We start from the raw sequence: 72,089 nt of genomic DNA, 5'->3' as shown, positions 1-72,089 counted from the left end.
GGTGCCTCTGCCAGTGAAAACGGAGCTCAGCCTTGTCGAGCTCCATTTTTGCTTGCAGATGGTTGCAAGAGGCCATTACAGCAGAAAACGGGAACCTGTTTTCTTTGGAGAGTGTTTGGACCACCACAGACACCCCCGGCATGAGTGATGTTGAGCTGACCATGCCCATTCCAGCCCCCTCAAGGTCAAACACAATCCTGATGTGACCCTCAATGAGTTTGATGCCACTGAAACAGACTAACCATCAAAGTGATCGAAGCTCCATTGTGTAATTCAATGTTTGAAGCTAAACAGATTTGGCCCTGTAAGAGTTCAGGATGAAAGATCCACAGACCAGGTGTTTTCATTCTTCAGAGGAAAACATGAATGTCACTATAATAAATAACAGCAATTGTCATCTTCGTTTTCTGTAGGCCTGTGGTTCCTCTTTTATAACCCTGGGTTCCTGTTGATTTTTTTAAAAAAAGACTATTGAACTGTGTTAGTTTGAAATAACTTTCAAATGAAATACATCTCAGCGTGTGTCACAGAATATAAACAAGTTCCAGCATATGGCTGCAGTGAATTAATCAGGAAATGTAACCAGGGGGGGAAAGAAACTGATTTCATTTTTTTTAAAGTGTCTTTTACTTGCATGAAAACAATTCAACATTTTGTCAAGAAAATTGATCTGTTCAATCTTGAATGTTCAGAAAGCACAGCTGCTAATATCGAAATACAAATTAATTGAATGCTACACTCCTATGATAACTCTTTAACCTTGCAAGTAGTAGAAGTATAAGGATACACAGTGGTGCTTAAATGTTTGCGAACCGTTTTGGATTTTCGATATTTCTGCACAAATATGACCTATAGCATGATCGGTTCTCTCCACAAATCCTAAAACTAGATAAAGAGATCTCCGTTAAAGAATGTCAAAAACATTACCTCAGACTTGCATCAGTATGACTAATTTGATCCTCCAAGGATGTTACTGCAGAGAGGGAACATAGCAGATTTGATCCATCTCTCTTCGTCGGTAACATCATGTTCCACTGCTTTCAAAGAGGCCTATGGAACCTTTCTCTCAGACATGTTAACATGCAGTCCTTCAATCAATAGAAATATACACTGGCATAAATGGCTTTGCCTGAAGGGCCAAGCTCTATTCTGCTGGGGGAAGATGTGCTGCCCTTACAGGTTAAGGTGAGCAAGTTAAAGAAGGAAATGGATTTCCCCAACTTCACCTTGCTTCCCAACCAAGAATCACCTCTCGGTGGGTGAAATCTCCACCAAGCAGTCTCCTTAATGTGGACTAAAGCCAAAGTTTTTGTGAAGGTGTTTTGCAGAGGTGCATTCAAAAAATATATTCCCCCAACATCCTTCAGTCATTTTTCAAGCTACATTTAAGCCGGAAAAACCAGGGGACAGGCAAAGGCATTCATGTGCGTGAAAGAGCACTCCCATAGCATCAAGCAACACCTTCTGCCTGTCAGCTCTTTTAGAGTGGTTAAATCAATGGTAATGTGTGCATGCATGCATTCTCCTTTTTTCACTCGTCAGGGAAGGGCTTTCTTTATACTAAAGTTGACATTTTAAACAGAGCAATCCCACCACCTGCAATTAAAGGCACCTCCTATAATTTCAAATGAAATTTCAAATGAGTATCTTGGAGGTGGGAGGGAGAGATTTGGGAGGGGGTTTCTCCCTTATGTTTTGGAAGCTTTTAAAGACAAGTCATTGGATTCTATGGTACTGTGGCTTGAAACCTGGTTCATGTGTTGAGCTGCAATCAACCTGCATTCTTTTTTTAAAAAGGCTATAATTTTGGTTATTGATGGTATAGTTGAGAAACCCATCTGTTTCTCCTCTCTTTAGTCAACTCTAGGGTGGGAAGAATGAAGTGGGAGAGAGATCAATCGATCAATCAATTAATTAGAATAGAACTGGAAGGGACCTTGGAGGTCTTCTAGTCCAACTCCCTGCTCAAACAGGAGAGCCTGTACCAACTTCTGAAGGCAACTTCTGTTCCACTGATTAATTGTCCTCACTATTAGGAAGTTTCTCCTTAGTTCCAGGTTGCTTCTCTCCTTGATTAGTTTCCATCCATTGTTTCTTGTCCTGCCTACAAGTGCTTGTAGATGTGATGAAAGGGAGGGAGAAGAGGGAGGAAGGGAGAGGGGGGACCAATTTAAATATGTGCTACGTGGAACTGTCCTTGAAAACCACTTGGAAGTTAGGTGCATATAGTATTGGCCACCTCTAAATTCTCCCACATTATACCCTTTAGTGCAAGTTGCACTAGCTCCATTTCCTGCTGGTTGAAATTCAATTTAGGAGAGATGCTGGTCATCACTTCTAAAGTCTTATATGGCACAGTTCCCACACAGTTATTTGTGGGATTGTCTCTGTCTGAGAACTTCTGCTCATTCCATTAGATGGAGAACGTAGCTACACTCCAGGATCTATATCTTGAATTTCACAATCTTATGGGACAGTGGTGGGTTCCTACCGGTTCGGCTGAACCGGTAGTAGTTTGGCGGCCTGCACCTGGAACCAGCAGCGACCCAGGCCTGCCACGCTCCCAAACTGGTTCTCGGGGGGGGGGCACCATAGATGCTGCCATCTTGCTTTTTGCTTCTGTGCATGCACAGAACAATTTTTATTGTACTGCGCATGCGTACAGTACACAGCGCATATCAAATGCATGTGGCGTGCCCACGAGCGAACCGGCAGTCGTGACTGCCGGAACCCACCCCTATTATGGGACCTATGAAATGTGCCGTTTTTATTACAGCCATAAAATACTTTTCTTTTTAGTATCCAGCAGGCCCCCTACTTTTTTCATCATCTGAAAAGTACATAAATAGCTGGCTTTTTCCCAAGCACTGGGATAGAATGAAGGGAGAATGAAAGGAGATTCCTCAGTTCCGTATTGGGAAGTTTAGTTCTGGCACCGGGTTTCTCTGCTTTTAAATTTATTGGGTGGGGGATGTTTGTTTATATTGTCTGCTTATATCATTTTTATTCTTTGCTTGTGAGCCATTTTTATTCTTTGCTTGTGAGTTTGGTTTAATGTGGGTGGTTATATAAATGTTTTAAATAAATAAGGAAGGAGGGAAAGCTGCTAGCACTATATATACACACCAGCTACCTTGAAAATAAAAATGGAAGAAGGGGCAACAATATTCACACAAGCATATATCCCCTTCCAGTGGTGAGTTTCAAAATTTTTTAGAACCTCTTCTGTAGTTGTGGCCTGCTTTGTGGGAGTGGCTTTCCGGCCATGTGACCAAGTGGGAGTGGCTTGCCAGCCATGTGACTGGGTGGGCGTGGCCAACTTGTAAAATGTGGTGAAACTCACTTAGCAACGCTCTTGCTTAGCAACCAAAATGTTGGCTCAGGAACTCTGGCATCGAAGTGTGCGAGTCTTAAAGCTGTCAAGTTACAAGACCCTTACACCCCTAACCCTTTAGAAAAAAAAACCAGGGGTGTTCAAACTTGACAGCTTTAAGACTTGTAGACTTCAACTCCCAGAATTCCTCCTCTTGCTCTTCATCTTGATGATGTGCATATGGGCGGGGGGAGGGAGCTGGAACCGGTTCTAAACGGCACTGTAAATTTGTGGAACCTCTCCTATAGAAGAGGTTAGAACTGGCAGGAACCCACCCCTGTCCCCTTCCCACAAGAGAGCAAGGATCTGGGGTTTCTAAAGACAGGTCTACCACACTTTCAAAAGAACAGCAAACTCAAAGCTTAGAAGGAGCCCGTATAGCAAAGGAGCAGTACTTCAAAAAGGCCCAGTCAGGCCTAATCCTTTCACAACAGTCGAAACCAAAATGGCCATGAAGGGTGGTGCTAAGGCAGGGGAGTCAAACTCACAGAGTCATGTTGTCATCACGTGACATATTGCAACTCCCCCCCCGGCTTGGGAGTGGGAGTGGTCAGCGTGTGATGCATCCGGCCCACGGGCCGCCAGTTTAACACCTCTATGCTAGGGGAAGGGCAGAGGTGGGTTCCTACCAGTTTGCATCTATTCGGTAGAACCGGTTCGTCAAATCTACCGAACCGGTTAGAAGAGGTTCCACCAGTGGACCCGGAAAGCAGGCCACACCTACAGAAGAGGTTCCAAAAATTTTTGAAACCCACCACTGGCAAGGATCTTGTAACTTGACAGCTTTAAGACTTGCATGATTCAATGCCAGAGTTTCTGAATAGCTACTTGGACCGACCTAAGTACTAATTCATAATTTCATATCCGGTCACATGGGCGGCAAGCCACTCCCATCCGATCACATGGGTGGCAAGCCACTCCCACAAAGGAGGCCACACCAACAATTTTTGAAACCCACCACTGGGGAAGGGGCACACTTGCAGCAGCTCAAATAATCAGTGGTCTCTAGGCAGATCCCAAAATGGCCATTGAGAGTAGCACATGACATGATTTCCACAGATACAAGAGGAAAAAATTGTATTTTAAACTAGAACAATTAATAACCTATTTAATTTGTCTCCATTGAAAGCTGGCAATGGGCCAGAGTGACATCCTATGAGTCATCCTTAGTGAGATGTAAAGATGAGTCTTAAAAAAACCTAATGTGGTATGTCCCACCAGGTATCTAACCAACCTGGCTCCCACTTAGAAGAGCATATAATCGGCTTATTTACCTATTTGTGTGGATTCTGAGATTCCTCAAAATTGCCTTTTAGAAGGATTTTTTAAAATGAAATATGACTTTATTTCTGCTTCTTTGGCATCTCTTAAGCAACATATTGTATCATCATGGAAGTATTTCTCTTGTGATTATGTTCTTCATCTAGTAATTCTTGTGATAACGTTAACTGGTTTCTCCAGCTGCTGAAAAATAAATGGCTGATTTTTTTTCTTTGCGAAAAAGGAACTTTAATGGTCTTTGCCAGAAATAGCAGGAGCTGAAGTGTCTTATGCAAAATAATATTTTTTTTAAAAGCACTCAGGATGTGAGTCATTATCAACAGCAGGGTAGTTTAAGCATTCTTCATTTTCCTATTGTTACAACGTAAAAAAATAGAAGAATTGATATTGAAAAATATAGTTCCTGTATAGGCTGACCAGAGATCAGGTGACACACAAACACCTTGTCTTCAAACCAGTGCATTTCATTTTCCACAAATAAGCAAGTTGACAATGCAGAAAATAAAAAAATAGAAAACTATGCAACACTGCAACAAGTTTACTAATTAACATAAAGAAGGAAAGTGACATTCACAGATTTAAACTTTAGTATTTCTTTGGTATCTTCACTGCTCATACCCACAGTAGACAAGAAAACACATTACCACAGTCTGCATGGAATGGAATCATAACTGATATATAATATATCTATCTAGGATTGACTGGAATATCATCAAAAGTTTGAAGAACTTCTGCACTGGAAAAAAAGTGAACCTGTACTGTTGAAATATTAATGGAGTATTTGCTTGCAATTTGTATACAAACCATATATAATGTCACATTTTATCAGCTCCTAGTATTTGCAGAAAGTATTTTGTTTGCAGTAGAAGGAAGGAAATCAATAATGTTGGGCAAATGAAAACATGACTCATTGTGACACACCAGGAAAGGAATGTATATGGTGGGGCATCTACTATCGTGATCATCTCTTGTGAGCTGCTTTGGGGATCCCTTTTAAATGATGAAGCAGGACATTACTGATTTTATGCATAAATAAATCACAGGACAAAGAATGCTTTAAAATCATTTGCATCTTCACAGTTAATCCTAAACTAATTTAGAGGTAAGATTTTAGGTTCCCCAAAAGAAGGTAGCAGAAACTGTTTCTTAAGGTAGTTCTTTTGGAAAAATAAAAGAATCACTTGTGATTCAGTTTTATTCTTAGCTTGAGAGTAATAAAAAAAATCCTGTCACATATGCTTTTAAAATCAATTAAACTAAGGAAAGAGAAGTAATCAAGCGCAACAGTAAATTCAGATACTATGAAGGTTATTCATCTATTTTTAAGCTTGACTTCTCTCTGAGGCAAGAGTGAAATCCAGCAGGTTCTGACAGGTTCGGAAGAACCGGTAGTGGAAATTTGAAGTAGTTCACAGAACTGTTAGTAAAAGTTTGAATTTCACCACTGCTCTGAGGATATAAAACTGGCAGCTTTAGGAACTTAGGATAAACTTCTGATTGATATCAGGCTATGCTTTTTAAGCACCTGAGCAGGACTTGTATTTAAAAACAATGTTTAAACTTCATTTCAAAGAGTGTCTGCTAAGGAAAATGTATTATCCAACTGGTGATGGAGGTCCTTCAAATGTCAGCTTTTATCTATAAGCCCTCTTCTATGAGCAGAGTTTTGCTTGACAAATCTGACTGCCCCCCTCATGTACCACACAAAGTTTTTGGCAGATTGTGGGGGGGAGGGGGAGAAAGAAAATGAAATTCTTGCCATATAAGCAAAAATTGGTTTGCATAACCTGAGCAAGCTGATTAATACTTTGGCAGGAAACCATCAAGACTCTTGGCGAGATTGGACTGGGAAGTTTAAAAAAAAACAAAAAACAAAAGAGGCAGTGGCAAAGTTACTTAGATAATGAGATGGACACTGCCTTCGTTTAATTAATTAAATAAATACTTTTGTACAGTCATTTGGAAAATTACCCAAATGAATCCTTAAAGGTTTCAACAGTAGAGTGTGAGTCAGAGAAAACTGTGCCTGAATTCCTCAATGATTATGGAGGAGGGTGGCCTTAAATCCCTTATTCTAAACTAATGTGAGTACTTTTAAGAAATCTCTCATGATGTTGCCGTGTATTCACAAGATTGACAGCTGCTTCCCAGATGGGGAATACGCATCCTTCTGTCTCAAACATGAACTCCTTAAAGGAGAAACTTTCTCTACAAAATCTCCTTGTTTACCACCATTTCTATACTCCATATGCTGCCCTTGCCCAGTGGTGGGATTCAAACTGTTTTACTACCAGTTCTGTGGGCGTGGCTTGGTAGGTGTGGCAGGGGAAGGATACTGTAAAATCTCCATTCCCTACCCACTCCAGGGGAAGGTCACTGCAAAATCCCCATTCCCTCCAGATCAGCTGGGACTCGGGAGGCAGAGAATAGATGATGGCAGGGGCAGTCAGAGATGGTATTTACCAGTTCTCTGAATTACTCACAATTTCCGCTCCTGGTTCTTCAGAACTGGTCAGTACCTGCTGAATACCACTTCTGTCCTTGTATTTAAACTTCTCATCTCTGTGTGAGTTTTTCATCAACTCCATCCAATTACAACTTTTTTGCCCTTCCCCTGTCCTTCAAGCAATTCATCTAGTAGGCTATTGGTAAATGTTCAAGAACCAGTTCTGTTGGCTCCTTGTCTCTTCTGTGCCACTAACCATGGAACAACACAGGGGTGGGTTTCTCCCGGTTCGCACCGGTACCCCAGAACCGGTTCGTGAAATTTAGCGTACCTTTTGGAACCTGGAAAGAAGGAAGGAAGAAATGGAGGGAGAGTGAGAGAAAAAAGAGAGAGACAAAGATAGAAAGAAAAAGAAAAAAGAAAGAAAAAGGAAGTGGGGGAGAGAGAAGAAAGAAAGAAAGAAAGAAAGAGAGAGAGACAAAAGGAAGGAAGGAAGGAAGGAAGGAAGGAAAGAATGAGAGAGAGAGAAAGAAAGAAAAGAAAGAGAACTTATGACCACAATTAAGCCCAAAATTTTGGTTGCTAAGCAAGAGCATTGTTAAGTGAGTTTCAACACATTTTCCAAGTTGGCCACGCCCACCAAGCCATGCCCACCCAGTCACATGACCACCAAGCCACTCCCACAAAACAGGCCACACCTACAGAATAGATTCTAAAAATTTTTAAACCCACCACTGGAACAACAGATCAAAGCAAAGGGTGCTGTAGTTTAGTTCTGCTTTCAATTGGCTTGCAAAATTCATGAATTTTTTTTAAAAAAAACTTTGATTTGGGGTTTTATTGATTAGACAAGTTTGCTGCTATAGAACTGGCTAGTTTATATTGTTGTATAAAAGTAAAAAGCTGAGGTTTGATGCTATTACCTTATTCTACTTTTATTACCAAAGGGAGTCAGAAGTCAATGGCCTTTCTTTCTTTTTTTCCCTTTGCTTTATACTTTTCCCTTCTCCTTCCTTATTTTCCTATATTTTTGTGTTTTATATTATAAATTAATAAATAAAATGGAATGCGGGGGAAGGATTATTCCAGTGAACAAGAGCAATCATAGAAAAATTCCAATATGATGACAAAATTTAAAGGAAGGAACCTGGAGCAGGAGGAAGGAATTCCGGGGGTAGATGTTTTTGGAGAAGACAGTCTTTCAAATAATTTAATCTTATGCCATATAAAGCTTGTAAGGTACCAAGAACCTTCAATCACATTCGGAGAGCTTACTTCAGAGGTGGGTTTTTGCCAGTTCGGCCTAGATCAGCTGAACCAGTAGCGGTGGCAGTGGGAAGGTCCGCCCACCTGCCCGGATGCTTATGCGCATGTGCAGAAGTGTTGCGCGTGCAAGTGAACCGGTAGTAAAATAAACTGAAACCCACCACTGGCATACTTGCAACCAGTGCAGCTTGTAAAGTGGCAGGGTATACTATGCAAAATTTCCATAATTCAAGTCTATTTACTTTCTCGTGACCTTTCTATAAATGAATAAATGTGTAGTCCGCTTTCTTTTTCACAACTATATTTTTTTCAGTGACCTGCTGAACAGCAAAAACTTGCTCTGCAGAAAGCCATACAATGGTTTGGCTAAACTTTAGTTTAAATTCTTAAATTTAAATTTTGCTAACACCTTCCCAGGCACACTTTTAAAAATCCTTTTTAAAGACGCACCTTTTTGTACATTTTGTATAGAACTTCAAAGGACATGAAATGAATGTTTCCAAATCTGTAACATGAAAATGGACTGAACATAAATGCAGATACTAAAACGCTAGAGAATATATATATAATGATTAAAGCTAATTGCTAAATTGCTCAAGTACTATGTATTGTAAAAGATACTACAATATAAAATGCTATATAACTTCCAAACTATTAAATGCTAAAATAGTTCACTGTACTTTTGTGTCATTTGTTAAGAATCCAAATCTTGCACTTTTAAATTTGATACGTTTGTCTAAAATTCAGAAACTTCATATAATTAACCAAGAGAAACTGTAAAACTATTGATTTTGCCAAAATGCATGGCTGATTCATGGCTCCCTTTAAATTTTCCCCATTGTTATTGCCTATGGATACTACAGGTGGGATCCAATAAAAAGAATGAATGACACACACCAGAATGAACAGAGGTTGTTTTGTTTTTAATTTGAGCGATAAATCCAGTACACATAAAGGGAGGAGATCATTTTCTGATCAATTGTGATCGCCATCAGTGGGGAAAGTTTTGACATTTCTGTTCAAAATTGCTCCATTCTCTTTTCTTCTCCAAGCTGCCCTCCCATAAGGTTGAGGTACAATTGTTACACTCTATGTTTGAATATTGCTCAAGTTTAAAAAAAAAAAAACCCTTCTCGTTTCCCATTTTGATTTCATATCTGATGATTTAGTTGAAAAAAGAGAACTGGAGGATCTTCTGATTAGAGGAAAATGTAATTTAGACAGTTGCAGATCTTAAGAGGGGAGAAATTAGTAGCTTTACTGTCAGTATTGGAAAGGCTTTCCGATTTGTTAAAGCTGTGAGTGACTTTGTTGGAGAATATATCACAGGAAACCGAAGAAGTACTGAAATGAAAATGTATTTAAACTCCTATCGTTTAATTATAAAATGGATTTGTGTAATAGTGCCAAAAAAGAGCCAACTTTTACTTTGCTTGGTGGGATCCTGTTGCTTAAAAACCATTTTATCAAACCCATTTAAATTAGAGAATTATCTGCTCATTATCCCACATTATCCCAAGCCTACATATAAAAATACCTAAGACTTTTTAGTGCTTATATATTTCAAATACCATGGATATTTAGGATTAATGTTGCAGCCTTCAGAAATAGATCAAATGCATTAATATCTCTTGAGCAGCATTGGTAGGAGCAAAAGTCTCAAAAGGTATTTTTTTAATAGAATACCACTGTTTCTGACATGAGGTAGCCTAACGGTTAAGACCGGAAGACCGGAAGGTTGGCAGTTTGAATCCAAGTACCATGTGATGGGGTGATCTTGCATCCTTACTGCAGCTTCTGTCCACCTAGCAGTTTGAAAGCATGCAAAAGTGAGTAGATAAATAAGCACCATTTTGGTGGGAAGGTAACAGCTGTCCTGACCCAGCCTTAGCAGAAGCAAGAAACAACTCCTTGTCACAAAAAAACCCTTTATTTATCTCTTGTAAATTAATTGCATTTACCCACGAAAAGTCCAGGCAATAGTCCTTCAAGCAGCAGACCTTATCAGTTACTTGTAATAATTGCAATAGCCTTGAGCTCCTAGCCGAAAGGCTACAAATTAAGTTCTGGCAAGCAGTCTTTGTGGCACGAAACACAATGAGCAAAATCTTCAGAAATAGGAACTGTTGTCTTCTATGACAACCACTCCCCTTTTCTTCTATTTATTCCCCAGCCAGGGAGGGGCCATTCACAAGCGTCCACTTGTGCTTTGCTTCCCAAATCGACTTCTTGTCCTCCATTGTTCACCTCTCCTAACTGCTCTGCGCATATGTGCATCTAGAACAGGCCTCAGCTATTCTTCTGCCTCACTCATATCAGTCTCCAAAGACAACTGTCTCTCCGGTGGCTGGGAAATGTTGGGAAGCCCTGGCTCTATATCTGTGTGTGGCACAGAGCATCCACCAGAGCCTTCCCCAGACTCTAGAACTGGTTCAAGTCCCCAACCTCCACATTATCCGAGTTTGCTGCCAGCTCTACTGGTAGCTGCCGGGCCACAACAACAGCATTCCGTATGCATCATTGTAGTCATGCTGGCTACATAACCATGGAAGCATCTTTGTACAATGCTGGCTCCCTTGGTTAGGAAATGGAGAAGAACACAAAACTAGAGTCAGACAAAACCTACCTTTACTTTTTTCTTTTTTTAACCATAGTTTAAGATATGGTTTTATATATTATTCCTGGAAATGTTTTTTTAATTCAGTTTGGAGCCTGGATATTGTGAGAAATTTAAATCAAGTAAACAACTGGATATATCTGAAAGGAAGAGGCCCAAAGGAGAAATTCCTGCATCTGTATCACCCCTATTTGTAGAAATTATAGCTAACTTTGTGAGCTACTGCTGCATAAACCTGAGGAGGACCATCGGATGATAGCTGAAAGCCAGAAACATTTGTTTTCCTAAGGAAACAAAGTTTTCCTTTAACAATTTTTCTTCTTTGGTCTTCAGGTCTACAACCTGAATTACCTTTTGTTTCTGGACTATCAGAATCTGGCAGTTCATGCAGGCTATTATTTTCCCCCCAGAATGCCTCAAATATATTTTTTTTAAAAGTGGCTGCTGTATTTTTACAGGCTAAAATTAGCACTTCAGGTAGTACTCAGAAACTCATTAGGAGTTAAACTCCCAATTGTAATATGGCTTTTTCGTTCTTATCTGCCAGCATTTGGACTGCTTCATTTTGCACCAATTGCGGTTTTATAGTAGTCATCAAAAGACAACCTCACATAAAGCATGTTGGGGCAGTCTGGTGTAGTGGTAGAAAAGGTACGAGTCATAACTACCAGGGCCAAATTGGGCAGAATTTTGGTAAAGCTGAGTGAAGGTCCCACAATCTCCACCTATAGTTGTGATGGAGAACCGATGGCACATGTGCCAGAGGTGGCACACAGAGCCCTCTCTTAGGCATGTGTGCCGTCACCAGCTGGTCTTCTGGTTTCCAGCACATGCATGTGCTCCGGCCAGCTGGTCTTCAAATTTCTGGGGCTCCGGCATGTCTGTGTGTTCTGGTTTGGGCATTCGGTGCCAAAAAGGTTCGCCATTACTGACCTAAAGGACTCCTTCTGGGATAGGTGACACCGTGTCCAGAATTATGAGAGAATCAGATGGCTTCTTGTCAAACAGCAACTCGACCATGATAGGATTCAAAATCCTATCTAGACTTCACGGTCTCCAGAAACTGAGACAAAATGTCTATAGCTATCTGGCCTAAAGCAGGTAGGAGACGTATCAAGATATTGATAATGCTGCTTTCAAATCTTCTGGATAACCTCTATTTCAAGCAGATGGTGAAACAGGGATAAGGAGACTGAACCCCAGTGGTGAAATTCAATTTTTTTTTACTACTGGTTCTATGGGCATAGCTTGGTGGGTGTGGCAGGGGAAGGATACTGCAAAATCCCCATTCTCACCCCACTCTGGGGCCAGCCAGAGGTGGTATTTGCCAATTCTCTGAACTACTCAAAATTTTCACTACTGGTTCTCCAGAACCTGTCAGAACCTGCTGAATTTCACCCCCGCTGAACCCCATTGCATCATAAATAGAACTGCCCACTGAGTCAACCTCTTTCCACACCATTGGCTGATTCTGCACTTATAAAGGAATGGAACCACTGCAGAGATTTTTTCCTACACTTACTTTAGATGACAAATAAGGAAAAGGTCAAGAATGGAAGGGCCTATTCCTCCCGTCCAGGTCCTGATGAAAGTCATCCACCATAGCGACCAATGCCACTTCTGTACCATGCTCATGCCCGAATCCGAGCTGAAAGAGTTCCAGATCATTTCTCTGAACTACTTTGCAATTAAAGCCATAACTCCTTCTCAATAACCTTTCCTAAAAAGGTTCTCTATAAAGCAGTAGTTGTCCAATATAGGATGGGCCTGAGAGGATGCAGCATTATCTCTTTCCCAGCACAAGCCCATCTCCCAAAGAGGCATAGACCATGTCCCAGATGAATCTATTGCCACATATGCCAACTGAAGAAGCAGGGAGGGACATGGATCCAGGCCACAGATGGCAAAGATTGAATCACAATACTTTTTCTATTCCATCTGGGATGCCAAAGCAAATCCCGGATCACCCTACCAAATGCTACCTTAGCAATTCAGGTCCCAACCATGGAGACAAGACTTAACTAATTTGTCTTGGGAATGTAGGCCACGCAAATCCCATCAAAGCCACATGGTGGCAATACTCCTGCTGCTCATTTCCAACTGGAAGGCTCTCTTAAATAGTGCTACTGAATACTGGATGATGACTCACTGATAAAGTAAGGTTGGAAAAGTATGAATGCTGTTCCAAGATGGGGGCTTGAATATGAGCTTGTACCAGTGATGAGTTTCAATTTTTTTTCCTTACCAGTTCAGTGGGTGTGGCCAGGTGGGGCATGGTCATGTGATTGAGTGGGTGTGGCCAACTTGACTTCGCTCACAGCCATGCTCACTCAGCCATATGACCCACCACCAAGCCACACCCACATAAAAAGGTAGGAAAAATTGAATTTCTACCTATCTACCTGCGTGCAGGAAGAGCGAGTGAAGGTCGAGAGGGCAGGCGGGTCGAGTGAGTGGCAACCGGGTGACCGGTTTTGGGTCGCTACTGGTTCGGCAACCCAGGCCAAATTTCCGCTACTGGTTCGCACCAACCAATGCGAACCATCTGAATACCACTTCTGGCTTGTACTCTTGTTTGGTTACAATAACTTTTTGTTTTCATTCCCTGGCACTTCAAGCATTTACTCTTGTCACTTTAACTTCTGGAGCAACTCAGCAAACTAAGGAGCACCCCGAAATCAGGGAATAAGAGAGGCTGCTCAGAGGCAATCATGTCAAATGCAATGCTCACCTCCTAACCATAATTCTTAACCAAGGACACCCCAGAAATTCTTTCCCCTCAGACAGAATGTAAGCTTATTTTGTGTTGGCTTTCATTTTCATTCGGCTACAAAACTCGGTGCTTCTCTTGTGCGATTCTATAATTTGGGATTATATTTTGCATTTATCATAACCAGTGGGACCATTATTAGTTTTATTTCATTAAATTACTAGTTCAATAATAGTTTTAAATAACTGAAAGAGACTTCCCTCTGTGGATGCGTTTCAACCATCCAGGTTTTCTTACAAGCATTATTTCTTCAATTGTAACGTGGGTTGTTTGATTTTCACCTAGCACGGTGAACAGAGCTGTGCGCTTGGTTTATGCACTGATGCTTTACGTGAACAACAAACCAGATTTTCTGCTCTTTTGTGAAAATGTAAAGGTCGGGTGGGAAGGAGAATCACTGTGGCCATTGCTGTCTTGCTGAATATTCTTCACCGCTTTGATATAAAGCTTTCTGTCTCTTTCTTCAAGCTGAGACAACTTTTTAAAAAAAAATTAATAATTTGCCTACGCAATTTGTACAATTTCAAAAGGCTTTTATCTATTCACCATGTTACGTGTTTTCTTTTTTACCTTAACACAAAAACGTTCATGTTACCCGCTGTATTTCAGCTTCAACTGAGACTTAATAGCCAAGTTATAATATGCAATTTTTAGGACATCAAATGTGAATCAGCAATTGCACAATGTGTAGAAAGTTAATTATGAGCCTGTCAGCTATAACCATATGATCAAAGAAACACAGTGTAGGCTTTCAAAGGGAAAAAAAAAGATAAATGGCTTATCAATAATAGAAAAAAATTAAAAACATTCAGACAAAAGATGCTTTCAAGTAGAAGCAGTATAAAAATTGAAAACCACTGGTGCATGTATTTATAAAAGTACACAATAGTCCTTAAGCATGATTCCCACACTACTTTTTCCTAAATGTTCCTTATAAACTAAAGATAAAAGTTCCTCTCGCACATACGTGCTAGTTGTTCCCGACTCTAGGGGGCAGTGCTCATCTCCGTTTCAAAGCCAAAGAGCCAGCGCTGTCTGAAGACGTCTCCATGGTCATATGGTTGTGTTGTGACTCAGCAGTTCTGCTGAGAGTTTTTTCGGGATACAAAATTCAGTATGCAGCTGGGGCTTGTGGGAGGAGGTTTGGAGATAAAAGGACAGATGCTGCCACGCCCCAGTTGCTGGAGTCAACGTCGTTCCTTCGTCTGTGCCTTGGTTTGTACAACATTGTTTGATGATCAGTCGTGGTTTATGTAAGATTCACTTGGATAAGTGCTCTGTATGTTTGTAACCCTGATTCAGAGAGACTTTGGAAGAAATCTTTTGCTTTCGTTTTGTTCAAATTGAGTTGCCGTAAGAAAGATTTGTTTTCATTACGTTATCTGGTCAAAGACTGTATTTCTGTTATTTTCTGGGCTCGAAGCCAATTTGAATTGAAAACTGATAAAGAAAAGTCCTTTTATATTTGCCTGCCTGCGTTTGTTAATGAGCCGTGAAGGGGGGGTCAGAACAGGTTGGCATGACTAAATGCCAAAGATGCACAGAACACTATTACCTTCCCACCAAAGGTGGTTCCTATTTTTCTACTTGCATTTTTTATGTACTTTTGAACTTCTAGGTTGGCAGAAGCTGGCACAAGTAATGGGAGCTCACTCCGTTACGTGGTGCTACGGATTCAAACCGCCAAACTGCCGACCTTTCTGATCGGCTCAGCATCTTAACCACCGCATCCCAATGTTGCTTATACTAGACTATAAATACAACAACATATTGGACATGAATTGCATTTGTTTTGTTACTTCCTTCTGGTTCCACCCCAGCAACAGTTCATATTATTTCTGATTATAAATTTTGCAGAGTTTGAATGAGGAATGTGTTCTGAACACACAGCAGGCCAATCGGTCACTAAAGACCTGATTCTTATCACTCTCAGCGTTCTGAGACATTACATCATAGTTAGGGAGGTTTTGTTATACTGATCTTTGTTTGTCTTTAGCACGGGAGGAAAATGTCTATGCTTTCACATAGTTGGAACATAAAAAATATACAAGAAGTTCAGCAAAAAAAAAATTGACGTTTTGCCATTTTCCTAAAGGGAGAAATAAAAAAATTAAGAACAAAATTGCTTCTTCCCAATAACTTAGCACAAATAGTATGAAGTCTGTTAGTTAAGCTCCCCGTTGGGAGAGCGAGTACGTTCAGAGAAGCGTTGTGAGAGTTGTGTTGGAGAACACACAAACCAGCATACGGAAACACTGCAGTTTAAATAGGCATTTACTTTTGTGGAAATAGAGGTATCAGAGTCCATCAAACAGTCCAAGTCATACACGGATAAGACAGTCAGTCATCAATGTCTTTCAGTTAAGGGATAATCCAAATAACATAGTTCATAATCATACAATCAGTCCGGTACACAAAGTTTGCTAGCAGTTGCAAAACTTACAATAGCTCACGGCACTTTCTAACAGCCGGCTTCCAAAACACTCAGATCAGATCAGCCCAGCATCTAACAAACAGAGAGCTAGCAGTCATTCTGGCTCCCTCTTATGGCCGATTGAGGAAAACAGCAACCAATCACATTTTACAATATGATTTAAAGAAACAGGTACAGCATTGCTATATGATTTATATATTGCCAACCCAACCGTTAGATTATATTCCTAACAAAGTCAAAATTACACTCATTAAAATCTCTGGGAGACTCAGAGACAAGGACAGTTAGCATCAGGCATCTTAGCTCCATTTTCAGAGCCCACAAAATGATATTTGTCAATATTATTTCACTAACGTTAAAAAAAACCCAGATAACCCTGTTTTGTTATTACTAAACTATGTAATGATAGAGATGTTTGATAAATACTTATTGGATTTATATCCTACTCTATAACAAAAAAAGAACCATCCTAATCTCTTAAACCCATTCAATTAACAAAAAAAAAAATGATGATTTGTGTTTACCATCAAAATTCCAAGGAAAGCAAGGATAGAGAAGGAAGAGGAATTACTACTGAATCATGGCAAAATCTATCCACCCAGAGACTAGATTCTGAGGACAGCCAATAAATACATTCCTTCTCTGAAATTCCCTCTTGGATTAATGCATGAAGCATGGAAACAATTGCTTCATCTGGAGCAAATAAAGCAGTGTTTAAAGCAATGGTGATGTCTCCTACCCCTCCTCTATTTCTCCAAACTAAAGCCGTGTTTACACTCCAGTGCTTAGAGGGACAATATGCCTCGGCAAGCTAAGTGGAGAATTATTCATGCACTCTCTAGTCTAGATGCTTCACCTTGCTGTGATAGAAATCTTCATAACCTCCACCACTTGTTCTCCAACTTATAGAGTCCAGTAAGTAGTCTTGGATGTGGGTCAATTTCCTCCAAACTACCATAGTAATTACCATGGGAATACTTGTTTTTTAATCTATCCTGTTTCCCTGAAAATAAGACCTCCCCAGATAATAAGCCCAATTGGGCTTTTGAGCATATGCATTAAAATAAGCCCTCCCCCAAAATAAGACACCCCCCAAAAATATTGCAACCCACCAGCAGCCATGAGATGACCAAGCTCACCACTTCCTGAACCTCAAAAATAATAAGACCTCCCCAAAAATAAGGCCAAATGCTTATTCTGGGGGTCTTATTTTCAGGGAAAGATGGTACTCAGTAATGTTGCCAAAGGATCATTATTTGGGAGTTTCTCCCTCCCCCTCCCCAGAAAGTGGTTTATCTTTATGTAGTAAAAAGCCAACAGCATTTGAAAGAAATCAACAGCTCAAAAATTATCAGAACAAAATTTTCATACAAATAAACTTCTAAAAAAAGATTGCTGTTATAACTGAATTTATTAAAAAAATGTTTAGCAACATTCACAACTTAACATAGCTTGCTGACACAATGGTACAGTAGTTAGGGTGCAGTAGTGCAGGCTACTTCTTGTGACTGCCCGCTGCCAACTGCAATTTGGCAGTTCAAATCTCACCAGGCTCAAAGTCAACTCAGCCTTCCATCCTTCCGAGGTGGGTAAAATGAGGACCCAGATTGTTGGGGACAATAGGCTGACTCTGTAAACCGCTTAGAGAAGCTGTAAAGCACTATGAAGCCTTATATAAGTCTAAGTGCTATTGGTATTGCTATATTTCAACAGTACTGATTTCCTTAAAGGCACATTCACTAAAAACAAACTGGCTCCTTCAATATCAAAGATGGGGAAATTAATCATGCAAGTCCACCATCCCTTAACCAGAATATTAGGAGAAGAAAGCTAACTATTAATACCTGGCTATGTCCTGTCCAAAAGCCTTGATTCTGGAGCAAGTACAGGATTTCTTTGATTGCCTTATATGGTTTCCCTTTTGAAGATTAAGCTACAAATGAATGCTCATTTTGAAAAAAAGGGTAGAAGCAATTCTGATAATTTCTCACTAAGTTCTCAGAGTATTTATGGACTGATAGGAAACAAGGCTATTGAACTCAGAGATATTTACACTAAATAAATAGATTTAGGATTGTATCGTATGCTGAGGGAGGATGTAAATAGTACAACAGCCAAGATATATAATCCTATATATTACAAGTCTTCCATATGTTGCTGAATTGGTAGAAATTGCTGTATCTGGTATTGAGAGACATTAAAAGACCTTGTTTCATTTAATATAATTTATTAGCACAGATGTAAGGGACAGGGTGGGTCAGTGAATAAGATGCTGAGCTTGTCAATTCAGCGGTTCGAATCCCAAGTGCTGCATAACGGAGTGAGCTCCCGTTATTTGTCCCAGCTTCTGCCAACCTAGCAGTTCGAAAGCACGTAAAAAAATGCAAGTAGAAAAATAGGGACCACTTTGGTGGGAAGGTGACAGCGTTCTATGCTTCTTCGGCGTTTAGCCATGCCAGCCACATGACCACAGAGATGCCTTCAGACAACGCTGGCTCTTCGGCTTTGAAACAGAGTTGAGTACCGCCCCCTAGAGCTGGGAATGATACCACATATGTGCAAGGGGAACCTTTATCTTTTTTTACCTTTTACAAGCATAGATGTTCTCCAGTTTAGAGTCACAGTAAGGTAGTACTGCTGAGTGTGGGACAATATTTCCTAAACTAATAATTGTGCAAATGCTTGGGTTTTTTTTTTAACCCTATTCATTAATTTTGTTTGGAAATAATGTGGGTGGGCTTTTTTCCCCAGGAAGTGATGCTGGGGGATTTTGTTCATACAGGAGAAAGTCAACAGCATTTGAAAGCAACCAAAAGCTCAAAAATTATCAGAACAAAATCTTCATACAAATAGACCACTAAATAAAGAAGTTGCCATTACAGCTGAATATATCAAAGATGTTTACCCACATATACAACTTAACAGATTGTTGACTCTGTCTGAACATATTTCAAGAGTATTGACTTCCTGAATGGCACATTTGGCAGAAACAAAGTTGAATGTTTGATTTCACCAAGTTTGATTTCACGTTATTTTTAATATTTTCCATCTCATGTTTCTTATATTCTAATTCCACATATTACTTTTTTCCCCTCACATAAGTCAATATGAAAACCTGCAAATATTTTTGTGAGCTTGTCTCCTAACATATGCATAGATATAATAAATGCAATTTATTTTCCATAAATATCTATTTTTGTTGCACTTATCTTTAATATTGTTTTGTACACTTAGTTTGAATTGTGAACTTCATCATAAAATTCAGCTATTTGGACATTTCCTTATATTTGCATATAAGCTTAAAATATAAGTTTGTGAACAGATTTTTGGATGTGCAAAATGTATAGGCTTCCATTGAATCACAAACATGTTTCTAGTACCATGTTCCTAAGTGGACATATGTGAAATTTAGTGTGTCCAATAAATTATTATGAATTATGTACACACTTTCCAACTATGGTTACCTAAACATATATTACTTATCTGTACTAGTCAGCATGGTAAATGTGCTAAACGTGAGATTTTTTTTCATAACTAATGTTCATATGAAAGGATCTAGAATCTTAGATATATATTGTTAAAAGTTCATTTCATACTTCTTTGAAAAAAGTTTCTTTCCGATCAGAAAACAAATGTGATTAGAGCGCCCTCTTGTGTCCAAGCATTCATATTGTCTAATAAAGAAATCCACTTCCCAGCTAGATGCATAGTTGAAATGGATACTTTATCTGGGGCAGCCATCTGCACAATGCCATATAAATTACCTATTTACAAAAGATGAAGTACAGTCTGGTTTGAACTGGATTAGAAAACGAAGTAATTCTCGTTGTTAAAAAGAAAAACTGGGCTGGAAAAATAAATGCAAACTTGGTAAATGTTCTTAAGATTTGATTGGGTAATAGAGTTATTTTAAATTTAAGTTTCTCAATAGATAGATAGATTCCTGAACAATGTGTTTAAGAATACTTACATAATTGAAAAAGAAAAAAGGGAAAAAAGCTCATCGTTATGTGCAATATCTATGCTGTTAAGTTCTTGAACAAAGTGAAACAGGATTTAAAGACACGTAATCATGTTTGTGACTTCTGCTTTATGTTCCTTACAGCAGAAAGAGCTGAAAATACTATCGAATTGCACTGCGGTTTCCAAATCTTACGGATAAAATGGGTAAGGATCTCCTTCAGTAATTCTGCTTCTCACATTTCACAATTAACTTTAGTTCTACTTTTATGCACAATAAACCTATCAAGTCTCCGAAAGTTAGCAAGAATTAGAACTTCTACACAGAAGAATGCTTCAGCAAAATTTATCCAGCTCTTTGATCATTTCACCTGGAATAATACTTTCCTCCAGCATATCTAAGAAATTAATGTAACCATCCTCCCTTTTCCAGAATATCGTGCTACAAATTAAGAAAAGGTCATTACGGATAGTCCTTGACTTACAACCACAACCAAGTCCAAAATTTATGTTGTTAAGTGAGTCATTTGTTAAGTGGATTTTGCTCCATTTTACGACTTTTCTTGTCACCATTGTTAAGTGAATCACTGCAGTTAATACCCGGTTGTTAAGTGAATCTGGCTTCTGACTTTGCTTGTCAGAAGGTCACAAAAGATGGTCACATGATCTTGGGGACACAGCAACATATTGAACCCGTTGCCAACATCTGAATTTTGATCAAATGACCATGGGTTTGCTAGAGTGGTCGTAACTGTGAAAAATGGTCATAAGACACTTTTTTCGGTGCCGTTGTCACTTTGAATGGTCACTAAACAAACTGTTGGAAGTCAAGGACTACCTGTATATTGCTGGTTGTCCAAGTCAAACGCCAACTTTAAGGGGCAATGTTATCATACCCGGCCAGGGGTGGGTTTCTGCCAGTTCTAACCTCTTCAATGGAAGAGGTTCCACAAATCTACAGTGCCGTTTGGAACCGGTTCTAGCTCCCTCCCCCCTGTCCGTCCGCACATCATCAAGATGAAGAGCGAGAAGAGGAATTCTGGGAGTTGAAGTCCACAAGTCTTAAAGCTGTCAACTTTGAACACCCCTGGGGTTTTTTTTTCTAAAGGGTTAGGGGTGCAAGGGTGTTGTAACTTGACAGCTTTAAGACTTGCACACTTCAGTGCCAGAGTTCCTGAGCCAACATGACTGGAAGAGGAATTCTGGGTGTTGACGTACCACAAGTCTTAAAGTTGTCAAGTATGAACACCCCTGGCGTTTTTTTTTTCTAAAGGGTTAGGGGTGCAAGGGTCTTGTAACTTGACAGCTTTAAGACTTGCATGCTTCAAATGCCAGTTTCTGAGCCAACATTTTGATTGCTAAGTAAGAGCGTTGTTAAGTGAGTTTCACCACATTTTACAAGTTGACCACGCCCACCCAGTCACATGGCTGGCAAGCCACTCCCACTCGGTCACATGGCCAGCAAGCCACTCCCACAAAGCAGGCCCCACCTACAGAAGAGATTCTAAAAAAAATTGAAACCCACCACTGTACCCGGCTTATGTTAAAGGAGCAAAAATTCAACACCTGTTTTCCTTATTAACTCCCACTCTCCATCCCAACTAGGGTGAAATTCAGCAAGTTCTGACAGGTTCTGGAGAACCGGTAGCGGAAATTCTGAGTCGCTCAGAGAACCGGCTGGCCCCGGAGTGGGGAGGGAATGGGGATTTTGCAGTATCCTTCCCCTGCCATGCCCACCAAGCCATACCCACAGAACCGGAAGTTTAAAAAAAATTGAATTTCACCACTGATCCAGACCTTTTCATTTTCAGGTCAGAGTAACAACTGGGGTCCCACTAAAGCCTAAGACCAGATAGCGCCCCTGCCTCCCGTTTCTGGGGGAAAACTTTACTCCCCGAACAAGACAGAAACTATAAGAAGTGAAGTTCAGCCTCCCTCCCTTCCCAGCATCGAACGTGCTTTGCTTTGCGAAGATATCTCCAAACCAAAGGATCTCTGGCCATGGTGCCGACTTCTTTTGGGGTGTGGGAGTGATGAGCAGTTGTGTGGGAGGCTAATGAGCAGGGCTGCAAAAAAAAGCCATCTTCTCTCTTCTCACCCACTAATTTGACAGCTATTGCCAGTAAATAATAACAACAGAAGAAGAAGAAAAGAAGGGGGCGAGAGAGACATCTCAGATTCATCTGTAGGAGACACTTCCCCCCCCCAAAAAAATCCATCCAGACAAACACCTGTTCAGCGGGCTTAGAAGCAAACAGCAAACTACCTCTAAACAAACACAGCAAAGCTAAAAGTAAATCCAGAAAAGGGGCCGTTGCCCAGGTACAAAAGAAACCAGGGATCTGGCATATTTACAGTGTGGAAGTCGCCGTTTTAACCAATGGAAAAACTCGCCTTCAGACATGGCGGGTGGCTTCATCCCTTTTTAAAGAACAGACCGGACAGTCACTTTGTCTGAAATGGCATAGAGAGGATCTCCTGCTTGAGCAGGGGGGGCTGGACTAGAAGACCTCCAAGGCCCCTTCCAGATCTACTCTGATTCTGGTTTGAGCATTAACAGAGGACTACAATCAAGATCAAGTGAGGTACTAATACCACTCTATAAAGCCCTAGTAAGACCACACCTGGAATATTGCACCCAGTTTTGGTCACTACACTATAAAAAAAAGATGTTGGGACTCTGGAGAAAGTGCAGAGAAGAGCAACCAGGATGATTAGGGGCCTGGGAGCTAAAACATACCATGAACGGTTGCAGGAACTGGGCATGGCTAGTCTAGTGAAGAGAAGGACCAGGAGAGACATAACTATATTCCAATATTTGAGGGGCTGCCACAGAGAGGAGGGGGTCAAGCTATTTTTCCAAAGCACCTAAAGGCCAGACAGGAATAATGGATGGAAACTGAACAAGGAGAGAGAATCAACGTAGAAATAAGGAGGAACTTTCTGACAGTGAGAACCATCAACCAATGGAACAGAAGTTGCCTTCAGAAGTTGTGGGGGCTCTCATCACTTGAGACTTTCAAGAAGAGATTGGACTGCTACTTGTCAGAAATGGTGTAGGGTCTCCTGCTTGAGGTGGGGTTGGACTAGATCAGTGTTTTTCAACCACTGTGCCGTGGCACACTAGTGTGCCGTGACATAGTGTAAGGTGTGCCGTGGGAGAATTACTTTATATATAGTCAATATAGGCACAGAGTTAAAAAATTTTAACATTTTCTAATGGTGGTGTGCCTCGTGATTTTTTTCATGAAAAAAGTGTGCCTTTGCACAAAAAAGGTTGAAAAACACTGGACTAGATGACCTACAAGATCCCTTCCAACTCTCTTAATCTGTTAAATCTGTTAAACTACTAACTACTTGTTAAAAGGACAAAGAAAAGTTGCGGGGGGGGGGGGGGGCTTCATCACTTGAGACTTTCAAGAAGAGATTGGACGGCCATTTGTCAGAAATGGTGTAGGGTCTCCTGCTTAAGGTGGGGTTGGACTAGATGACCTACAAGGTCCCTTCCAACTCTCTTAATCTGTTAAATCAGTTAAACTACTAACTACTTGTTAAAAGGACAAAGAAGCCTCCCCCCCCCCCATCCGCGCCCCTACTCCAGAGCCCTCCCGGTCAATCGAATGGGTTCATCAGAGGCGGTTTACTTCGGAGTAAATGCCGCAAGGAGGCATTTGCTTCGGAAGAAGCAACCCAACGGAAGAGGCGGCTACTAGGGAGGCCGAGCTCTCGCTCAATAGCGGTGGGGGTTGGCTTCGGAGCAGCCATGCGGAGGGGCCCTTCCTCCCCCAGAGCTTCTTTGTAAAGTTTGCAAGGGGTTTGGGGCCAGGAAGCCCCCTCCCCTCCTCCAAGGGGCCTCCACCCCGAGATCCTATTCCCCCCCCCCCTTGGAAGACTCGGCGGTCGGAGCTGCAGCCACGTCAGCCCGCTTCGCCCTCCCCAACCCCGCCCGCCCGCCTTCTCCTCCTCCGGCCGGGAACCGGATCCGCCGCCTCGTTTTTCCTCCTTCTTCGCCGCCGCTCCCCGGCTGCAGGTCCGGCTCCTCCCCCGCGCCGGCACCACCAGATCCCTCCAGCATCAGGTAAGGGCTCTCCGGCTGCTGCTGCTGCTGCAGCTGCCTCCACCGCCCGCGGCCTGGGAGAGAGAAAGTAAGCTGGAGCCGCCAAGCAGCCTGGCTTTCCGGCTGCCCCGATCTCAGTCCGGCTACTAGCGGGGTTTCCCTTTCCCGTCCCTCGGTTGAAGGGCTTGGTTTGTCTCCGCTTCTTCCACTCCGCTTTCCTTTTCCTCCCGCCGGCCCTTCTTCTTCTTCGGAGCTTAGGCCTTCTTTCCCCCCCACCGCATCCTCGGCAGCCCGGGCATGCCTTGCCCGTTTTAAATGCCCGCCGCGGCTTCTGCACGGAGGCGTTTTCCGGTGTGTTTTAGCCTTCCCTCCCAGGTTTTCCAAGCCTTTTAGGCCGGGGGAGCCGTTGAATTGTTCCTGGAGACGCTGCTTCCTATCCGCTATTGGCGGTTCCCTCTTTCTTTTCTTTTTGCAGGAATAAGCCAAGAGTTTTGCAATTAGAATGTGATTTTGGCCGGTTTCCCTCGGTCCTCCGCCCCGCTGTAACCCCAGTGGGGTGTTAGTAAGTGCAACTTTCTCCTCCTTAAGGATTATGGAAAGAGAAGGAGAGAGAGCCAAATTAAAGTTGGAGCTACAGCAAGTCCTCGTCTTAAGACCCCCAGTTGAGCCCAAAATTTCAGTTGCTAAGCGAGGCAGATGTTAAGTGAGTTTGTCCCATTTTCTTGCCACAGTGGTTAAGTGAATCACTGCAGTTGAAGGGTTCCACCACAAAACCGCAGTCGTCTAAAGCGCGCTCGACGAAACCGCGTACCTGACGTCATCACAGCGCGATGAAAAAAGCACGCTGTGAGCGGTAAAGGTAAAATTAATGCGTAAAACTAAACCTACCTCCCCCAAACCTAACTCTAAACCTAACCCTTAACCTAAACCTAACCCTAAACCTAACCCTTAACCTAACGCTAAACCTAACGCTAACCCTTAACCTAACCCTAACGCTTAATGTAACCCTAAACCTAACCCTAAACCTAACCCTTACCTTTACGTGAATCGGCTTGCTTTAAAAGCGCTTTTTAAAGCGCCCTTTTTTCTTCGCGGTCCTTGTCGTCGCGCTGCTGCTGATGTCAGCGACGCACTTTAATCGGGCGCGTTTTAGTGGACCGCGGTTTTGTCGTGCCACGCAGTTAAATTAGTAAGACGGACTTATGGACTTGCGTTGCTAAGTGAAACATTTGTTAAGTGAGATGTGCCCCATTGTATGACTTTTTTGCCACTGTGAACAGAATAAGAATAGAATAGGAATAAGAATAGAATAGAATAGAATAGAATAGAATTCTTTATTGGCCAAGCGTGATTGGACACACAAGGAATTTGTCTTTGGTGCTTATGCTCTCAGTGTACATAAGGTGAATAAAATACATTCTTCAAGAATCATAAAGTACAGCGCTTAATGATAGTCCTAGAGTACAAATAAGCAATCAGGAAACAATATCAATATAAATCGTAAGAATACAAGCAGCAAAGTTACAGTCATGTAGTCATAAGTGGGAGGAATCTGTTGCTAAGTGAATCACTGCAGATATTAAGTTTAATACAGTCGTTAAGTGAACCTGACTTTCCCATTGGCTTTGCTTGTCAGAAGGTCACAAACGTGAAACCAGGACACTACAAGGATCATAAATATATCCATGTTGCCAGGCGTCTAGAATTTTGATCACGTGCCCCATGCAAAAGTCGTAACTGCGAAAAACGCTCATAAGTCACTTTTTTCAGTGCTTTGTAACTTTGAACCGTCACTAAATGAACTGTTGTAAGTTGAAGACTTATCTGTATAGAGAGGTACTATACGCACTATAAGACGCACAGACATTTCCACCCAATTTGTGGGGTGAGGGGGGGAGAGAGTGCATTTTATGCACCGAAAAATACAGTAATTGCTTTGGTTGATGGCTCCCATAATCCTTTGCCTTTGCTGGCTTGGACTGATAAGAATTGCCTAAAAATGTACCTGGATGGTATCAAATTGCATGCCCAAAGCGGTGTTTGTATTATTTCATCAGTCCTTCACAAAGGCAAGGTGGATTATTAGTACTCCAGAAAGGACTGACAGGACCCAGATCTATTAAGTCTCAGGAAAATTGCAGTTCTGTTAATAGGATACAATAGAATAGCAATAGCAATAGCAGTCAGACTTATATACCGCTTCATAGGGCTTTCAGCCCTCTCTAAGCGGTTTACAGAGTCAGCATATTGCCCTCAACAACAATCCGGGTTCTCATTTTACCTACCTCGGAAGGATGGACGGCTGAGTCAACCTTGAGCCGGTGAGATTAGAACCGCTGAACTGCAGATAACAATCAGCTGAAGTGGCCTGCAGTACTGCACCCTAACCACTGCGCCACCTCGGCTCATTTGAGAATAGAATTATTTATTGGCAAAGTGTGATTGGACACACAAGGAATTTGTCTTCGGTGCATAAGCTCTCATAATACATAAAAAGACAAGATACATTCGTCAAGAATTATAAGGTACAACAATTAATGATAGTCAATATTTTTAAAGGACCAAGGTGGCAGTTACTTGGCTTTCAAAGCCACAACATAGGATGGAGGAATGTTAATACAGTACTTAAAGTATCACTTATAATTCCCTTATTGTTTTTTTTTCAAAAACTTGTTTTTGAAGATTTTAGTAGGGAGAAAGTAGTCTTTCACTCATTCTGCTGTTGATTTCTCCTCAGGGTGAACTCATTTCCTGTAGCCACACTTCATCTGAATCTTGTAAAGCTGCTTTGCTGGAGAGCTTCTGCCTTTGAACCACAGGAATAAATAGGTAAGCCTTTTCCTAACTCTGCAGGCATTCATTGTTGGCAGGGGTGTAGCTGCCAAAAAGCATATGCTCCAAGCCTGAGAAAGTGTTGTGTAGAACTACTGATAAATTACTGGGCTAGAAGAGCTAATTGCCTCAACCATCTAACTCCATTAATCCATGTTTAGTTTAGTTTATAGTTATAGTTTATTAACATTTATAGGCCGCCCTTTTCCCTGAGGGGACTCAGGGCGGCTTACATAAAATCAGGAGGGGAATACAGACAGTAACGTAGACACACATAGAGTAAAAATAATGAGCAACATTCATTCATCATTCGGGAGGGGCGATTATCTTTGTCCCCAGGCCTGACGGGCTAGCCAGGTCTTAAGGGCTATGCGGAAGGCCTGGACGGTGGTGAGAGTACGAATCTCCACGGGGAGCTCGTTCCAAAGGGTCGGAGCTACTACTGAAAAGGCTCTCCTCCTTGTAGTTGCCAGCCGGCACTGGCTGGCAGATGGGATTCGGAGGAGGCCCAATCTGTGAGATCTAATTGGTCGCAGGGAGGTAATTGGCAGAAGGCGGTCTCTCAAGTACGCAGATCCACTACCATGTATTGAATGCTTCACAGTTAGATTGTTGTCATGTAGTATAATGTGTGCTTTTGCTCCTGCCTGCATCTGGAAATAGATGCGGAATGTAATATTGGAACACCAAATGGATCATTGGGCCATATCCTCTGTTGAAGCAAGGACGCTCAGTGGCTAAGACGTTGAGTTTGTCGATCAGAAAGGTCAGCAGTTTGGTGGTTCGAATCCCTAGCGCCGCATATTGGAGTGAGCTCCCATTACTTGTCCCAGCTTCTGCCAACCTAGCAGTTCGAAAGCATATAAAAATGCAAGTAGAAAAATAGGAACCACCTTTGATGGGAAGGAAACAGCGTTTCGTGCGCCTTCGGTGTTGAGTCATGCCGGCCACATGACCACGGAGACGTCTTCGGACAGCACTGGCTTTTCAGCTCTGAACCGGAGATGACCACTGCCCCCTAGAGTTGGGAACGACTAGCACATATGTGCGAGGAGAACCTTTACCTCTGTTGAAGCAGCTGTATTGACTACCAGTTAGTTTATCAAGCTAGGATTAAAATTTTGATTCTGGCAAACAAGAGTGTAAACAAACAGGGACCAGGATGTAGATCCTATCAAACAAGTCCTCTTGAAGCTGCTGGGTTTGGCAGAATGCCATTTTCTGTTACTCATAGTTGAGCCTATGGTGAACCCAGCTTTCTAAAATGATCTTCCCCCTGAAACATACGGGTATCTATATTTTGTTCATTAGATCCTTCTGTCAGGCCTGGAAGCCATCTTTTGCATTGGGCCTTCAGGCCTGCCACATTTAATGCTGTGGGAAACTTGGAGAGAGGATTATATAGAGTATGGGAGATACAGTCAAAATAACATTCCTTTCTCCGAGAGTCAAGGACATCTTGCCCTACACCTGGAGTGGTCTGACTGGGAGATATCTCCAGTTTTGGACGGTGCCTGATTGGACCCTGTGATGGACATGTGGGTGCTGGGCAGAGACTTGAACTTTCATTTGGGTGGGGAAACCCTGAAAACTTTCAGATTCGGGTTTTCCCAGATGTGCCAATATGACATCTCTAATAAAATGGGACTTTGAGGAAACTCATGCCTCGGAGTCTTCTTTCATTGGGGGTGTTACTTCGAACCCTGGCCCCTTGTTGAAAACTTATCTCTTCATTCAAGCCTTCACTAAATGAACATTATGCACAAGTGGTTTTATTTTCTCCTGTTCTTCATGGTTTTCATTATTTTATTATTACATTTTTAAAAACCACAGAAATACCTGATTTAAGATATGACTAAAGGGGAAACAATATAAAAATCAATCGACTAAATAATACGAGGCAGTTTTTCTAGGTTCTTGATAATCCCGGAATCCTTCAAGTTTTGAATTTGATTTACAGATTATTCCTCCCTAATTTACAGCAAACTCTGCAAGGCTTGAAACTGGCCCATGAGAGAAGATTTGTTTCTGCGTTTCTACATTTTCTATTAGCTGGTAACACTTCCCTCAAGTTAAAGTACTTAAACTCCCATCTCTGCCTTTCAGGGATGATTTCTTACAATGTTTTCTTCCTAGCAATTTTTTTTTTTTTTTTTTTGCAAGTGCAGGGTCTGGTTTTTTCGGTTCCACCACAAATCCGTGAAGCCCTTATCCGCGGAGACATAGGCGCGAAGACTAATTCGCGCCGTTCGAAGCGCTAAGGAAAAACGTGACCCTGCCGCGATGACATAATCGCGGAGGGCAAATCCGCGCATTCCCAAGCACTCAGTACCCTAAACCTAACCCTAAACCTAACCCTAACCCTAAAACAACCCCCTAAACCTGATCCTAACCCTTACCTTAATTGAAATCGGCTTTCTGCCGCGGCGCCGTTTTAAAGCGCCCTTCTGTTGCCGCGCTGTTGTTGCGGCGGTGATGATGTGCGGTGATGACGTCGCGGCTTTAGCGATGCGCTTATGTCTCCGCGGATAAGGGCTTCGCGGTTTTGTCGTGCCACGGTTTTTTCAGATCATCAGAGTGCTGATAACGTTGGTTGCAACAGGATTTGATTAGGTGGCTTGTTGCTCAACCATGAACTTAGAAAGAGTGACTGGCCCAAAGTCTCCCAGCCGGCTTTTGTCCCCAAGGCCAGGCCAGAGCCCATAGTTTCCTGACTTCTAACCTGGTGTCTTAACCAAACTGAATCAAACTGGTTCTATAATCAATTTATTACATGGAGGCCACCTTATTCCAAAACCAATTAATTGTCTTTCTAGGCAAGTGCTGGCAGATTCTTTTGCCAATGGATTTTCCTGTCACTTGCTTCATGGTTCCTTAGTTACATTCAACTGATAATGTAAGGAGAGAACCTGGAACTTTCTTCCAGCGCCCAGTATATGCTTTGTCACTAAGGTTATGATTCTTCCTCTTTATTTTCTCTTTTGACTGAGTACTCCTAATAGATGGCCTATTTTACACTCAATGAGAATACAGAATAACAGAGTTGGAAGGGAACTCGGAGGTCTTAGTCCAACTCCCTACTCAAGCAGAAGACCGTATACCATTTCAGACAAGTACCTGTCTAATCTCTTTGTAAAAATCTCCAATGATGGAGGACCCATAACTTCTGGAGACAAGCCCTTCTACTGGTTAATTGTTCTTATTGTCAGGAATTTTCTCCTTAGTTCTAGGTTGGATCTCTCCTTGGATTAGTTTCCATCACCTAATTCTTGTCCTATCCTCTGGTGCTTTGGCTCCCCCCCTTTTTTCTCTGTAACAGCTCTTCAAATATTAGAAGACTGCTATCATGTCACCCCTAGTCCTTCTCTTCATTAGATTGGACATTGCAATCATAGCTTCTTCTGCTCCCAAAAAAAAATGCTTATTCTAGTACTATTTACTATGTTGTACTATTGTCACTATTATCAGTGCAGGATGTTTTGGACCAAGGAGGATATCAACAGTTTACAGCAACAGAGAAAATGAATTAAATTTGAGGAAGTTCCAGTTATGTCTTTTTACAAGCACAGTTGCAGAACAAGATAGAAGCAGAGTTGTGTTGAATGCTTTAGAGCAGCAATGGCGAACCTTTTTTGGCTCACGTGCCATAAGTGGGGGGAGCACAGGGGGGTCGTGTGCTTGCGTGCCGCACCCATAATGCAATGTGAGCCCCGCAGTGTGCATGCACGCACTACAGGTGCTCCCCCCCACCCCATTTTTTGCATGCTTTTTTCACCCTCCCCAGGCTCCAGAGGTTTTATAGGAGCCTGGGGAGGGCGAAAAGAGCCTCCCTCGCTCTCCCCCCCCCCCCGACGCCCTCCAAAGGTTTCAGGGACCTTCAGGAGGCTTCCCTGAAGCCTCTGGAGCAGTCAAAATGACCCTCCGAGCAAACCGAAAGTGACTTCCGATTTGCTTGGAGGGTCGTTTTAAGCGCTCCAAAGGCTTCAGGGACTTTTAGGAAGCTTCTCTGAAGCCTCCGGAGCAGTCAAAATGACCCTCCGAGCAAACCGGAAGTCCGTTTCTGAACTTCCGGTTTGCCTGTAGGACTGGTTTTTTGCGCTCTGGAGGCTTCAGGGAAGCTCATGAAGCCTCTGGAGGGCCTCTGGGTGGGAGGGAGGCTCTTTTCGCCCTCCCCAGGCTCCTATAAAGCCTCTGGAGCCTGGGGAGGGCGAAAAATGGCTTCAAAAAAGGATGAACTCAGCTGGCCAGCGTGCACATGCGTGCTGGCCAGCTGACACGGCAACGCCTCGCGTGTCCTGACAAATGGCTCCTTGTGGCACGCGTGCCAGAGGTTCACCATCACTGCTTTAGAGAAAACGGGGGGAATCAGTGAGGGAACTCATGTCATGAATTTGCTGTAGAATATAAAGGACCTAAAATCTGTTTGTTGTTTCCCTAGGCCCAGTCTACTTAAGAAGCATACATTTCCATCCCTGGATTATGACAGCAAAAATCCTACAAGAATCTCCTTCAGATATATATGCAGTCCAGGTTACATCAGCGTGAGACCTGTTAAGTCTGTTGTTAAGTACACTTGGCCAAGATATTCATAATGGAGACCTCATTTCCCAAAAGACAACATGTCAGAGACTTTATAAAAATTGTCTCCTTGTATCTCATTTTAATATGGCTTGTAGCCTTAGTTGATCCAACTCAAGACTATTACGGTTTACTTGGAATATCCAAAGAAGCAACAAGTAGGGAAATTAGGCAGGCTTTCAAAAAGTTGGCTCTAAAGCTGCACCCTGATAAGAACCAGGTAGGTTGGCTTGACAGGAAACCTTTTCCTGTCAACTAAGAAATGTACATACAAATGTTTAAATATCTTGTGGTAATACATACCGTGTTTCCCTGAAAATACGACCTACCCCGAAAGTAAGTCCTAACTTGATTTTTACACATGTGCCAAATGAAAGTTCTAGATCCAGAACTCTGTTATCGACTGCATAGGGCTTTCCGGAAGAGCCTCTGATGGCAAAAACGGAGGCCGGGGGCACCGCATGTGTCAATCTGGACCTTGTTTCCTGGCTGCAGAGGCCTTTCCAGCAAAACAGAGTCTGGGGGTGATGCGCACAAGCAGTGGCAAGCAGCCGCGAAAGAAGGGGGTAATGGCAACGGGCTCCTGCTGGCAACGGGCTCCTGCTGGGTCGGGCTGTGGTACCGCCGCAAGGTATGTCAGTGAAAGACACACACACACACACCGTCAAAATAAGATCTGGTGCCTTTTCCATTGGCAAAATATATATATAAGACCAGGTCTTATTTTCAGGGAAATGTGGTATTTTGTGATTAATTGGTATAATTGTTTCAGAAAGTACAATATGTAATACTACAGTTGTACAGTCTTGCGCTTCCTATATAATCGAAAGGGGAAATACCCATGAAACTCTTAAAATTTCCACAGTTAGCACTTCTCTCTTTTTTTCTGCTTCCAAGAAACCATTTCTCTTCATGTTCAACCTGATGCGTCTTAATTATGGATAGAGTTCCAGAGGTTGTAGTCAAATCTCTTTGATTATATAATCTATACCAGTGTTTCTTAACTTGGCAAGTTTAAGATAAGTGGACTTCAACTCCCAGAATTCCACAGCCTGCATCATAAAGTTGCCAAGGTTGAGAAACACTAATCTATAGCTTCAGGGTAAATAATAATAGATCCATGAAATGTAATGGAGCAAACTACAAGGATGCATGATAAATCCATTATTTTGGTAATCAGAGCCCCAGTCAGCCATCAGCAATAATAATCACTCTGAGAACACTGTGCATGCATTTCTATAAAATGAGCAGCTGGTGTTCCTTTTGAAATAGGTCAAACCTTATACAGGTTTGCTGTGCAGTGTGACATTTGTTACTTGAGTTACACACCCAACAATAGAATCTGTCTTAATGCTATGGGTATAATAGCCACGTTTGTTCTACTTCAAGCTCAAATCCTGAAAATGTTGGCCAGTGAGGAGGAGGAGGAGAAGGTGAGATTTCTGCCTAGCTCTCCTTAGCAGTCTTTCAGGCTCTGTGAGAAGTTGCCTGTATAATTTGTGAGCTATAGAGAGTGAAATAAATAAAAAGATTCAGAAAGAAGCAAAATTACACCAGCGTGTAGGAACGTAAAAGTCATATCACCAACTGCTTAATTCTCATGCTACAGTTCACTTAAAACTCTCTCTCTCACAAACACACACACGCACGCATGCACACAAACATACACACACATCACTGTAACAAAGTTAGCAAAAACGTAATGAGCTTTCTTGACATACCGTACGTATAAAACAGTTAAAAATTAATACAATGCCTCTGTCAGAATATTTTTGAAAATTGAAATGTCCTGGGCAGATTTCAGTATTTTTCTCAATATTTTAGTTTTAACGCCAGTGCTCTTTTCTCCAGAACAACCCAGAGGCACATGAAAATTTCTTGAAAATAAATCGAGCGTATGAAGTATTAAAAGATGAAGATCTAAGGAAAAAGTATGATAAATATGGTGAGAAAGGTCTGGAAGATCACCACGAAGGAGGTCGCTATGAAAGCTGGCACTATTACCGCTATGATTTTGGTAAGACGTTTTCTTGTAGGTGAAACTGAATTGTAACCTATTTTCTGTGGTTCATTTGTTAAAAAAAAAACACACACACACACACAACACCTTCAAAAGAAAATACCGGCCTTAATTTGCACACTAAAAGGTGCAGGAGAATTTAAGTCTTAATTAGGAGTGTGGGTGTTGTGTAATAGCATGTTATGCATTTTTGGATTTTTTAATTCCTTTGGGAATAGGACATCCACTGTATTAAATTTGCTTTGCCATCAGAGTTGTTAATGAGTTGTTTCATATTAGGTTCTCAGACTGCCTGCAGATTGAGTGAGAGCCTCCATTTAAAATTGCTTGTTGGTATGGATGGCCAACTGGCAGTCCACCAGCCAGCCACATACATCCATTGCATATCAAATACACTCCTTCTGTGTCAGGCAATGCAGAGCCCAAACAGAGAATGTGAAATAGCAAGCAAAAGAAATTAAAGGAGGGGTGGGGAGGCTATATAAGAGAAAAGGAAGTCAAACTAAATTTGGTTTATACCTGGCCTGTCAAATTCCTGGCCCATGGGCTGGATGTGTCATGTGTTGGCCACAGTTTAGTGAAGGGGGAAAAACTCCCGATAAGTCTTGTTACAATGTGAGTTTAACACAACTGGTTTATACTAATACCAACCATTTTATCTCCTTACTTTCTGTCCTTGTGAATTATTCCATTGCATCCTTAACATTGCTTTGGGTATTGTCTGTTGTTTTCTTCCACTTCTAACCTTCTCTCTGAGGAACTCTGTATTTAACCACAACTTTGATAGTTAAGCTCTTTCTTCATATTTGTTTCACAATTCAGTTCTCATTCATTCTCTTTTTAGAATTAAATCAATGGTCCCCTTGATTTTGTGCTCTGCCTGCGTTTATTCAACACCCAGAATCATTTGAGTTTACAAGTTTAATAACATTTATATGCCGCCCAACCCCGTAGGACTCCGGGCGGCTTACAGTACAGAATAAATGAAAAATAAAATACAGGGGGGGAAAAGATAGATTTAAAAACAGCACACCGTACGCTCCGTTCTAAATGGGGCTGGACCGTATTTTGGGGTCAGCAGCCCCAGGCCTGCCAGAACAGCCAGGTTTTAGTGGCTTTCCGGAAGGCCGAGAGAGTGGGAAGGTCCGGGTCTCTGCGGGTAGATCATTCCACAGGGCCGGGGCAGCTACAGAGAAAGACCTCCCCCGAGTAGTCGCCAGCCGGCATTGCCCGGTCGACGGTACCCGAAGGAGGCCCAGCCTGTGAGATCTTATGGGTCATTGGGAGGTATGTGGCAGGAGGCGGTCCCGCAGATATCCAGGTCCCAAGCCATGTAGGGCTTTAAAGGTAATAACCAGAGAGTTTGAGAGTTATTGTTCATGCTATATTTTCTTGTTTTACCATACACATTTTCTAAATACCCTATTCCTATTGCAAGTAATTTGCCTTTATGTCTGGCCTGATACACACAACTCTCAATTATCTGCATCCTATAACAAAATGGGACAAAGGCATGCTCTTAAACCAGCCTTTCTCGGCAAACAACATTCCTTGCCCTTTAAGGTGGATCTCTGTTGCTGGGAGGGTGGGGGGGAATGGGAGCGTTTCAAAACATTAATAATAAATAGATGGATATTTCAGTGTGAGTCTTATCTGGGGAAAAAGGTGGTTAGCCCTTTGGTCTCACAAGGGGAAAAGAGGTTTAAGTGTGTCTCAGACATTGTTTTAATATAAGTGCTAGAGTGGTGGTTTCTTTCCAAGGTTTTGTATTTTGTATTCTTGACAATAAACCAAATGATTGAGATGAATCTTTTTTTCATTGTTCTGTGCTGTTAGAAGCTGGGCAATATTGTCATGTGTGACAGAATGAGCTATGAAACTCAATTTCACTTGAGCCCAAAATTAAAATGTACACTATCTATGAATGAAATGTAGCTTCCCTGCTTTAAAGAGATGTATTATAGTCATTATTGATAGGTTTCTATGCTAAGATTTTGTTATGATAAAATATTCTAAGAAAGAAAATACTAGAACCTAAAGCCCCGCTCGCTATTCATGGGTTAATGGTCTCTTAAGTATATATGAGCAGAGTAGTAGTAACTGTTTATTAGTATTTAAATGTTGTATAGCTGGATTAAATGGACTTCTAAAAATGCTAACTGAGTGCTATTTTTACCAGGTATCTATGATGATGATCCTGAAATCATAACATTGGATAAAGGAGAATTTGGTAAGTCATATGTGATCATGTAATTTCCTAACATTTCTGCTTTCCAGCAAGAGCCTTGGTGGCGCAATAGTTAGAGTGCAGTACCGCGGGCTACTTCTGCTGACTGTAGGCTGCCTGCAATTTGGCAGTTCAAATCCCACCAGGCTCAAGGTTGTCTCAGCCTTCCATCCTTCTGAGGTGTGTAAAATGAAGACCCAGATTGTTGTGGGCAATATGCTGACTCTGTAAACCGCTTAGAGAGGACTGTAAAAGCACTGTAAAGTAGTATATAAGTTGAAGTGCTATTGCTATTTCAAATTTCTTTATTGTGTTGTTTTTACGACTTTTTTTGTTGTTACTGTACAGATAGCAGAATGTTATTCAAAATCCATGTGAGGTGGTCTTCAATTTTTTTTTATTTGCACCCTCTCATTTAGTGATTGCAATTATTAAATTGGAAGTGAAACAAACACTGAGTGGCCATTAGGTGACTGAGAGACACACACACACTTTGTGAAGATCACTGCTTGCTATCATTTCATTCAGATAAAATTCTCTGATGAGGCAATATTGGCATTATTCTCACTCTGGCATCAGTTATTGTCGGGCGTAGAAATTTGGTCATATGTGCATCCATTAGTTGTAACATGTTTTTTTTTTAATGTTGTATTTGTGAATAGTCGCTAATCAAGGTGGTTACTAAACGAGGAGTGGGTATATTACATCCTGCCTTTCATTTTGGAGGTCAAAGGGCACAGAGCTCTCCTCTTTCTTCTACATCAGCAACCCTATCAGATTGAGTAGACAGAGAAAGTGTGATAATGATCAAGCTTCTGTCACTGAGCCTGGACTTAAACATTGGTCTCCCTGCTTTTAGGCCAGTACTTTAACCACTAAGCTCATACTTCATGCTTTTATGCCCATAATGCTGTTTTCATCCTACAGTAGACATATTAATATTAATTCTTTCCCTTTGTTTCTGTTTTTGCCCTGACAAATGAATATGGTATGCATCTTAGGTTGAATTTTAAGTGAGCATATTATTCATGAGATTAATAAATTGGCATGATGATTTTTAAGAAGTGGGATGCCAAAATATTCTCTGTTGCTGGGCAACTATAATTGAGATGGCAGGCATTATCTATATATTCCTTCCTTTGGCCCAGGATCTGCACAGTTCCACTTTTAAAGACCGAGGTTCCCTTCAACTTTTATTCAAAGGGGAAACGAGGGAAAAGAACTCCCATGGAGTTGGTGGAATGTTTTCAACCATTTTTGTAGCATTAATTCGAGACCTGTTCTTCAGGCAGTTTACTTAATGTTACCAGAATAGTTAATTGAATTGTAGCAGGATCTGCCAAATCCAGCATTTAGTTTTCAAAAGTACCCAGCTTTGGGGACCTCCAAGGAAGATTAAAAAAAAATGAAGTCTCCACTCTCTTTATTATTTATTAGTGTTTCTAAAATAGGCTAACTTTCAGTGGAGGTGGTCTGATCATCTTTAAATCTAATTAGCCATGTATCGTGTATTTTAAAGTAGGGGAGGGAATTCCTTCCCAACCAACAAGGCACATAACTGGATGATGGGAGTTGTTGTTCAGCTAGAACTTACAAGTTTCAGTCTCATTTTAAGACCATTTAAATTAATTTATATACTATAAGCCAGGAGTGTCAAAAACACAGCCCGCGGACCAAATCCTGCCCATGATAGGCCACAGAGGTGGCCCGTGGGCCATCCTGGAAACAGCAAGGGACCGGCCCCTGCTGCCCTGGGCCCAGCCACGCCCACCCAGTCAGCCATGGTGACCAGGCCATCAATTCCTTCCACTTATATTATCCTTCAATTCCCATCATCTCTAGAACAGCAGCATGTTGACTGGAAGACATGAAAAGTCCTACTTAGCTGAAGGACATCGGTTTAGAAGAAGACCAGGATAATCTACTTGCTCCCACTTCCTTCCCTGGAAATTGTCCAGTGGTAAAAATAATGTTTTCATTATCATTCTTTCTTTGTTGATAGATGCTGCTGTTGGTTCTGGAGAATTGTGGTTTGTAAATTTCTATTCTCCTCGATGTTCACATTGCCATGATTTAGCACCCACGGTAGGTTGCCACTGTAGGTGTGTTGTCATTAAATTTATGTCCCTGTTTCTTTGTGTATGTGTATATGTGTGTGTGACAGAGAGGATAGAATCCTAGAGGGCTGATTGAGGGGTAAGTGAAGACTTTCCTTGTGGCATGAGAATAAGAGGAAGCTGCATCCTTCTGGCATGGACCTGGACTATATTTCTGCAATACAATGGTCTCCAGTTTGGCCCATGTGAATCCCTATTGCCAGTGGTGGGATTCAATTTTTTTGCTACCAGTTCTGTAGGCGTGGCTTGGTGGGTGTGGCAGGAGAAGGATACTGTAAAATATCCATTGCCTCCCCACTACAGAGGAAGATTACTGCAAAATCCCTATTCCCTCCCAATCAGCTGGGACTCGGGAGGGAGAGAATAGACGGGGGCTGGGCCAGTCAGAGGTGGTGTTTACCGGTTCTCCAAACTACTCAAAATTTCCACTACCAGTTCTCCAGAACTGGTCAGAACCTGCTGAATATCACCTCTGCTTATTGCATGTTTTGGCAAGAATATAAGCAGTGCCTTGCGGTCTGCCACCATTTTTTTTCTGAAACAGTTCTGCTAGGAGTCATATCAAAAAATTATTCTGCCACTTTGACAATCTGAGAGCATGTAGCGATGTTGAACAAGAGTAAGGAATGTGCTGGGTAGTGGGGGGTTGATGTAATTATTCAGCTAACCTAAGAAGGAAAAGTGGATTTTTATAAACAATACTAGCAAAGCTATATTCGAGTTACAATTAAGGGAACAGATATTGAAATCATATCATTTTTAAGCATTTCTAAACGGGATAAAAAGGCTGAAAAAATAATCTTTTTTTTTTCACTTGAAGTGGAGAGAGTTTGCTAAAGAAATGGATGGATTAATACGCATTGGCGCCGTCAACTGTGGTGATAACAGAATGCTTTGCCGGAGTAAGGGAATCAACAGCTACCCCAGCCTCTATGTCTTCAAAAGTGGAATGGTAAGTAGCGCAGAACCTACCATCCCATTACATTACATAGAGGAGTATTTGAAGTAACTCCATTGCACTCGGGGATCTCTGGCAGAGGAAAAAAGTCTTATATTAGAGACTTAGGGCCAAAGCTTGTCTTAGTTGCATGGTGATATGTAACCTCAAGGTCAAACATTTGAATACTATTGCAAGAGGGTATCTCAACATTGAAAGGAAGATTGTTTTCCCCCAGTAATTTAATTCTGAACTGAGAAGGGTGCCTTGGATTTTCTCGGAATATGCAGATTTTTTTTTCTGTCCAGTCTTCAAGAGCCGAGGTGGCGCAGTGGTTTGGGTGCAGTACTGCAGGCCACTTCAGCTGACTGCTATCTGCAGTTCAGTGGTTCAAATCTCACCGGCTCAAGGTTGACTCAGCCTTCCATCCTTCCGAGGTGGGTGAAATGAGGACCCAGACGGTGGGGGCAATATGCTGACTCTGTAAACCGCTTAGAGAGGGCTGAAAGCCCTATGAAGCGGTATATAAGTCTAACTGCTATTGCTATTGCTATCGTACATTTAGAATTACCTTCTTTTGAAGGAAGTATGATAGAAGGCATTTGATGCTGAGGAAACGTGAAACAGTAGGCCTGTTCATACTTTGATACTGAAAAGAGGTACAAGGTATCCTGCTCCCCAATTTTTTTTTACAGTGTTTGTCCCTAACCTTTCTGTTGAGCAGAGATAAGAAGGATTCTCCTTGCTTCTATTGAGCAGAGATAAGAAAAGGCCCTACATAATCCAAAACCCTTAAGCAGTTTAAACCCTGAATTTTTCCAATTGCAAAGAATGCATCAAATCTGTAAAGGCTAAATGGACATAATATAGCACATAATATAGTTGCTTTGTTCTGCTTAGGCGCAGCTGTTTATATTTTGTAGAACATATTTTGTGTTTCAACTAGGAGAAGAACTGTAGCATCGATAAGGTAATAATGTTATGTATTCCAGTTTCTATTCCAGATTCCCCTTCCAAAGTCAAAAAAGAAATTTCTATAGCAAAGATCGAGGATATAAATAAGTTCCCAAGAATAATAATGGTTCACATATGTGACTGTTTTATAACAGTCACTGTTTTAAAATTGGATGCTTTTCCAAATCTTTTTTAGAATCCAGTGAAATTTTATGGTGACAGATCACAGGAGAGTTTAACAAATTTTGCCATGCAGTATGTCAAAAGCACGGTGACAGAACTATGGGCAGGTAAACATTTATTTATTTTCAAATAAGTATTTATTTTCAAATTGCACATGTTTTTCTTTTAGTGTTTATTATGTTAGATCACTCAAAGCAGAGTCTGGGACAGTGAGTAGATGTGAAACAAATAAATAGTTCACTATTGGATCAAATATAGGTGATGTTATTTTAGACAAATATGTTTCTTTCATAAATTATAAAACATGTGATCTTAAAGTTGTGTTACAATTAAATCATACTACATAAGCCTTATCAATAAGTAAAGCAATAGATGCAAATTCCTAAATCCATTTTGCTCTTTTTTTTTCCCCTAGGAAATTTTGTTAACACTGTTGAAACTGCATTTGCTTCTGGTATTGGCTGGTTAATTACCTTTTGCACTGGACAAGGAGGTGAATATATATTTGCTTATCAAAGAATGAATGAGAGATTTTAATTCTTCTAAAAGCCATAAAAACCTTAAAGTTGAAACTAAGCAGGAATATATTTAGAATTGCTTCTAGGATAGGAATGTTTTAATTCGTTTTCATTAATATATTCTGTAATTAGATAATATAACCCTGCAAGAATCGGTTTTGCTTTTTTTAACAGGTCTTTTAAAAAGCTATTTTTAAAATCTCATCTCTGCACTACTATTTTCCTTGCCCTTTCTTGTTAATTTTATACCTTCTCTATGATTGTAAATCTATTTTTTTCAGAGGGATGGAGGACCCAGATTGTTGGGAGCAATAGGCTGACTCTATAAACCACTTAGAGAGGGCAGTAAAAGCACTACGAAGCAGTATATAAGTCAAAGTGCCATTGCTATTGCTATCAGCTCTTCCTCCTTCCCTGATTGGGCAGAAGCAAACCAAAACAGGGAATCAAACATGAAATTTCAGGCTCTCATGCTTCCCTGCAAAGCTTTGGGTGGGGTGTGTGTCGATGTGTGTGGGTGAAATATTAAATAAGAAAAATAGGAGTACTGTAGTTAGATAGAAAATGGTTTAGATACTTTACTGTCTTGATTTAGTATGTTCTGTATTTCAGTTGAGACACATGAAGAAATCTTCCCTATTTTTCATAGGATTGAATGCCAAGTACCGTGTTTCCCCGAAAATAAGACAGGGTCTTATTTTCTTTTGACCCACAAAATATGGCTTGGGCCTTATTATCAGCAGAGGGCTTATTGTTTTGAGGTAGCCAGGCAACTACTCTCTTGTTAGTGGGGTCCCGAAGAGCCAGGCACAGCCTCAGGCTTGAACGGCTGTGTTGCACTGTCGCAGCAGCGCTACATAGCAGCCATGACGTGACCATGCTCACGAGCAGCCGCCCGGCAACCCGCCTTTCTAGCTGGGCACAACGCCATTCACTGACTTAGGGATATTGCCAGTCCACGAGAGTCCATTCGCAGCCCTCCAGCTCCCGCAGCTTGGCACCTTCGGAATGCCCCTAGGTCAGTGAATGGGGCTCTGCATAGCTGGAGAGGGGGGTTGCGCGAGCGGCTTTTCTGCTCCCCACTCACGCAACTCCCAGGCTCACGATGCCTTTGCCTAACTCTCCCTGCAGAACCAGGGCATGTCTGCTGTCGCTGCTGCCGCCAGCACTACATGGCTTTTTCTGCGAAGCACGGAGGTAGGATGCCGAGTCTTCCGGCAGTTGCCACTCTGGGAGTACGCTCTATGGTTGTATGCTCTGGAGTACGCTCTGCTGGCAGCAAGCCCACAACCATAGAGCGTACTCCCAGAGCGGCAACTGCCAGAAGACTCGGCATCCTACCTCCGTGCTTCGCAGAAAAAGCCATGCTGCACCGGCGGCAGTAGCAGGAACAGAGATGCCCTGGTTCTGCAGGGAGAGTTAGGCAAAGGCATCATGAGCCTGAGAGTCGTGCAAGCGGGGAGCGGAAAAGCCGCTCGTGCAACCCCCCTCTCCAGCCATGTAGAGCCCCATTCACTGACCTAGGGGCATTCCGAAGGTGTCAAACTGCGGGAGCTGGAGGGCTGCGAACAGGCGCTCTTGTGGCTTGGCGACACCCTTAGGTCAGTGAATGGCACTGTGCCTGTCTGGAAAGGGGGGTTGCCAGGCAGCTGCTCATGAGCATGATCACCTCATGGCTGCTGTGTAGTGCTGCTGCGACAGAGCAACACAGCCATTCGACCTTGACGCTGTGCCTGGCTCTTCGGGAGCCAGCTCGCAAGAGAACAGCTGCCCGGCAACCCCCCTCTCCAGCTGGGCAGAGCGCCGCTCACCAACCTAGCGGTATCCTGAAGGCGGCAAGCAACGCAAGTCTTTGCCCCCACCTCGTTCTCGCAGCTTGGCGCCTTCGGGATACCACTAGGTCGGTGAACTACTCTCTGCCTGGCTGGAGGGGAGGGGTTGTCCAGGGGGCTTATTTTGGGGGGAGGGCTTACATTTTTGTCCACCCAAAAATGTAGCATGGCCTTATTATCAGGACATGTCATATTTCGGGGAAACACGGTATTGTATAATCTCTTTGGGCTGAGAATTTACCTTAACAGTTTTTCCTGAAAACTATTTAGCTGTGTAATGGTATTTGAACATACATGTAAATATGTAAATCAAATGTGTGCATTTCAACTCCCAGAATTCCCCAGCCAGCACTAACTGGGAAAAACTCAGGCAAAAAATAGATAGGAACTCAAGATAAACCTCTCCAAACTCAATTGCAGAAAATGCAACTTCAGCAACTGAATGGTCAATGTCTGGAATGCTCTACCTGTCTCAGTTGTTTCATCCTCAAACCCTCACAGCTTCAACTGTAAACTGTCTACCGTGGACCTCACTCCATTCCTAAGCAATGTTCCCTCTAAGCTGCGCGGCCGCGCAGGTAACAAGGAAACACCGCGCACAAGTTTCAAACTGCAGCGCAGTGTTTTTTAATGTCTTTAAATGTGACTGATTTTTACTCTTTTAATGTAATTTGTCTAGATTGTTTGACTTCTCGAACACGCCGTAAACTGGCTGGCATGTTGGTAAGCATTGGTCTTTTGTTTTGTTTTTAAAGAATATTAAATACATTGGTAAAATTTGGCCCAAAGGAAAGCACTTCATCCCACTGACTTCAGTGGGAGAGAGCAAAATACATACTAGAGTCCTCTATCTCACCTCGATTTAACTTTGCTTTGGCCGTTATTTCTACCTCCTCCCTGGGATGGAATTGTTTTGTGAACGAAGCATAAACTGAACGGCAAAGTATGCCTGCCATTCAAATAGATGTGTGATGTCTCTCTGCTAGATTTCAGTTTTTCATTTTTCTCATGTTTTTCAATACAGGAAGGCCTGGTCAAAGTAGGCTGGATGGACTGTGCCACCCAGGGTGAGCTTTGTGATAGTTTGGATATCTCATCTAGCACAACAGCGTATTTTCCACCTGGAGCCACCTTAACTAATAAAGAGAAAGGAGGTGTTTTGGTATGAGTTTTACCATTGGTTTGCCTTTGTCTACGCTGAGTAGTTGGTGGTGGTGGAGGTGATAAAGGAATAAATACCTTAGTATTTTTTTTCTTCCTAGATTTTGCTTATGCTCAGGTGGTACTTGTTAATTTTAAGTGTTTGGCTATTGCTGGCATTAAGTTTTGTGTATTGGAGAACACCTGTACTTTATGCCAGCCTTATCCAATCCAGCACCTTTGAAATATGTTGTTCTAAACTACCATCATCTCTATCAGCATTGTCCATGATCTTGCTCCCTGGACTGCTCAGATTTCTTATCCATGATACCTGCAGGGTATCAATTGGAGCCCTGGTGGCGCAGTAGTTAGAATGCAGTGTTGTAGGCTAACTGTGCCCACTGCCAGGAGTTGGATCTTGGCCAATTCAAGGTTGGACTCAGCCTTCCATGTTTCTGAGGTCGGTAAAATGAGGACCCAGATTGTTGGAGGCAATATGCTGACATTGTAAATCACCCACAGAATGCTTCAGAGCCCTATGGGGCAATAAATATATGTATGTATGTACGTACATATATATACATACGTACGTACATACATACATACATACATATATATATATTAGATTTTTACAACCCCTGGTAAGCCCCAATTATGGGAGGAAGCTAACTGCTTCCATCATCTGTCAATCGGCTCGTCACAAGAGTCCATCACGACAGAAACCCAATATTTTTACTGTTGCCTTTGTTATATTTGTGTTTTTTTTTATTTGTGCTGATAAATAAATCTATACTAGTCTCCCTTTATTTATTTATCAGCACAAATTAAACACACACACACACACACACACACACACACACACACACACATATGCAGGAAGTTTTATAAAAACTTTGCTCATTGCTATTATATCTTTAGAGAACATATACCTGTACTAATTCTGCTGTCTTATATCATGTAAGCATTCTGGCAGTTAATTGTCCTGAAGATACTGAATTGCCCAAGGCTTAACAATACCACTTTATTCTAGTTATTGTATTTTATTTATTGTATTCTATTTCTAATGTTAGACAAAATAATATTTAGAATAATTTATATTGGTAGATAGTGAGTAAATTTGACGTAGTGGTTTCTAGCATCAGGTTAGAAAGCAGGAGACCTTGAGTTTTAGTCCTGATTAGGCTTAAAATCAATGGGGTGATATTGGACCAGTCAGTTTCTCTCAGCCCTAGGAAGGAGACCACTTCTGAAAATTAATCATTTTTCTCTCTCTGGAATTCTTTTTCTGTATTCTGACATTTTGATAGGATTTTTTTTATTCTTACTATTACATTTTTTTCTTCATCTTGTGTATTCAAGAGAGTGCAGAAATGGCTCCTTGAAATGCATTAAAAATTATTGAAACATTATTCCGAACAATTAAATTATGGTAAATAAAATCTCCACTGTACAGCTGAATAACATTTTATACGATGATTTCCACCCTTTTCAGCATGTGAACTCCTTAGACGCAAGAGAAATATATTTGGAAGTCATGAAGCACCTTCCAGACTTTGATAAAATCCTGGCATCTACTTTAGAGGTAAAGATTTCAACTCTCAATTTCTCTCTTCATCGCAACACGTTTATTATTTTTGTTCCCTAAAGCCTCTCATTTTTCCCTAATACGTCATACCAATCCTCTTTTCTTAAATCCGGGCCATGTTTTCTTTTAAACTGTAGAGTAGGCCTGTACAACAGGAGGCCTTGTGTGGCCCACTGGCATTTTTAAACATATCCGTAAATTCATTGCTTCCAAATGTTACCAGGCAGTCTCTGCCCTGCTCTCCTGAAACAGGCTGCTGAGACTGTCACGTGTCTCCAGGCTTAACCAGAGTTGCCAACTCTATTGCTGCCATCAGTATGGCCCATTCCATCTTCAAAACGTGCAGGCCTTCTGAGGTTTAGTGTTGGCCCTGGGTTTACACCTGGCTTAACCAGAATGTAAGAAGAATGTGGCGCAGTGGTTAGGGTGCAGTACTGCAGGCCACTTTAGCTGACTGTGATCTGCAGTTCAGCGGTTCAAATCTCACCGGCTCAAGGTCGACTCAGCCTTCCATCCTTCCGAGGTGGGAGAAATGAGGACCCGGACTGTGAGGGCAAGTTGCTGACTCAATTTGCTAAAAAAAATTGTAAACCACTTAGAGAGGGCTGAAAGCCCTATGAAGCAGTATATAAGTCTAATAAATAAATAAATAAGAAGCAGGGGAGAAAATAAAATCTGTTTTGGTTGGGAAGCTCAAACTCTGCCATTTTGAATGAAAAGTCAAATAGTGTGAACATATTGCGATATTTATTTAATTTGCTGTGGCATATGTTTGATACAACATATTCATAAATAAGAACATTCGCCCATGCATATGTTTGGCTCCACAGAAATATACAGGTGAAACTCAAAAAATTAGAATATCATGCAAAAGTTCATTTATTTCAGTAATGCAACTTAAAAGGTGAAACTAATATATGAGATAGACTCATTACATGCAAAGCAAGATAGTTCAAGCTGTGATTTGTCATAATTGTGATGATTATGGCTTACAGCTCAGGAAAACCCCAAATCCACAATCTCAGAAAATTAGACTATTGTGAAAAGGTGCAGTATGTGTCCCACTCTAATCAGCTAATTAAGCCATAACACCTGCAAAGGGTTCCAGAGCCTTTAAATGGTCTCTCAGTCTGGTTCAGTAGGAATCACAATCATGGGAAAGACTGCTGACCTGACAGTTGTGCAGAAAACCATCATTGACACCCTCCATAAGGAGGGAAAGCCTCAAAAGGTAATTGCAAAAGAAGTTGGATGTTCCCAAAGTGCTGTATCAAAGCACATTAATAGAAAGTTATGTGGAAGGGAAAAGTGTGGAAGAAAAAGGTGCACAAGCAGCAGGGATCACCACAGCCTGGAGAGGATTGTCAGGAAACGGCCATTCAAAAGTGTTGGGGACTTTCACAAGGAGTGAACTGAGGCTGGAGTCAGTGCATCAAGAGCCACCACACACAGACAGATCCTGGACATGGGCTTCAAATGTCATATTCCTCTTGTCAAGCCACTCCTGAACAACAAACAACGTCAGAAGCATCTTACCTAATCTAAAGAAAAACAGACCTGGTCTGTTGCTCAGTGGTCCAAAGTCCTCTTTTCTGATGAGAGCAACTTTTGCATCTCATTTGGAAACTGAGGACCCAGAGTATGGAGAAAGAATGAAGAGGCAGACACTGCAAGATGCTTGAAGTCCAGTGTGAAGTTTCCACAGTCTGTGTTGATTTGGGGAGCCATGTCATCTGCTGGTGTTGGTCCACTGTGTTTCATTAAGTCCAGGGTCAATGCAGCTGTCTACCAGGAGATTTTGGAGCACTTCATGCTTCCTTCCGCAGACGAGCTTTATGGGGATGCTGACTTCATTTTCCAGCAGGACCTGGCACCTGCCCACACTGCCAAAAGCACCAAAACCTGGTTCCATGACCGTGGGATTACTGTGCTTGATTGGCCAGCAAACTCACCTGACCTGAACCCCATAGAGAATCTATGGGCCATTGCCAAGAGAAAGATGAGAGACATGAGACCGAACAATGCAGAAGAGCTGAAGGCCACTATTGAAGCATCCTGGTCTTCCATAACATCTCAGCAGTGCCGTAGGCTGGTAGCTTCCATGCCATGCCGCATTGAGTAATTGCTGCAAAAGGGGCCCAAACCAAGTACTGAGTACATATGCATGCTTATACTTTTTAGAGGTCCGATATTGTTCTATGTACAATCCTTCTTTTATTGATTGCATGTAATATTCTAATTTTCTGAGATGGTGGATTTGGAGTTTTCATGAGCTGTAAGCCATAATCATCACGATTATGACAGATCACAGCTTGAACTATCTTGCTTTGCATGTAATGAGTCTATCTCATATATTAGTTTCACCTTTTAAGTTGCATTACTGAAATAAATGAACTTTTGCACGATATTCTAATTTTTCGAGTTTCACCTGTACATGTACAAAGAAACTTCCCTAGAATTGCGTCATGAGTTAAGAAGAAATACATATTTATATGTATGTTCAATGGGAGAAAGCAAGCATACAATAGAGAATATGGGGAACTACAGATAACCTGATGTGTTATATACTTGGGAAAAATCAGCTAATCTATTTGATCTCTTTTTCTATTCTCTGTTTAATATATTTTTCCTTCCAAAACTCTGAGTTGTTTTTCCTTCCCTTTTGCAAGGATCATGTGGCCCACCATCGATGGTTAATATTCTTTCAGTTTGGCAACAACAGCAAGTCAGATACCCATGACCTTAAGAAGCTAAGTGTTCTCCTTAAAAATGAAAATATTCAAGTAAGTGTGTGAAGCTCAATAATCTTTTATTTAAAGAGACAACGTTGTTTTATGTGGTGCCTTTTTTCTTTTTTCTAATTCTGATCATTTTGAAGCTTCCTGCTACTTTCTTTTAGTCTTTTGCTTCCCACCTTCATCTGGTCCCCCATGGCCTTTTCTTAAAGATCTATCCTTCAGTTGGGAAGACTTGAGTTAAACATTTTTTTCCCATACTGACATCAGCAGTTACTTGCTCCTTCATTGAAGATTTAGAGCAGGGGTCTCAAACTTGCTGCGTCATGTTGTCGTTAGGTGATGTATCACGTGTTTTCCCCCTTCGCTAAACGGTGGGCGTGGCCAGCACATGATGCATTCAGCCCACAGGCTGCGAGTTTGACATCTCTGATTTAGAGCATGTGCTGAGTCAGCATCTAAAATAATAGTCCTTCTCCTTTCAAGTTGGGATAGATTTGGAAGCACACGCCAATAATATTGGAAGGCTGTGGGTGTTTCTTTTCTCCTATAATAGAAAATATAATGAGGTTGCAAGGTAGTCTCAAGATTTGAGATTTGCACATTAAACCAGCGTGGGCATGCTTAGGATAAAACTAGGTTTTGGTTGCCTTTAAGGTCCGTTGGCTAAAATATGTCAAAACTGACCAGTGGTCTCATTAGCAAAAAGAAAGAAAGAAAAGAAAGAAAGAAAGAAAGAAAGAAAGAAAGATAGATAGATAGATAGATAGATAGATAGATAGATGATAGATAGATAGATAGATAGATGGATGATAGATTATTTCTTACTCAAAAAAGATCTTGAGAAAAAAACGGACAAAGAAGGAAAGGAAACAAGGTTTAAAAATGGGAGTGAAATTAGAATGTTTATTTTGTGGAAAGTTTGCCTTAAACGTATAACTTATAGCTGTTTCTTTCACAGGTTGGGAAATTTGACTGCCTTACTGCTGCTAATATTTGTAACAGTCTGTATGTTTATGACCCATGTGTAGTGGTTTTTAAAGGACGGGGAATGGATAACTATGAAATCCACCATGGTAAATAATTTTTATATAGAAGATTTACAACACTTACAACTGGGATAGGCAGCTTAATTTTTTTTACAGATATATTTAACTGCAGCTTCGCAGTTTCTTGCCATTGACATTGTAATAAATTGGAATCGAACTACAAAATGAGTAGAAAGCTTATTTCTGATTTATTATGTTGTGGTACTTGATGCCCTTTCTTTAAGGAAAGATTGGGCTGTCTGCTTGCCTCCTCCCCTCCAGCTCCCCTTTTGCAACACCTAGTGAAATCCTCCAAGAAGTAGCTGAGGACATAATTTTTTTTTTTCATTTTCAGAATTCTGGAGTCACAAAGGTTGCACCCCTTAGCCACAGCCCCAAACCTCAGATTTATTCGTTACTAGCGAATGACGCAGCCCCACACATACATATACTTGGAAAAGGGGCCAACAATTTTGGTCTTTCTGTTCTGATATTAAAATGTGATATATAGAAAAGAAAAATGCCTTCCAAAACAAAAGGTTTGCCCACTCTAACCACCATGGAAAAGTAAAAATCTGCCTGAACCAAATGTCATATTTAAAACATTCATCTATATTGCTATTGTTAAGCAAAGAAATGTCTAGGAGAGTTTTCAGCTGTTTCTGTATTGGTGATTTCTCCATTCTGAATTGTCTCCTTCCTCCTTTGCTGTCATCCTCTAAAATGCTTGCTTTAATATAGCTTGGAAAATACCCTGTTTCCCTGAAAATAAGACCTCCCCGTATAATAAGCCAATTGGGGCTTTTGAGTGCATGTGCTAAAATAAACCCTCCCCCCAAAATAAGCCCTCACCGAAAATATTGCAACACAGCAGCCATGAGGTGACCACGCTCACTGCCTCCTGCACCTCAAAAATAATAAGATCTCCGCGAAAATAAAGCCAAGCCCTTATTGTGGGGGGTCAAAAGAATATAAACAGCCTGTCTTATTTTCAGTGATGTGCAGTGAGGTTTATGGCTGGTGAGGCACTGACACAGGTGTTTCAAATTTTTTTAGACTTGTGGACTTCAAGTCCCAGAATTCCATAGCCAGGCATGCTCAGTTCCGATTTAAGCACAACGTGCCTCATCTGTGTCAGGAATTTTTTGGCTTTTAACCCTTGCTTAGCTCTGCTCGAGTGATCATAAAGTCAGGCTAGATGAGACACGTGGTTCTTCTGCCACCTCCTGTAGCGGGCACTTTTTTAGAGGCTTTTTTAAACAGTTAAGCACTAAGCAGAGTCATCCACTGTGACTCTGGCAGCAACTAGCCCAGCCTTTTTCCTTTTACATTTTTTTTTTCTTTTCATGATGACAGTGGTGAGGCTCTGCCTCCCCTGACTGCACGTCCCTGCTTATTTTCATGGAAACAGTAATTTGAGGTACGTGTGGCCCTTTGAATGAGAAAATGGCCCCTGCTCAAGATTATAGCTTTCTAGGACTGTTTTTCATTTGGTGGAAGGTGGGATACCATTTAATAGGTGTTCCTTAGATTCATCATAAATTGTTTTGGTTCTGATCAATTTAACACAGTGCCTAGTTTGTCCCTGTACTGGAGTTTTGTGAGCCCAAATTTTGCTCTCAGTTCACCAGAAAGGGAATTCATTTTATTTTTGATATTTTAAGTAAAAAAAAAAAAATAGGATGCTGTAGAATTCAGGGATGATTATTCCATAATAATATTGGAATTAAGATCAGGGTGATTGAAAGAAGCTTTCTCACAATACTGCATCATTCATTCATTGTAGCTTTCCTTAACTAGCTCTCTGTTGGAGATACTGTTTTTTTATTGATGATGAGAGTTGCCCTCTAAAACATACTTCTGTTAGACAGATTGACTTGTAGCATTCATGTGCTTTCTTTCATTAGGAGTGCTATATTTATTATGACTTTTTTTAAAAAAATCTTAAACTTCATTTTGGGAAAATCTTGCAAACTTGATTAACTTTCCTCAGAACACGTGTTCTTTTTCTTTTGCTTCAAGCTGTCTTTCTCATCTTCATCTGTCTTTTCCCTGTCGTTTGCTGAACAAACAGTAGGTGGCTGTCTACACCACATCTCTGTTTTTGTTTCCTTTTAAAGGGAAAAATGTTCTGTATGATTTAGTGGCCTTTGCCAAGGAGAGCGTGAATTCCCACGTCATTACACTTGGACCTCAAAATTTTCCTGGCAAGGAGAAAGAACCATGGCTTGTTGATTTTTTTGCACCTGTAAGTATTTCATCAAGAGCCAGTTTTGTGTGGTAGTTGAGTAACCAAGGTCGAATCAAGGACACTGTGAGTTCTAGTCCCACTTTTAATATAAAGCCAGCTGGGCAATCTTGGGCAAGGTATTCTCTCTCAGCCGTAAGAAAAATGCAATGGCAGGCCACTTCTGAAAATCTTCTCATAAAAACTGCAAGAATATATATCTAGGTATTCGCGAGGAGTCACAACTGACTTGATGCCAGCGTTCCAGAAGAACCCAACTCCAATTAAAAACTCCGAGACAGAGAGGAGAGGAAAGGGAAGAAGAGGGGAAGGGTAGAGGGGAGGAAGGGGAAGGAGAGAAGGGAAAGGAGAGGAGGAAGGAAGGAAGGAGAGAAGAAAGAGAAGAAAGGGGGGAAGGAAGGAGAGAAGGAAGGAGGGAAGGAAGGAGAGAAGGAAGGGGGAAGGAAGGAGGAAAGAAAGGAGAGAAGAAAGGAGGGAAGGAAGGAGGGAAGGAGAGAAGAAAGGAGGGAGGGAAGGGGAAGGAAGGAGAGAAGAAAGGAGGGAAGGAAGGAGGGAAGGAAGGAAGAAGAAGTAGGATTGTTGTAAGATAAGATGGATTTATGGGATGATAAGAAAGCAATTTCAAGTATATTGTCAACTGTAGGGGAGAAAAATTGTTACAAATACATATTATTAATAACAGTTATGAGATCATATAATTGTGAATGTATATATGAGAAATAAAAATAAAAACTCCGAGACAGGCATCTTCTCAAAGTTCCCTTTTATTACAGTAGTTATACTGGCACGTCTGGGAAAACCTGAATTTGAGAGTTCTAAGTTTTCCCTCAGTACATCAAAAGCCCAAACACAGCCCTTGCACCCATCAGTCCATCACATGGTCACAATCACAAAGAGATTTGTGCATTCCTCCCAGTTAAACTCTAAGGAAAGATTGTGTAAGCAGAAGTAATTACCAACAACAATTGGTCAAAAAAGAACCAAAAAATTGTTGTGCTCTAGTGACTGGGGAGATTTTTTTTTCTCTCTTCATTCTCTCTTTGATATTAGTGGTGTCCTCCATGCCGAGCTTTATTGCCAGAACTGAGGAAAGCATCAAAGCATTTGTATGGACAACTAAAGTTTGGGACATTGGATTGTACGGTTCATGAAGGAATTTGCAATTTGGTAAGTTGCAAGTGACATTACTTGCATACACTTACACGCATGAACATAATTACGATGGGAGAATCGGGACATTACATCTTTTTTTAAGTTTCTATTTATATGAAAGACTGTCTTCTACACACATATCTGCTTGGGTGCACATGCACAGACACACTCATTCTTTGAGGATCTTACAACTTTTAAGCTTTATGAACCTTAAACCTTGAAAATTAAGAATAAATTGCATAGAATGTAGGCAGAACAGTTTACCTGATTTTAAAGAATTATAACTTTATAATAGAGATGAATATCCAGATAACAGATATCTCTGGGCAAATCTATTGGCTATTTATTGTTAAAAGCTGGAGTTTGGGTCTTAATAATCAGGAAATATGTTTATTTCCTTAAGTTAAATTCTCCTCCTTAGAAAAATGTTCAAAGAACTTCTCAGTAGTTGAAATCATGTTCTTTGAATTACAATGCGTAACTTTGAACCTGTTCCATGTTTTCCTGAAAATAAGACAGGGTCTTATTTTCTTTTGACCCCCAAAATAAGCACTTGGCCTTATTTTCGGGAAGGTCTTATTATTTTTGAGGTGCAGGAGGCAGCAAGCGGGGTCATCTCATGGCTGCTGCTGTATTGCAATATTTTCAGGGGGAGCTTATTTTCGGGGGGGGGCTTATTTTAGCGCATGTGCTCAAAAGCCCAATTGGGCTTATTATCTGAGGAGGTCTTATTTTCAGGGAAGCAGGGTAGTCTTCTCCATGTTTGTTGGGACTTAAATATAGACAATTGCAATATAAAACTTTTTTAACCTCACTAATATCAATCCCATCTGGTTCACCGACAAAAGCGTGCCGACAAAAGCGTGAGTTCGAAATCGCGCGGAAGAATGAACATAGAAGCGTGCCGACAACAGCGCGCCGACAGAAGCACGCTCTAAACCTAACCCTAAAGATAACCCTAAACCTAACCCTGAACCTAACCCTAACCCTAAACCAAACCCTTACCCTAACCCTGAACCTAACCCTAAACTTAACCCTGAACCTAACCCTAAATCTAACCCTGAACCTAAGCCTAACCCTAACTCTTACCTTAACCCTTAACTTAACCAGTTCACCGACCCTTACCTTAACCGTAATGGCACTTCTTTCAGCGGTCTTTTGTCGGCGCACCTTTGTGGGCGCGCTATCGACGTCACGGTTTTGTCGGCGCGCTGTTGTCGGGCGCGCTTTTGTCGGGTCACGATCCCATCTGACACCTGTGTTTTGTTCACTTCTGTGGTTTTTAAATAAATGATTGCAGTGATACAGAATATGGGTGCTTCGGTTTAGTTTTCAGAAGAAAGTGCCTGCCAGAGAACTGAATGAAAGGAGACTTAGCTCCTGCCATTTCTCAAGAGCTTTTACTTCATGTTCTCTTACAGCACAACATTAGAGCGTATCCAACCACTGTGGTATTCAATCAGTCTCACACACATGAATATGGAGGACATCACTCAGCTGAACAGATCTTAGAGTTTATTGAGGTAATTATTTATTTGTTAACATTTTCTACCACATTGCAATCCCATAGGAGTCTCAACAGCTTTAAAGGAAAACAAATATAATTAGGACATCTATGGTCCAGTTAGCATCTTACAAAACCTGAAGTATACAAGCCAGAAATAATTAAAGGATGTATTAGACTCTTTGGCCTGTGAGATATGTATGAAAAAAATGGCAATTTATTTTGATCATAAATTCATTTAATGAAACTTTTATATTTTTTAAAAAAATGTTGCCGCGGTACATTAAAAGCATTAATTATTATTATATTTAGTGAATAACTTAATTTAAAACAATCAAAGCAAAATAACTAACTAATTACCTAACTAATCGTAAGGTAATAAGCAATTGCAAGGAAGGAAATGTAAACTGTATAACACCAATTTTTCCAATTTTAAACCTTGATATAGTCATGAGAAGCGCTACCTATCCCCCCCCCCCCCAGAGGAAGTGTTTCCCCGCACTGTTTGGTATGGTTGGTGAAGGTTGATACATTTGAAAAGGAATTTCATTAAATCTTTTCCATTCTGTGTTTCAGGATCTAATGAACCCATCAGTGATTTCTCTAACACCAGATACCTTCGCTGAGCTAGTGAAGAAAAGGAAGAATAACGAAATCTGGGTGGTTGATTTTTATGCTCCCTGGTGTGGTCCCTGCCAAGCTTTAATGCCAGAATGGAAGAAGATGGCAAGGGTAAATCTTGCTTATTTTTAGTTGTCTTTTTTTCCCAAAATACCATCCATGGAAACTCCTTCAGTGTTCCATATCAATTAATACGTGACCCATCAAAAGCGCGAACGTCATAAGCGTGCCAACAACACCGCGGCGCTAAAACCGCGATTTCAAAAGCACGCCGACAACAGCGCGCCGACAGAAGCGCGATTTCATTTAAGGTAAGATTTACAGTTAGGGTTAGGTTGAGGGTTACATTACAGCGCGCTTCTGTCGGCACGCTTTTGTCAGCGCGCTTTAGGGCTAATTAGTTGCTCATTCGTCACGCGGTTTTGTCACCGTGCTTTACACACCGCGGTTTAGTCAAGCGCGCTTTTGTTGTGCGCGCATTTGTGGTGGAACCAATTAATATACTTTGTCTATCATAATTGTTTACATATTATTGTCTGTGATAAACAAACTCCTTGTTGTGACCCGACAGCAGAGCTGGCAGCAGAATCGGACAGTGAGGAGGTAGGGGAGCAGCATGGGCCAGTCCTGAAGGCTGGGGAAGGCTTGGACGAGGTCTCTGCATTGGAGGCAGAGATGGGGCTGAGGCCATCTGGCAGTGATCAGATGCCTACGGAGCTAGACAGCAGTGAGGCAGAGGAACAGTTAAAGCCTGTTCCCGTTGTGCGCATGCGCAGAGCTGCCATAAGAAAAGAACAACTCAGGAATCAGGGTAGACTTGGGAGTAAAGTCACAGGTGGAAGGTGATTGGCTCCTCCCATAGGAAATAAAAGAGGAGTGAAAGGGGAGTGGGCTTTTGCAGGAAACCATTCATTCATTCGGTTGTTAGGTTCATTTCAGGAGTCTGAAGATCTGTCCGTGAATCTCAGACACTCTGTGCCCAGTCTTTCCTTGCACAGCACCTCATTTGAAAAATACTTACATGGCAGCTTTCCAAGATAGATAAAGTCTGTAGTCATAAATATTCCTTTGAAAAGACTGTTTGCCAGGCCTTGCTGTATGTGAATGAGAGGAATTCACATTTGTTTAATAAAAGGGGTTTTGTCGGGACCAGGACTCTGCCTCGTGCTTTTGGGGGAAGCCTAGGTCAGAACACTCCTGTCCTTTTCCAGGGCAAGCATACCCAAACCCCTAGAGAGGCGGTTGCAAACTGTACTGATATATCTGGGAAATAAATAAACAAGAAGAAAAGGAAATGCAAGGGCAGCTGGACACATGCTCAGAGCAGAGGAAACAGGTCCCCCAAAACTTGCCTTAAAATTCCAGTCCAAAAGAGCGGGTACAAGAGTGATCAAATGATGAAGTCCAAGAGTTGTAAAAGGTTCATCAGCCGGTTCTGGGTCCAAGCTCAAAGACAGTATAACAGAGGTGGAAGGGACCTTAGAAGTCTTCTAGCCCAACCCTCTACTGAAGCAGAATACCCTAGACCAGAGATCGTCAACCTTAAACACTCAAAAGAGCCACAAAAGTCCTAACCAGAAGCTCCCCATTCAATTTTGGCGCCGACTGGAAGTCTGGTTCCCCCACCATAGAGTCTCCTCCTAGCGCGGCATTGTTTTTCCTCTACCTGCCCTAACTGAAAGCCCTATCAATTGCTGGGAGGGACAGGGAGCTGCAGCAGAGGGATGAAAGAGCCACATGCGGCTCCAGAGCCATAGGTTTGCCAACCCCTGCCCTATACCATTTCAGACAAGTGTCTGTCCTGTCTCTTCTTAAAAGCCTCCAGTGATGGAGCAGCCACAACTTCTGAAGGCAAGCCATTCTATTCAAATTGGGAGTCAAGTCCCACACAGTCAGAGTAAATAAAATGTTGCCAACAGAGAGACCTGAGCATGCTGCTCTTAAATAAAACAACCCCAGTGTTGCACATTTGGAAGGGTAATGTTCCTTTCTCTACTCTGCTCTCCACACGCCGAGCCCTTGTATTGGAGGGGTAAATCACGGTAACCTGGGGTCCTAATCTTCAGATTCACCGTTAGTCCAGCAATTCTGGAACTGGCCACTCAATGTTGGTTTCTTCATCTGAATTTAAGCTTGCCATGACAACTACTGATGATGTTCATTCAGTATTTTCTTCCCTTACTAAAAAAACAGGCAGAAAAGGGTATGTAATCGATAATAGACTTGAACATAAACAGGGGCCGGGTTACCTGCTTGTTCCTATCAGTTGCATTTTCTTTGTAGCGGACACTGATATTCCACAGCAATTAATTCCATAGTTTGAATTCATTGGAATAGTGCAACAGATTTTTAAGTGCAGTGAAAATAGACATTGAATAGAGTTATGCTTTTCTTTTGAAGTTGTTGAAATTCCATATCTTGATTTATGGCTCTGGTCTGTTTAAATTACTCAGTTATTTTGAATAATGCATTGCTATTCATGGCATGGAATGTCCGAGAAATGAAACCCAGAAAAAGAGCATTAACTTATGCAAACACAGGGGAAATGATAACCTCTTGGCTGGTTGACAGCAATTGCAAAATATTGTCTTTAGGAACAGGAAGATGCTACAAAGAAACCTCTCCAAATCGCTTTTCCCCCCTTAACTTTTTTACAAGCAAATTTGGGATCAGAAACTCACTGGAGAAACTTAGCTAGGTGGACATCAGCTATAGTTCATCCAATTGCTACCATTTTATCTTCAGTTCGTTTTCAAAACGAGATCCTAAAGGTTTGGTTTACTATTATCCCCAAAACCATTAAGGTTCCCCTCGCACATATATGCTAGTCGTTCCTGACTCTACGGGGTGGTGCTTATCTCCGTTTCAAAGCTGAAGAGCCAGCACTGTCCAAAGACGTCTCCATGGTCATGTGGCTGGCATGACTAAACGCCAAATGTGCACAGAACACTGTTACCTTCCCACCAAAGGTGGTTCCTATTTTTCTACTTGCATTTTTTACATGCTTTCGAACTGCTAGGTTGGCAGAAGCTGGGACAAGTAATGGGAGCTCACTCTGTTACGTGGCGTTAAGGCAGTGGTTCCCAAACTTGGCAACTTTAAGACTTGTGGACTTCAACTCCCAGAATTCCCAGCAGAGCTGGCTGGAGAATTCTGGGAGTTGAAGTCCACAAGTCTTAAAGTAGCCAAGTTTGGGAACCACTGCGCTAAGGAATCAAACCGCCGAACTGCCGACCTTTCTGATCAACAAGCTCAGCATCTTAGCTATTGATCCTCCCATAACCATTATACACATGTAAAAACTCCAATTCACCACCTAGGATATAGGCTCATGTCATTCAGGAGCTTTTCATTTTGGAAAAAGCAGAGAGGTGTGCATTCTTTCCTTTTACACCCAGTGTGGTGTCTTAACCAAAATTCATGCAAAAATAAAGATTGTCGGGGGTCCTTTTCTAACATGTATGTAATTGGCGCACTAATATGCATGACAGCTACTTTTTTTTTTTGCTGTGTTCTCAGGAGTTTGCTTTCATCCCTTATCCTGCCTATGAGTGAGATAGTCTTAAGTTGTCCTTAGTTGTACTGGTGTTAAAGAGGTATCTTTCCACTTATTCCGACACTCAAGCTGTATAAAATAAGTAAGATTTTGTTTCCTGTTACAGTGGAGGGAAATTGAGTGAGTTGAAAAAAACCTATCTATAGAGGGACGACAATGAGCGACAAAGGAGACTACCAGATTTCGTGCCAGTATACTTTCTATACTGAAAGTATAGAAATGGGTGGCTCAATGACTAAGACCCCGGGCTTGTCGATCAGAAGGTTGGCAGTTTGTTGGTTTGAATCCCTAGCGCCACGTAACAGAGTGAGCTCCTGTTACTTGTCCCAGCTTCTGCCAACCTAGCACTTTGAAAGCATGTAAAAATGCAAGTAGAAAAATAGTGACCGATTTGTTGGGAAGGTAACAGCGTACACCTTTGGCATTTAGTCATGCCAGCCGCATGACCACGGAGAGGTGTTCAGTCAGTGCTGACTCTTCGGCTTAAAAACGGAGATGAGCACGTCCCCCGAACGACTCTCACACTTGTGCGGGGGAACCTTTACCTATATTTTCTTGCTAACTCAAGCTCTGGGTACATGCCTGGGGAGAAACTCTTAGCAAACTCTTCAGAGGACAAGCTATTGAATAAGGTAATTGGGTAGGTTTTCTTTAAAAAAAAAACCATATTTTTTTATTGCAGTTATGTTTGGATGGTTTATTGGAGCAATTTCTACAACTCAACTAGAATAATCCAATCCTTTGTTTTAGTTGCTGAATGGACTGATTGTAGTCGGTAGTGTGGACTGCCAAAAATATTTTTCTCTGTGTCATCAAGAAAATATTCAAGGCTATCCTGAAATAAGGCTGTTCCCGCAAAAATCAGCTTCCTCTTATCAGCACTAGTGAGTAATGCAACTGTTCTTATTCCATTCTAAATTCATGCAAAAATGCTTTAGTTAAAAATGCTTGTATGCATTTTATTGTATGTGCGGCATTGAATATCAGAGCAAGTACCATATTTTTCAGAGTACAAGATGCACCGGAGTGTAAGACGCACCAACATTTTGAAGAGGCAAATTAAAAAAAAGTTCTTGCACTCAGCAGACCTCCCAAAAATGGGCCCGATTTTTTTTCAAAAAAAGGACATAGCATTTAGGAGGTTCGTAGAGTGCTCCTGGGGGTAGGGGGACAAAATTGAGCAAAAAACGACCTGTTTTTCACTCATTTTTGCCCTCCCCAGCCCCCTGGAGCACTCTGCAAGACTGCTAAAGGCTATGCACGGCCATTTTGGTGAAGGGGGTGGGGTTTCAGGAGGCAAAAAATGCTGTATTCAGCGTATAAGACGCACCCAGATTTTCAGCCTCTTTTTGAGGGAAAAAGGTGCATCTTATACTCCAAAAAATACGGTATTTATTTGTCCAGATGGGGAAAATAATGATGGTCTAATATAAAATTCAGTGATTTGGATTAAACCCTATTCATTACAATTGTGTACTATTTCATAACTGAAAGCATATTAGTAATTTGGCATGGCTGGAAATGTAGATATAGCTGCTGCTTGCAACTCCTTATATCATTGCATCTTTTTCCAGGATTGCATAGCAGCTGCAGAACACAATCACAGGGGAAGTGTAGAACTCCTTTAAGGAATTGAATATAGGCGCTATATTTGTACCTTACGTATTCCATAATATCTTTTTTTTTGTTTCTGAGGTCCTGATGCTCAATATTTGTATAATAGACTCTGTAGTACTTCGATCACTCTTTTAAAATATTTATCAAAAAGCAAGTGTAGAATATGAACTTATATTCAAAGGTCACTATTCATAGTGTGGATCTCATCATTAACTAAACTAAATGAGCACAGTGATGTAGTGTAGTGCTTTGTTATTCTTTGTAATAAATCTTTTTCTGCACTGTTTTTATTATTCAGTTGTATTTAGCTACTCATTTGTGGAATTCCTGCCCTTGAGATGTGGTGACAGAATCTAGTGTAGGGACTTTAAAAGATGTTTAGATACATGGGGGTGAAAAAGATCCTAATAGCACCTATATGGGATGACTGCTGTATGAAACGCCAGATGAGGGCACACAATTAGTCAGATTCAAGGTAAAGAGATTGAGATTGAGATTTGTTTTATTTATATGCCGCCCTATTCCCAGCGGGACTCAGGGCGGCGAACAACTCAAGCGGGAAAGGGAACACAAAAGTACAATACAAGCATTTAAAATAGCCAACAGCCACACAGGTCGAGAGAGGAAGGGAGCTCATCAACCCCAGGCCTGCTGACACAGCCAGGTTTTAACAGCTTTTCGGAAGGCCTGGAGAGAGGTGAGGGTCCGGATCTCTGCGGGGAGCTCGTTCCAAAGGGCCGGAGCTGCCACAGAGAAGGCCCTCCCCCCGGGTAGTAGCCAGATGGCATTGGCTGGTAGACGGAACCTGGAGGAGGCCAACCCTGTGTGATCTAATGGGTCTTTGGGAGGTAATTGGCAGCAGGCGGTCTCTCAAGTACCCAAGGATATTTTTATGCAGCGCTTCTCAAAACTGAATCTTTTATTAGAAAGGTAACTTTGTTTTTTATATATCTTTCAACAGTAGCTACAATGGCTGGCATCGAGATGCCTATTCATTGCGGAGATGGGCACTTGGGTGAGTTGCTTTAGCTCTACTTTGTTCACAACTCGATCAAACTTTTTTTTTGTTTGCTTAAAAAAAAATAAGTTTGCCTGATGAAGAGTTCTTAGAAATGTGGGAGCTTATAGCAATGATTATAGCAATGCTTTTCATACTATATTGTAGGCAACTGTATAATGCATTTCTAAAACCAGAAATACTGGCCTACCCGACTTCTTTTGATGAGTAAGCTTTTGGAATTGATTCAGCATTTAAATTGTTGAAGATCTTCAAAATTTGATTAAGATCCTAATTAATCAAAGGAAATTCTTCACTCAAATCAAGTAAAATGTTACATTTTTCTGAAACTCAGGCTGATCAGTATTTCAGTAGGTGCTCTTCACCTTCGATGATGATGAACGTGCAGTTAAATCAACTTTCATGAATCTCTGCTTTTAAGACTATTGAGTCGTTTGTTGCACTCGGAGACTAGGAAGAGCCGAGGTGGCGCAGTGGTTAGGGTGCAGTACTGCAGGCCACTTCAGCTGACTGTTATCTGCAGTTCAGCAGTTCTAATCTCACCGGCTCAAGGTTGACTCAGCCTTCCATCCTTCCGAGGTGGTTGAAATGAGGACCCAGACTGTGGGAGCGATATGCTGACTCTGTAAACCGCTTAGAGAGGGCTGAAAGCCCTATGAAGCGGTATATAAGTCTAACTGCTATTGCTATTGGTTCTGCCCAGACAATCTCGTGGAGTGAAACTACCGCAGCTCCTGCAACCCTTTAAGTGCCGAGGTGGCTCAGTGGTTAGGGTGCAGTACTGCAGGCCACTTCAGCTGACTGTTATCTGCAGTTCAGCAGTTCTAATCTCTCAATCGCTCAAGGTTGACTCAGCCTTCCATCCTTCCGAGGTGGGTGAAATGAGGACCCAGACTGTGGGGGCGATATGCTGACTCTGTAAACCGCTTAGAGAGGGCTGAAAGCCCTATGAAGCGGTATATAAGTCTAACTGCTATTGCTATTGCTATTCTCTGAACTCCTTCACATGAAGGTACTAACTTCATTGTTGATTTCACTGGAATCCTATGGCTCTTCTGTTTCTTTAGTTATCTGCCTCAAGTGTCTCTGGACCTGACATCTCAGAGCTTCAGTGATAAAGTTCTGAATGGAAAGGACCATTGGGTCATTGACTTCTATGCACCTTGGTGTGGCCCTTGCCAAAATTTTGCTCCAGAGTTTGAGATACTCGCAAAGGTAAATTCTTACGGTTTTTCAGCATCAGAAAATACTTGTTCAATTGAATTTACTTGATGTAGACCCCCGGATTAGCTCCCAACCAGGATATTTAGCATTTTAACCTCTATAGATTATTTTTTCTCATTCAAATACAGTCTCCAGCAGAAGAAAATATATGTAGCTCAGAGTGGAAATGTGGAGTCCTTAGTGTTCTCTATGCTTGGTTATTTGTGTGTGGATGTTTCGTTACTTAACTAGGTGACATCAACAGTGAGCAACATCACTGATGAGCACCATCATGATGCTCCTAACATCACAGTGGGTGCTCCTAATATTACAATGAACACTTAGGTAGTGTCAATCTAGCACCAATGACTTCAAATATAGTCTCTCAAAACTCAAAACCTTGCAATGATAGTTGAAGCAAAACAATAAAAGGAGTCTATGTCAGAAATAAAAAAGGTTGACAATATAATATATTTTTCAGAGTATAAGATGCACCGGGGAGTATAAGATGGACCGAGATTTTGAAGAGGCAAATTTTTTTTAAAAAGTTTGCACTCTGCAGACCTCCCCAAAATGGCCCGTTTTTCATGAAAAGGGGCCCATTTTTTGTCAAAAAAGGGTATGCATAGCCTTTAGAAGGCTTATAGAGTGCTTGGGGGGGAGGCAAAAATGATCAAAACCCGGGCCATTTTTTGCTCATTTTTGCCCTCCCCAGCACCTGGGAGCACTCTGGAAGGTTATGCACAGCCATTTTTGAAAAGGGAGCGGGGTTTCGGGAAGTAAAAAATGCTGTATTCAGTGTATAAGACGCACCCAGATTTCCACCCTCTTTTTTGAGGGGAAAAGGTGCGTCTTACACTCCAAAAAACACGGTACTTATCTAAGCACAGTTCTTTTATGGCAACTAAATTCTCCATTAGCATCTGGAAAAAAATAATGGGAACTTCATTGGCTTATTCGGTTTGGTGGTTAAAGTGCTGGCCTAGAAGATTGTCACTTCTAGGCCTTCCTTGAAAGCTAGTTTTGTGGTTTTGGACCAGTCACTCAGTCCCACTAACGTCACGGGATTGTTGGGGAGGAGTATAGGAGTCAGGAGTATGAGGTATTTTTGCCACCTTGAATTACTGTATTTATGTGCAGATAAGCCAAGATCAGCTAATCTGTGAATAAGTGTAGCCAGAAATCTATGTGGTATATAAAAAAGGTGGGATTAAAAAAATGAGATGACGACCATGAGCAGGGAGAGTTCGTGGTGCAGAAAGTGTCTGAACCTGAACTTTGAAAATCAGTTTCAGTTGCTCAGGCACAAGGGTGTGACTTTCTCACAGGAATTCACTGTATAATAGATAGTTCAAAGGCCGCTTTCCCAGGATCTGCTTGGTTGATTTATGTCCGCATTAGTAATGCTAGAACTACTTTATCATTCCAAACAAACAAATCCTCTTATGGCAAATCCTCAAGCGAGGAATGCGCTACATTTTGGGGTGGGATGGGAGTTCTCTCCTTTCCTTGAAACAGCCTAAAACATTGAGAATGGCTGAACCAAGATCCATTGATTTGGAAGCTCTTGAGAACCGATTAGTTAGGAAATCAGTTATTTGGGATGACAGAAGCATTAACTGCATAAAGCTATGAGACTGGACTGTTATAAAAGCATGAATGAATGAATGAATGAATGAATGAATGAATGAATGAATGAATGAATGAATGATAATAACAAGGTATCTGTTTAGTAGTAAAACTAATTGTTAACCTAATGGACTTTAACATGCAGCTCCTTTTCTTTTTTTCCCGTTTTAAAAGACTGTTAAAGGAAAAGTGAAAGCTGGCAAAGTTGACTGCCAAGCCTATGCTCATACGTGTCAATCTGCTGGCATCAGAGCCTATCCCACAGTTAAATTTTATCCTTATCAAGGAACAAAGGTAAGCGATCTATATCAGCAGTTGCAAGGAACAGATTAGAATATTTGAGGGCTAACACCTGTGCCACCTTGCCATAGTCACTCTTTTATGAAAACCTGCAGGAAAGCCACTTTCCAGTGTAGACATGTGGTACTAGATGCCTGGTTCTTTATCTTAATAAGCCATGGTTTGCTAAGTTATAGATATAGGATGGGCATTTACAAGTGTTTTCAGAAAATGCATATGTCTAGATTAATATCTGTTCCAAAAAGTCTTGTGCTATTTTAGAAATGCATCCAATAAAATGTACCTGGTCATACAAAGCCCCACTCACTGATTATAAACTCACCTTTTAAGTATTATAAGCCAAAAAGAGGTTGGGGAGGGGGGATTTTTACTCCTGATCTCTCAATACCGTGTTTCCCCGAAAATACGACAGGGTCTTATTTTCTTTTTACCTACAAAATATGGCTTGGGCTTTATTATGGGGGGTTTATTGTTTTGGGGTTGCCGGCCGGCTGCTCTCTTGCAACTGGGCTCCCAAATAGCTGGGCACAGCCTCATGGGCGAATGGCTGAGTTGCACCTGTTCGCCACCGCCCAGCTCCCATGGCTTGGTGCCTTCCAAATGCCAGTGAATGGTGCTCTGCATGGCTGGAGAGGGGGGTTATGCGAGCTGCTGTTCCGCTCTCGCTCACCCGCCTCCCAGCCTCAGGATGCACGGCCCAGCTCTCATTATGGAGTCAGGGCACCTCCACTGCCGCCGCCATCCCAGCCTGGCTTTTTCTGTGGCTTCCAACCTGAGTCTTTCAGCAGTGGCTGCTCTGGGCGCATGCTCTATGGTTGTGGGCCAGCTGCCTGCAGAGTGTACAACCATAGAGCGTGCGCCCAGAGCGCCCACTGCTGAAAGGCTCAAGTTGGAAGTAGCGGAAAAAGCCACGCTGGGATGGCCGTGGCGGCGGAGGTGCCCTGGCTCCGTAATGAGAGCTGGGCCATGCATCCTGAGGCTGGGAGGCGGGTGAGCGAGAGCGGAACAGCCACTTGCGCAACCCCCCCTCCAGCCGTGCAGAGTGCCAGTCACTGGCATTTGGAAGGCGCCAAGCTGCAGGAGCCGGGCAGCGGAGAACAGGTACTCATGCAGCTTGGCGATACCCCTAGGTCAGTGAATGGCGCTATGCCCGGCTGCAAAGGGGGTTTGCTGGGTGACTGCTCGTGAGCATGGTCGCTTCATGGCTGTTGTGTTGCACTGCTGCGACAGCGCAACACAGCCATTCGCCCATGAGGCTGTGCCTGGCTCTTTGGGAGCCCGTTCACAAGAGAGCAGCCGCCCGGCAACCCTCCTCTTCAGCTGGGCACTGCGTTGCTCATCAACCTAGCGGTATCCCAAAGGCACCAAGCAATGCGATCACCTTTGCCTGCCACCCAGATTCCCGCGGCTTGGCACCTTCGGGATACTGCTAGGTTGATGAGTGGCGCTCTGCCTGGCCGGAGGTGGGGGGTTGTCCAGGAGGCTTATATGCGGGGGGGCGGGGTGTTATATTTTTGCCCACCAGGAAAATGTGGCATGGCTGTATTATAAGGACATGTCGTATTTTCAGGGAAACACGATATTAAGCTATGAAATGTATTTGAATATAAGTAGCTCGGTTTGTTAGTTGGGTTGAGCTTCGAGCTTGGAAATTTGGTTGCAAACGTTTTGTCACCATTCAAGGAGATCGTCAGTGCGCTTAGAATTGTGCTCGTCTGTCAGAGTGATGCAAATTAGTGTGGATGTTGTTTGTTCCACTACCATGGCTCAGAAGTAGCCAAAGAAACAACATCCACACTAATTTGCATCACATAAAAAAGCCAGTGCTCTGACAGATGAGCACAAAGCACACTGACGGTGTCTCCTCGAATGGTGACAAAAATTGCCAAGCTTGGAGCTCAGACCAACAGCCCAAATATTAAGCTATTCTTTATTTATACGTATCACTTTGTCCTTTCAAAGACAACAGTATCAAGGTTACATAGACATTTCCTTCATAAGCAACACTAAACATTACTATTAAACCACCTGTAAATACGTTTGTTTCTCTATTTGCATCAGCAGAACTGATCATTCTTTTTTTTTTTTTTTTGCTCTGTTTTTAAAGAAAAATATTTTGGGGGAGCAGATCGAAAGTCACGAAGCAAAAGTCATAGCCCAACTACTGATGGAGAAAGTGGAAACCCTTAAAAAGAAGAAAAAACAGTCTTCCAGAAAAAAGGTAGGCAATACTTTATAAGATATTTTTTCCAGAAACATACCTTAATGTTATTATCTTATACCATCAGTATCTTTGAAATTGATAGAGCTGCCACATTTGGCCTGCAAAAAATCAGTGTGATGATTAGATGTTAACAAAAGAGATTTTCCTGGATATTTATAGCCCAGATATGGTAGTAGTTGCTCCTGAAGGTCGAATAGCTTTTCTGAATATTTGATCAGATCACTGAAATTTGGGTGTCCTTACTGGATGATCAACTACTAATACGAACCCCTTTTTCATGCTCTTCAGATATGTTGGCCTTGGTGACTGGAATTTGGGTTGCTGTATGCGTGCCAGGTTTGACTAATTGCCAAAAAACAAAAATGCCATTTAATACAAGCCTGGAAAAATGCATCCTGTGAGCAAAAAACCACTTTGCTTCTAAAGGATGGCATTCTTATGTTTCCTTTCCTTTTTCCAATTTCAACATTTCATGGTTGAGGCTGAATCATTTCAAATATTTGTAGATTGGTGGAGCTAAGAAGGCTGACTTTGAATGGAACTGAAGCCCAGCAGGTGGTAGTAAACAAAAATCTGATATGGGAGTCCTTTGCCAAACCTGGGAGTTCATTGCAAAAATAACACAACAGTATGTTCGGGAAAAAGAGTCGTAAGATTTAATCCAAAGAGGAAAGGGACCGATATTGAACAACTAGGAAATATTTAATACATTGCAACAAAGTTAATAAAGAAAAGAGTTTTCCTCTCTTTAAGTTGTAGCATAGTTGATATTCCTGTAGTAGGTAGGAGAGAAGAAGCTGGGTTTCTGAGACTACAAATGCAATAATTTTACTCGCTTAATCATATCGTATCGTATCGTATTTTATTATTTGTATGCCGCCCTTCTCCGGGAGGATTCAGGGCGGCGAACAATTCAAGGGGGGAAAAAAGGGGGAACATAAAAGACAAAATACAAATAATAAAAGTAGACAACAGTCGCACAATCATACATGTCGAGAGGGGAGGGAACTCATCACCCCCCGGCCTGCCGGCAAAGCCAGGTTTTGACGGCTTTTCGGAAGGCCTGGAGAGAGGTGAGGGTCCGAATCCCTGCGGGGAGTTCATTCCAGAGGGCCGGAGCTGCCACAGAGAAGGCCCTCCCCTGGGTAATAGCCAGGTGGCATTGGCTGGTAGATGGCACCCGGAGGAGGCCAACCCTGTGAGATCTAATGGGTCTGTGGGAGGTAATTGGCAGCAGGCGGTCTCTCAATCATCTTTTCTTTTCCTCCCTTTTCTGAAAACCAGGATGAACTCTAACTTAAGAAGTGAATTCAAATCATAGTGAATCTGCAGCAGTGGCCTGATCAGATCATGTTCCTCAAGAAGAAAAGGAAATGCACTGAAATTCCTGGGCACGGGAATCTTCTACGACTATTAAGGAACATGTTCCGAATCATCCAAAGTGTACATTTAGTATCAGAGACGTCAACTCCGGCAATCAGTTTGGTACCCTAACTGCATCTCAGGAAGGCTGTTCTTCTTTGATTATGGACATGGGACATGATGGGTATTGGGTTGATTTTTTTTCCCCTTTTTTCTTTCCACCTTCCAATCGTACTCTAGAGAATCATCTTTTCCTGTGTTGAAAAAAGATCCTCAATAAGATGGCAGGTGAATAGTCTTTTCTTCAAGACAGAAAGACTAAGCAAATCTCTTCATCTCTGAGGGAGAAAGACTGAACTTTGGTTTTGTCTCTGAGGGGAAAAAGGTTTTACTGTTAGTGCGCTTTGTCAAGGATTCACTGAGTAAGCTAAAGATCTAGGAATGATCAATCCCCTTTAACATTCATCCCTCTTTGTGTAGAATATGAGTTACCCCAACCTCTAGACTATGTTGAAGAGCACTCAGATCATCACAAACAACTGCATGAAGATTCCAGTGCATGGCAGTTAAGAGAAAGCCATGCTTGGATTGGTGGAACATTTTGTGGAACTCCACTGTAAGTGCTCAAAGAGCCATGACGTCGTCTCTAGGGTCATACAGAGAACTCGATTCAGCAGCTGGCAGTACATACACAAGGTTGCAGTGTTGCAAGCTAAAGCAGTTTGGTTTTTCATCCCAGGCTAAAGAGTTTCCTTCTGCAGATTGTAATGATATATCTAAGAACATTAATGAACAGAGGGGTCACCCATCGTGGCTTCTTGAAGCAACAGTGAGATAATATTGGCATGGAAATTTATTGATTTCAGCAAAATTTACTTCCAGGTAAGCAACTATAGAAGAACTTAAGCTTAAAGCTTTTTTACATCAAATCAGATACACCTTTTAAAAAGCAAGCCTATAAAAAGATATATCTGGATGGAATTTTTCCAGTTCAGAGAACACCTTTTTCAGTTTGTGCCACAACAGAATTATTCTGGTTTTTTTAGAGCAGGATAGTCAAACCTGCATCTGAGGCATGCAGTGTGCTTTGTTGCCAGCCTATGTCTTAAGAAGCAGAATTATAAAACATAAATCTATATTTCAAGTGCCTTCTGAACATTTACTGATTGTGAAGCTTGTAATATTGGGAACCTAGTTGAGATATTCTCATTAGACTTGTTCAAGGACTGAGAGCAGTGTCCTTGATGCACACCCATACAGTATAATACTTGTCTGATGCCAACAAGACCTATAAAATTATGAAATCTATTTCAGGTTCTGAAAGTCTATATATCACTTGTTCTCACACTTTTTCTTGCAACTCTCTTGCTAGTTACTTGAGAGAGAAAAACCTTTCTCTACTTAAAAATGAAGTGTGTTTAATATTGACACAAGATGACTGGCAGTATTGTTTTAAGATAAGGACACTACTTTTCACACTTATAGCCTTTTTGATTATCTGCCTTCAAGTTGAGGTCAATTATTGGTGACCACATCCTAATTGTTACCGACTTCTTGTGTGTGTAATATTTGTCTGCATATGGAAGGGTCAGGAAGGATATATGTACTTCCATAATCTGAAATATCCATACCCAGATGTAATCAAGGATAGCAGAGCTAGGAACGCAAATCTTGTTATAACATTTCCAGATATGCTTCTTCCAAGGCTAAGGTTACAGACATTGCTGGTGAATAGAAAGCAAAACAAGAATATGATTTGGTCTGTAATAGAAAATAATAGATAAAATGGCTAGATCTATTGATAAATGTTTTTGTTCATCGGTTTCTCATATAGCCTATTTGGGGTACAGGATTCAGTAATGTAAACAAATATTTTAAAATGCTGCCTTGCAGGAAGAGGGAGAAAAATCTGTCTGCCATTTACTTTTACTCTTAGAAATTGATTTGCAAATTATTTTCTGTATACCTGAGAATGGGTTTTGCCAATCAGGAAGGTTGATTTATGACAGGGTTTGGAAGATCTCTTAGGCTTATCTACCTTTGAGCTCCTTGACGATACAATCTAGGCCAAAGATTCTACATTGTAGGAAAACACTCCTGTATTCTTGAATGTTTAAGTATGTAGTCATACTTTTGGATACTAGACTGGAAGAAAAATAAGCAATTGAAGAAACACAGAATAAACATTTGATTAATTGGGCTTGCATTTGAAGAAGTCTTCATGTAAGTAGCCTGAACTCATTTGTGAGATGGGCCCATTATTGGCTACAGTAATGGGAGTCAAATATATGTGAAGGCACAAAAGCTAAAACAACTTGTCGGGAGAAAAAATATAAACCATACCTGTTCGTGGGTGCCTGTATTTCTATGTATTACAAAGAGGACCTTTATAAATGTTTGGTGTGCGAATGGCAATTCTGTTTTAAAATCAGTTGTAAAATTTACAAATAAAGAACGCTATTCTTTTTATCCCTTTTAAACAGAACAGATACAGAGCTACACTGTGACTGACAAAAGTTCATGTCTCACTCCATGATTGTATTGTAAACCACAGTTTATGATAAATTAAACTGTATTTCAGGATTGTGGTATTTAATGTTTGTCAAAAAAAAATTTCCTGAATACGTTCTTAACTGTGTTGCTTCTTTTCAAAATTCCAAGCATCCAGTGATGGAAAATGAGCTTTGTCTGAACTCCATCCATCCATCCACTGCCCTTAGTTTCTCAAAGACCTCGCCCCAAGTATTTGTGGAGCAGACATTGAAACTCTGATTCCATACTACTACCCTCTCCTAAAAAGGGAAAGTTGGAGCCTACAGGGAAGTTGCTCAACGTGGCTGGATTTCAAGAGGGCACACCACCACCTTCAAGGGCAGTGGCATTTTACCCTCCCTAAAAGTGGCATTAATCACCAAACATGTCCTTTCAGCCATCTTAAGGGGCTAAAGGACCCTGTTCCCTTCCTCGGATTTCACCAGTCCAGAAATAAACAGACCTATTAGTTCCAGCAAAAAAGGTTTAAACCAGATCTGTACACAGTTCTTATATGAAACACTTTGAATACTCGTATTATAAATTCTGCACAGCATTTCAAATGTGGTTTCACCATAAATATCTCTTCTGACCCCCCTCATCCCACACCAACACACTCCGAGTCAAAGATACTTTACGGAATTTATTAACAGACAGGTCCTTGGCAGAAAAACAGCACAGATAAGCCTTGGCAGCAATCCAACACAGATAAACCGTGGCAGCAATCCAGCCTGCCAGGCTCACAATACTCTTCTCCAACATTCGTTAATGTGTTGACTTCTGCAAAAAGGGCGTGTGCACAAGCAGTCCTTTTATAGTCTGGAGAGGAGCCTAATTACCAGCAGCTGAGTGCAATTACCTCCTGTAACTGCGCAACTGTTCCTTACACCTATTAGCTCTCCAGTGCCAGGCATCCAGGAACAACTCACTGCTGATGTTAGGATCACACTCCCTTGTCTCCTCCCCACTGGTCCAAGGCTCAGGTGCCTCCAGGTGGCCAGCCAGCCTCTCTGCGCCCTACTCGTAGTCGGAACCCTGTCCAGGGTCCTCCACATCCTCCCAAGCCGACTCATAGGGCCCCTCGCTGCCGGAGTCTGGTGGCAGCTCCAACGGCTCCTGCTGGGCCACAACAAATATCTATTTATGATACCATCATAAAGTGGTACAACCATTAAATATGATGGTAGCTGTTACATGCAGTGATATATTTTCATTTTGCAACCTATCTGGGAAATAAACACAAGGAGAATAACTTAGGTATTTGTTCTTCTGGTTGGTGAATCAAATGGGCCCAAAATGGAGGCCTGGTCTTTCATTTTGAAGAAGAGTGGTGAATCCAGGTATCAGAGATACCTACCTGGCCATCTGTTGGAGGGGGGGGGGGAGATCAAAATCTGCAAAATGAAGGACAAAACCTCATGATCAAAATTGCCTCTAGTGCATGTGACATTGATGAATTGAACTGCCATCTTGCAGATTATCTCGCACAGACATACGTATGCACATGCCATTACAGATACTCCTTCAATGTCCTTACACTCCCTCTCCCACCTTCCTCTTATTATTTTGTGTGTGTGTGTGTGTGTGTGTGTGTGTGTGTGTGTGTGTGTATTCGGCATGTTTCAAGTCGGTAGCCATTTCCAGTATTGTCTTTACAAAATGCCATCAGATCTCATTTTAGGGGTGGGTGGGATGATGGGTGATTTTAGCCCATAATATTGTTTGGAAATATGACTTAGGAAAACAAATAAAATAGGGGGAGGATTACAGTGAAGAGAACTATACTTACTTTCTAGTAAATATCTTCTTTTATCAGTCATTTTGGGAATAGTCCTGATGAAAGAAATGTCCTTCTGGGTTTGGCTCCAAGTGGGGAAAAAGATACTGGAACCACGGAGGCTGCTTGGAACGATGGTTTTAATGGTGGACAGAACCACATGGCTTGAGCTCCTGAACAGAAAAGGTGATCACATGCTTCAGTGTTGGTGGAGAAGAAGAGAAGGGTCGAGGGAGCGGCTTGCTAGGCTTTTTATAACCTGTTCAGTCCCACCTCTTTGTTTCCTGTTCCTGTGTAAGAAATGTATTCTGATTGGTTGTCAGACTCCCATAGGGCCATGCAGGGGCAACTCTCTGGGCTGTGTTTTGAATCCAGGTTTAGTTAAGTTCTCAGATGCCATGTGGTCAGTTGAGTAAAGGGCCAATATTATCATGCCTTTACTCCCATCCCCCCTGG

At 41.6% G+C, this 72,089-nt stretch overlaps 1 protein-coding gene across 1 annotated transcript; it reads left to right on the top strand.

Annotated features, from left to right (window-relative positions):
* The first annotated feature begins 24,208 nt into the window (after positions 1 to 24,208).
* On the top strand, positions 24,209 to 69,920 carry DNAJC10 (DnaJ heat shock protein family (Hsp40) member C10). Its single transcript, XM_087708220.1, has 24 exons — positions 24,209 to 24,225; positions 26,942 to 27,033; positions 31,475 to 31,834; positions 33,466 to 33,631; positions 35,814 to 35,864; positions 37,864 to 37,946; positions 38,799 to 38,930; positions 40,066 to 40,159; positions 40,468 to 40,545; positions 43,082 to 43,125; positions 43,427 to 43,564; positions 45,035 to 45,124; positions 47,797 to 47,910; positions 48,824 to 48,938; positions 51,011 to 51,138; positions 52,189 to 52,305; positions 53,712 to 53,813; positions 54,371 to 54,526; positions 58,722 to 58,855; positions 60,550 to 60,603; positions 61,674 to 61,821; positions 63,613 to 63,732; positions 65,846 to 65,959; positions 67,247 to 69,920. The coding sequence occupies exons 3-24, from the start codon at positions 31,628 to 31,630 to the stop codon at positions 67,256 to 67,258; spliced, it is 2,397 nt and encodes a 798-aa protein (XP_087564346.1). The 5' UTR covers positions 24,209 to 24,225; positions 26,942 to 27,033; positions 31,475 to 31,627; the 3' UTR covers positions 67,259 to 69,920.
* Positions 69,921 to 72,089: the final 2,169 nt, after the last annotated feature.

Source organism: Thamnophis sirtalis, unplaced genomic scaffold, assembly GCF_051295495.1.
Source record: "Thamnophis sirtalis isolate CommonGarterSnake01/CBP01778 unplaced genomic scaffold, rThaSir2_p1.2 scaffold_1, whole genome shotgun sequence".
Lineage (NCBI taxonomy): Eukaryota > Metazoa > Chordata > Lepidosauria > Squamata > Natricidae > Thamnophis > Thamnophis sirtalis.
This window is presented reverse-complemented; position numbering and strand designations above follow the sequence as displayed.

Bases quoted from the DNA above. Each gene is read 5' to 3' on its own strand.
- DNAJC10 (XM_087708220.1), top strand. From the start codon at position 31,628: ATGGAGACCTCATTTCCCAAAAGACAACATGTCAGAGACTTTATAAAA. The intron at 53,814-54,370 runs GTAATTATTTAT...TCTGTGTTTCAG, and splicing joins AGATCTTAGAGTTTATTGAG to GATCTAATGAACCCATCAGT. The intron at 54,527-58,721 runs GTAAATCTTGCT...CCTTTGTTTTAG, and splicing joins AATGGAAGAAGATGGCAAGG to TTGCTGAATGGACTGATTGT.